The 72,089-nt window shown below is 40.6% G+C and overlaps 1 protein-coding gene across 1 annotated transcript; it reads left to right on the top strand.

Moving 5' to 3' along the window:
• Positions 1-32,225: 32,225 nt before the first annotated feature.
• Positions 32,226-63,375, top strand: TMEM47 (transmembrane protein 47). The gene is made up of 3 exons (XM_083612437.1): positions 32,226-32,835; positions 51,389-51,529; positions 57,998-63,375. The coding sequence occupies exons 1-3, from the start codon at positions 32,610-32,612 to the stop codon at positions 58,174-58,176; spliced, it is 546 nt and encodes a 181-aa protein (XP_083468563.1). The 5' UTR covers positions 32,226-32,609; the 3' UTR covers positions 58,177-63,375.
• The last annotated feature ends 8,714 nt before the right edge of the window (positions 63,376-72,089 follow it).

Here is a 72,089-nt window from a genome sequence, read left to right as displayed (position 1 = left end):
ATGTTTGAGCCTAAGTGCCATCTCTGAAATTGTGGAGCCCAATTGGCTCTCTAGTTCATTTGATGAAGCAGGCCAAGGACACGTCTCACAGCACAGATGACAGTACATAATGGTGCCTACTTTGTGACAGTGGTGGAGGTGAAAAAAACTTACTTTTCTGGGGTTCTCAAGGAGCCAAGCTCTTTAGGGTTGTGAACGGGCAAGTTAAATCTGGTCTGGAATTGAGAACAGCTGACAGTTCAGTAGCCCACTGTGACAAACCTGCATATCATTTTCAGGAAAAAGTAATAGTACCTTTCTAACAAATCTGATTCTTGGAAGGGTCCTGATATTCAATGTTAGTCATACTCAGAGCATACCCATTGAAATCACTGAAGTTAAGTAACATAACACATTGATTTCCATGTACCTGCTCTGAGTATGGCTAACCTTAGATATCACCCATTGAATTTCACCTCCCAATGGACTCATGGTGGGAAAATATTTGTACAGATGTAAATTGATTCCACGGTCGAAGAAAATAGGAATGGTTCTTTTTAAATACACACTGAAGATGATAAACTGAGGTATTGTATGTTGTTCAACAGCTCCTCATGAAGATGGCTTCAAAGACAGTTTGATTTTTGCTCATTGATGGGATTGGTTTTTATCCAGCTGTACTTGTATTTTTGTACAGGCTATGAAATAGTTGTTTAGATTGTGATGGCATGTTTTATTAAATCAGTCGTTTGTGGAACAGAATCCCTGCCTTGAATGTGCTTGCTGTGTTATACCAACTTCTTTCCTACTCTTCTTTCCATGTTTGTGGATTTGACTTTAGAGATAACAGAAAGCAATACATAATTAGTAACAATGGTAACTTGGTAAAGTCTGCTGGAGAATCACAAGTGAAGAAGTTCACGTAATGAGCTGACATCCATGTCAACAAGCGTGAGATCCAGAACAGAAAGCATCTTGGGAAACAGTTGTTTAGGGTGTACAACTGTGTCACTAGAAGCACAATGTAGCACATGTTACCCAATGAAAAAGCTATGAAGACTTCAGAGAAAGGGCTGCTATTTCTTTCTTCAGGAACTAAAAAGTCTACAATGAGCACCCTGCAAGCACAAAGGAACAACCCCAGGGAACAAAATGGATTCTCAAACCCAAAGACACTCTGCACCATGAGTGTTTATTTGCTGGAACAGCCAGTCTTAGGTTCCCCCTTAGCAACTCTTAGATTGCATATACACTGCACCTTTAAAGCAAATTCAAACCACATTCTCCCCTCAGAGAATTCTGGGCATTGTAGTTTATCACTCAAAGTCACAATTCCAAGCAACCCTTAACAAACTATAGTCCCCAGAGTTCTTTTGAGGGGGGAAATGTGCTTCAAATGTGCTTTAAAGGTATTGTGTGTATGTAGCCTGAGACTTAGGATCAGGCCCCAATCCTAAAGACACATAACATGGATTAAAGTGAAATGCACCTTAGTTCCAGTTAAGTTTCCTTCAGCTGCATCTGTAGAGATCTAAATTATCTGATAGTTCTTTAGTGTGGATAATGAGGTTGCAATGTGTGTTCTCTGGTAACCTTGATAAAGCTATTAATTACTTTCCATATTTAGTGTTGTTAATGCTATTAACATAAGTGTTGTTCTAAAGTATGTAACAGAATTTAAGCTGCTTTACTGTTTAAAGATTTCAGTAAAAGCCATACTGTTATCACAGTGAAAGTATTAATGACCTCAGGAGGATAAATTACTGGTCAACACCCATATTTTAATACCCCTTGTTGTGCACACACTGAGATTTGACGCAAAAAATAACTTTCTCTGCAACACTGTTTTACTCCCTGAAGAGAAAAAAGCCCTTAAATATTTGTGGTATTTTCTCTGCTTATGTATTTCTGAAGTAATGCAGCTTTCCGATTTGCTAAATGGGCTAGTTGCCTTTCCCATTCAGTTAAGATTAGGCTGCGGATAACATCAAAGAAAACAGGAAGACAGATTAAGATAGAAGGGAACAAACAGAAGGGGGAGAAAGAAAATGAAGGTCAAATCAAAGTGTCTTGTCTGTTTCAACACAGCCTTGTGTTGATAAAAGAAATGCTCATATATTGGGGTAGATATGCTTTCCATACACATATACACACATATAACTGGAGATTTCCCTTAACTTTATTTCTTTTATGCCAGCTGAGGTATGACATTACAGCAAAGCTAGGGTGAGATTTGCAATCTGATCTCTTGTATGTTTACTCAGAATTAAGTTGCACTGATTTCAGTGGAACTTACTCCTAGAAAAGCACCCTACTAGACATTTGTGTCACATAGTTTGAGTGCTGAATAGCTGATTTTTCGCTTTAAAAGTCTCTGATGTGGGAGAGCTGGGGATGAATCAGGACCATGGCACAGAAAGAAGCAATCGCTTTAGCCCACTGCCATGGTCCAAATCAGAATTGGACCACCCCTACACACATACTTGCTATTCACAATGAGAGGGAAGTTTCAGTTGGTACCAATAAGAGCTCTCCTCCTGTTTCAAACAACAGGCATGTGGGAAGGGAATAATTCTGATGGAGGCTACAAGAAAGGGGCAAAGAGTTAAAGCCCACTCATCTCATGTTCCCAATCCCCCCACCTATTTACCATGGCTCCATTCCTTCCTGGAGGGATGAACCCAGAAGGTGGTGCTGGGAGACTCCTGTTCAACACCTTGCCCATTGGTATGCAGGGTCATATTATGTTCCCTGTGCTATATAACATTTACATGAAACCACTGGGAGGGGTGGTCTGGAGTGTCAGGGTTTGATGTTGAAGAATTGATTCTTTTGAATTATGGTGCTGGAGGAGACTCTTAAGAGTCCCATGGACTGCAAGAAGATCAAATGTATCCATTCTGCATGAAATCAGCCCTGAGTGCTCACTGGAAGGATAGATCCTGAAGCTGAGGCTCCAATACTTTGGCCACCTCATGAGAAGAGAAGACTCCCTGGAAAAGACCCTGATGTTGGGAAAGATTGCGGGCACAAGGAGAAGGTTGGACAGTGTTCTCGAAGCTACTAACATGAGTTTGACCAAACTGAGGAGGGCAGTGGAAGACAGGAATGCCTGGTGTGCTCTGGTCCATGGAGTCACGAAGAGTCGGACATGACTAAATGACTAAACAACAAATGCTCTTTTTCTCCCTTCCACCTAAATCCAAGGAAACTGTCTCAGTTCTAAACCGATGTCTGTCATCAGTAATGGACTGGATGAAGATGAACAAATTGAAACTTAATCTAGATAAGACAGAGGTACTCTTCGTTTGTCTGAAGGCAGAATAAGGAATATTCTGTTCTGTTATGATGACAGGATGTTTTGTGGGAAGCTTTCTATTTTCACCAATAGGAAGGAACTTTTAAGTGTTCATTCTGGCTGGACAAGGGTGAAGGATTTTGGCTCCCAGGATGCTGAAGAACACTACTTTTCTTGTAAGGTCCACCCCCAGTGTACCAGCAATTCTGGAAGGAAAACTGGAAGTGCAGTTGCATGCTATACATCAAGTGAATAGTTAAGTTTTGTCTCCTGAAAGGTGAACTACATAAGAACAGACAGTACCCCAAAAAGCTCCACTCATCTGTACATCAGAATTTTAAAAAAGAGAGCCCAAAAGAATGATAACTCCATAAAAACAGACAATCTGAATTCATTTAAAATATCAGAATTTTCATGTCACTGAGTCTTACGACAGAACAATTTGGATGGCATTGAAAGAGAATTAGATAAATTAATGGAGGATAAGGGTATCAATTACGGTACTACTATCTACAATGACTATGTTTTTCTGAGGCAGGATGCTTTTGTTCATTGATTTCTGGGAGTCACAAGTGTACTCAGGTCCTGCTTTCAGGCTTCCTATAGGCATCTGGTTCGCCGCTTTGAGAACAACATACTAGACTAGATGGGTCTAGTATGGGTCATTGGCCTCATACAGGTCTTTTCTGATGTCCTTAGTAAACTGATATTAGTCTGTAGCTACTATTTTCTTGTGCTGCCCTTATGCCTTTAATATATGCAAAATATAGCAGGTGTTCTGGCACAGACATAATGTGACCATTTCTGTGTGTCAAAAGGTCTGTTTACTGAGTACCACCCTCAACAATACCTTAGTAACAGAATAAGCTTAAGCTACGTGATCTCCAATACAGCATATTGCTGTTCTTCCTTGCTGTGGTAATTTTACAAAGCACCCTGTGAACCTGCTGTGAACTATGGACTAGACATCATTGTTTCTGAACTTCATTTGTGCCCTATGACCAGATGAGGTGGTCCAATAAACCCATGGAGCTGGACAACCTTGGCAACAATTGCACTTTTGCTCTGTACTCAGTTGCCCTAAGCAAGTAATTGAGAAATAAATAATATTGACTCTCACTCTCCATAGGATTAAGCAATACTTTAGGCAACTTGTAGAAAATTACAGGAAATTATTGTAGTGCCCTTTACCCTGTTAAGCAACCATGTAAAAATGTTAAGTACCAAGATCTTAAGTCTGGAGTTTTGCCCATTTTCTGAAAAAGGAGCGAATCACAGTCTGTCCTCTGTCCCCTTTGTGGGAGCGACAAACATCATTTGTCATTTTTTAAATGGCTGTTCCCTCCTGTCCCACATAGGTTGTCTGGCTCTAATATAATACAGGAATGGGAATTTAGATTATGTCCTTCATATCTGCATAGGATAATATCAGCTACCCTGCTGAAAATGTTTTCCCTGCTGCTCTTTTATTCTCAGCTTTCAACAGACAGCCAAGGAAGAAAACCACCAGTTTTATATACCTCTGTTCTCCAAGACTTTAGCTATTATAGCGTCACCGCACAGATAATGTTTAAGACAAATACCTGGGCCTAATCTTTCATGAAGGGCCAAAACACAAGCTGGAAAATTGCTGTCTATATTAGTAAGCATTTTTTAGTATTTAATATTCAGTGTTAAAATAAGGTACAGCCAAAAAGTGGTGTGGGTGTGTCCTATACTGTGTATATTTGCAATTTATGACTGGCATTAAAATAGGGCACATAAAGTAAAGGTGTACACTTCCAAGCCTGTATGTTGAAGCTTTTACAACCAAGGTAAGAAATTGGGTTTTAATCATGTTCAGTCATGAAAATGCTGGCGTGGATTATGTTCCTAATCACTGCCCATAACTGTTAAGAAAAGGTGCTGTGTGCTTTCTTCTGCTATTACAGTGGGAATTATCAAATCAGCCGCAGGAACAGTCTCAATGATCCACAGCATTGTGAAAATGCACCTTGCTTAATCACTTTCAGATATGTAATAAACAGCCCTCAGAAAACATTTCAGCCAGTTAAAGAATGCATTAAATTCCTTCCTTGCTCCACATGCTTTCTGTTAACATACTACAAGGTTTTTAATCCAGAATGTTTAACCTGAAGTAATAAAGGCACAGAAAACCTTCACAATGCAGCACATCTCACCTCATTAGCTGTGTGCTGGTTGGCTGATCGTACAGAGATTCAGAGATGTTGCCTTTCTCCAGTTATGGAGAAAATAATGTTCTTTTTATGTGTGGATAATTAAACATGTACAGTACAATCCTATCTATACATGTCTACTCTGAAGGAACCCCCATTGAGCTCAAAAGAACTTATTCCCAGGTATGTGCACATAGGATTTCAGCATACATTGCTATCAGTGCCATCTGACGTGCACCAATAATTATTAGCAAGACCAGTGCAGCCTGGTTTTAATAAAACTTGGTTGCCAAAATTAGTAGAATTGCATCTTCCAAACTATCTTATATAAGAGAACAGGGATTTACTCTCTACCCTTTAGACACATGAGACACAGGAGGTGCTTCCATACTTGAGGTTGTATCCAGCTAAGAACTCAAGTCAGTGTGCAAAGGAAGACCCCTGCTGAAAGCAAACCCTGCTTTGGTAAGGATGGGATGTATTATGATGTCAGGTGGGCATGGCTTTGGGAAAACCTCAAGGGTCAATGGAGGACACCTGTTGGAGATAATTAGGTCTATGGGCTGGACACTCTTCCCCATGGTTGTATAGTGTACCAAATAGAGCAGACCTGGCCCTGCAACTTAAGTCAAGAAAAAAGTATTTAGGTACACATAAGTACATATATTGAGGGCACTATACAAATATATATATATATACACATAAGGTAAAAAGGTAAAGGACCCCTGGATAGTTAAGTACAGTCAAAGGCGACTATGGGATTGCAGCGCTCATTGTGCTTTCAGGGTGAGGGAGCCGGTGTTTGTCCACAGACAGCTTTCCGGGTCATGTGGCCAGCAGGACTAAACACTGTTTACCTTCCTGCCACAGCAAAACCTATTTATCTACTTGCACTGGCATGCTTTCAAACTGCTAGGTTGGCAGGAGCTGGGACAGAGCAACGGGAGCGCACTCCATTGAGGGGATTCGAACAGCTGACCATCCGATACACACACACACACACAATATTATAAACAGAGTATAATATAATGAAAGCAATCCCCCTTAAAAATCACTTTTATAAAAGAGTATAAAGTGGAACAACCAAAATTATACTGAGTACATTAATATATATATTTCAGTTTAGAAAGCATTATGCTGCACAAGTGAAAAACTCAAAGCCACCTACACTTATTCATGACAATAATGTAACCTAATAAAGAAAACAACCAGTTAAATGACCCTAAACGGACAATATTTCTTTTTTATAATGAGGTAGGAAGGCACAAAGTCCTTTTCCTTGACTTGGAAAAATCCCACAATCATCAGGGGGCAGAGAAAACCACACAGTGTGATCTTTTTATAACATTTTGTAAATTTACCTAAATCTAATGGGATCGGGGGAAACCCATGGGAAGCTCACACACAGTTCATGCCAGGAAAATGAGACTCTCAAACCCCATCTGAAGGAAGCAAGGGGAGGAATATTAGCCTGTACTATATTTAAGACATACATGTCCTTCCAGGTGCCTTTGATTTGGCACAGTGTTTGGAAAGAAGGGGAAGAGCGCAGACACTGCAGAATGAGCTGAGCAGCTTAGATGTCTCCAGTACAAATGCACTTTTGGGCCCTGATATTTCCACCCACCATGATTCTATGGAGCAGTTTGTTCCTTGCTTTTTCCTTGTCTCCTTAGAAATATAAAGCAATGCCCCCCCCCTCAGTCTGCCACTGCCATTCCTTTTAAAGACATCAGGTGGTATCCAACTAAATCGTGTCCTCCCTAAAAGAGGGCACGTGTTGCAGTGAGATTGAAGACCGACCTCCTGGTTGTGGGTGGGGATACTGGACAGCCACAATACCCTATTGGTAGGTCCCTCAATGTTGGGTTCAATCTGGCCAATGGGGTGTAGTCTAAATGGATCAAGGGACCTATATATACCCATGCACATGACCCAGAGCTTCCTCTTTCAGCTCGTGCATTCGTAACACCTGCCCACCTCTCCCTACTTTTAGGGCATTTTGCGATTGACCTTGCTACGCCGTCATGTGTCATCTGTCGTTGGGACAGGGGCACGGCAGGAATTTCCCCACTTGGCTGATTGGCTGTTGCTATTTGGGTTTTGCCTGCCACGTAGCAAATCGTCACAACTTTTAAGGTTGTGGATAGGTGATAGGGATGGAAGAACGGGCTCACAATCCCTATGTGGATAGGTGATAGGGATGGAAGAACGGGCTCACAATCCCTATATTTAACGGTATTCCGTTAAAGGAATCCAGGGACTCAGTGGTTTGGTCAACACCCAAGAGGGGGTTGTGCCCATGCCTGAGTCCAGGGGGGCATCTGGGTAGTGAACATAGTCTGTTCCCGGCTTTTCGCCTACCCAGGTGTTCACCCTTGGCTGACCTATGCTGGTGCCCTGGGTCAGCGCTGCCTGCAAGGGTGTAGGGAGCTAGCCCAACCAGAGCCTATGCAAGCACTCACTTGCTGTAATCAACAAAGCTGTGGCCTAAATTCTGTCAAAAACCAAAAGTAAAATTTGAGTCAAGTGTGAATTTATTTAGGGGCAAGCACTTTTGGCTGTGCAACGGAACTTCTTCTCCTCATGTGCCCCCTAAATATGTTTTGGACGGGGGGGGGGGGCAAGGAGAGGAAGAGGAATTGCCATTGGGCAGCCAAAGTGCTTGCACTAGTGGAACTGTTTAGTTGGATACTATGCTTTCTATCCAGGAAGGGCTGTAACACAGTAATTCTTCCAGTTCTTCCTGGTTTATTATATCTGAGAATCATAAATTTCCAGCCACCAATCACCACTGAATTTGCTCATAGAACTGCAACATTACACATTTATAGAAGGTACAAAGGAGTAAGTTACAAGACTCAAAATATTTCATGGAGTTCAGTGCACACCTCCACTGCATATACAACATGCAAGCAGACAGCCTCTATATAAACAATTGGCATCCTATTTCTAGAATGTCAACTAGGCTAAATTGTTCAACAGAAATCTAATTTGATGGGTAACAATCAGGAATAATTTTACCATAAATGACCCCATGCCCTCCCTAATCTCTGTGGGTAGTTTTGGCAGTTTCCTTACTTATCTCTTGCAGCTCCCCTGAGTTTAGGGAAGAGGGGCTGGGAATTACCGTATTTTTCGCTCTATAGGAGGCACTTTTTCCCTCCTAAAAAGCAAGGGAAAATGTGTGTGCGTCCTATGGAGCGAATGCAGGGGGGAGGCAGGCGGGAAAAGCCCCCAAGAGCCGCACACAAGCTATGTGCGGCTCTTGCGGGCTTTTCCCCAGGAGGGAGAAGGATCTGACTGGCCGCATCAGTCCCTTCCCCCACCTCCTAGAAAAGCCAGCAGAAGCCGCGCAGCCCCTTTAAAGAGCACGTGGCTTCTGCAGGCTTCTGCGGGAGGTGGGGGAATTCCCGTGTAAGCGGCTCCTCTCCCACTCCTGTTTCAAAGCAATCACGGAGGAGGGAAGGAAGGGGACCATGGATCCTCCACTGCTTGCAGCTGCAGCGGATTCCCGCCTCCTGGGCTCCCTTTGAAGCAGGAAAGTGGGAGGGGAGCAGCTTACACTCGTGTAAGCAGCTCCTCTCCCACTTTCCTGCTTCAAAGAGGAAGGAATCCACTGCAGTTGCGAGCAGAGGATCCATGGCTCCGCTTCCTTCCCTCTTCCGTGGCTTGCTTCGAAGCAGGGTGCGGGGGTGCAGGGGGGAAAGAGGGCAGGAAATAGATGCTGGGCAGGAAGACACAACCACACTTTGACCACTGGAAAGTCCACCTCAGCCTCCCCAGATTTCCACTGAGACAGCCAGGCTAATCTCGATGGCCATAAGTCAGGCTCAGCATTATTAACTAGACTTAGATAAGCCATGGTTCTCCTTCCTACCCTCCTCTGAGGCTCGCTTTAAAGCAGCAAAGCGGACAGGAGCCGCCCGCTTTGCTGCTTTAAATAGTTTAGTGCAACATTTGATTCAGAATATTTTTTTTCATGTTTTCCTCCTCTAAAAACTAGGTGTGCCCTATGGTCAGGTGACCCTATGGAGCGAAAAATACAGTAGATAAGTTTGCTTTTAAAAGCAAACCAACCCAATTCACGTTTTCTGTAACAGTACATGAACAAAAGCAGAACCAGCCTTCAAAACTCTTCTTTGAATTTTGAAATGCTTTCCTCCAGCCAAGTAAAGCGTACAAAAACATGACCACCATATACTAGGATAATGTTGTTGGCACCCATCTGTCTTGAGAGACAATGGATGGAGTGTGCTTCTAGGGGCAAAGTCAAACCTGCTCTGTTAGCAGCACTGAAGTGACCTCCCCAGGACACAAGTCTGGGCAGTGTGTGCGGAGGTCCTGGGCTCCCCAGACGACATGACCCCCTTACTGGCCTGACTAATGTGGTCCAAAATAAAGCAGAGCAATACATTTGGCACCAGCTTGGCTGCAGGAGTTGCCAAAAGGAGACGTACAAGGCACCATCCAACCATCTTAGGGACTCTGCTCAATATTTGCTTTCCTTCTGCTTGATGGGCCCCATCTGTTCCTCACTTTCCTCTACAACACATACAAAAATCACCTTCTTGCCTGCTAGGCCTGCTATTGGTCTCATCTGCTCAATCTCCCAGAAACTGTCTTCGCATTTCAGAGGAAGTCCCCATCTCACCAAGGGTTTGATACCCATTGGCTACCCTGGCCACATGGCACAGAAAATTGCCTGTGGATAAATGTCGGCTCCCCCAGCCTGAAAGTGAGATGAGTGCCACAACCCCATAGCCACCTTTGACTGGACTTAACCGTCCAGGGGTCCTTTACCTTTACCTCATGTGGTTTAGCCATCCAGTCAAAGCATGTTATATTCATGAAAATAACATACAAAAATGTATTATATTAGAGGAAATTAGTTTGCAGAAATGTGTATAGTGGGAGAAATTCACAATAAAACGCTGATGAATTTTTGTGAGGATTTCTCTTTTAAAAAATCATTAACTGATGGGGAGATATTGAGAACTGAACTTAAGATTGGAAAATGAGAAGCTTGAAGAAATGAAAATGACAAATTTGCCCATCCCTGCAGCGAAATTAACTCTCCATGCAGTGAATAAGGCTGATTCTTGTTGCTTTTTATTAAACTAGCAGCAAACATAGCCTGAAGCTTATGGCTTATAAGTTCCGGTGCCAGGCCTTATTGTTGCTTATTTGGCTCCTTATTCCTGATCTCTCTCTGTTCCACTGCAAAGCCATCTTGTCTCTTTGAATACAGTGGCCTGTCAAGAAGCATTCATTATGCAAAATGTGACACCGATCTCGCCTATGCTGCTGTCAACAAGCCCAGGGGATGCCGAGTGTGGAGTCCCCGTTTCTCCCTTTTGTTCATTATGCTTTTTGATGCACCATTGCTAATGGCTTGTGAACATTCTTGTGTTGAGCGCTGGGTGCCTTTAGCAGAATTCCTGCATTTGGCAGAGGAGGAGATGGGCAGCTGCTGGGTTCTGTTACACCATCTGGATGGCTCTTTTTTTCCTGAACCCGGCAGGGACAGGAGATTGTAAATCTTGACTTGCCACTTTCAAAGGGTTAACAAAAGAATTAAGGAGCTGCATTAGCATCAGAGAAGGAGGGCAGCTCTGCTACCATGGCTTACATATGTAGAGTGTTGAGAGGAATTTGTCGCTGTGCAGTTGAGGCAGCCAAGGAGAAGGACAATGAAGAGAGTTATGGAACCAGAGAAAATTATCTTTAGGGAATTTAGAGTTGGGAACACAAAGAAGCATTTTAAAGAGACGATAGTCACTCACGCCATATTCTTATTTTAGCAATGATGTTGTGATATTCCTTAGCCTCAGTAGATTATAATTTGGCAAAATTTATGTTTTGTTTGATTCTTAGGCCATGCCTGCTTCTCCACATATCCCAACATCAGTTGCCCATATGTCCCATGTGTCAAATCTGCAGATGATTTATGCAGTGGCGTAGCGTGGGGGGTGCAGGGGGGGCCGGCCGCACCAGACGCAACATCTGGGGGTTAGGGTTAGGGGGCGCAAATCCACGGGTTAGGGGGCACAAATTACTTGCCTTGCCCCGGGTGCTGACAACCTACACTACGCCACTGGATTTATACAATGTGCCTTGTGCCAGGGGCCAGTTTTACTGTCTTCCATTGTCACTGAGGAGGTGGATAAAAAAGAGGAAGAGATGAGGGGCTTTTCTGGGTCTCTGTTTGGCCTTTGATGACCATATTTTAATGCCTACCATGTTTTTGCAAAATTAATGACATCTGTCTGAGGATAGGATCCCAACTAACGGTGAGTCTCCCACCATATCATGAATCCACTCAGCTTTCTTTCTTGGGATGGCCAACTCTTCCCAGAGTAATGTTGGCTGTGGCAGTGGCCTTCTACCCCCTCCCCCCATCATTACCTAGCAGTCATAGCTTAGAGGACAGGTTGGCGTGGTTAACGTATCTTCCAAGGATTCCATAGACAGGAATGTGAGACATGATTTAGGTTTGTTGTCTGATAGTTTTAAGTATTGTATTAGATATTGTTAGCTCTCCTGAGCAAGGTATGGCAGAATGTTTGCACCATGTATCTTTGTCAATCATTTATAAACTTGCAAATACTACACTGAAGACTTTTCTGAGACTCTTTCAGCATAAGGAACAGGCTTTTGAGGGGTTAAAGGCAATGCCTGAACGTTGTCAAGTTTCTGACACAGAAGCAAAGTAAACTCTGCAGTGTTTACCAAAGACATCTTCCTTTCAGAGCGCTTATTATGTTTATTCTTCTTTCCCGTACTCAGTTATGTTAACAGGGGTCTATAATTATCAACTATCATTTACATGGGGAGATTGATTAGCACAATTAGTCACTGAAAGGTAATTTTCATCACCAAATACTATATGGTTTCTTTCCCCCTCTTGATTTGTGCACTTCCACTTGGTTATAGGGCAGATTCAGCTCTGCAGCAAAATGTTGTTCCTAGGACAAAATGCCTATCTAAATATAGTAATCGTTATGCATATATGTACAATAATCTGTGTGCGTATTTATATATGTAATTTAAAGGAACTTTATGAGTTCATCAGTCACCGCTACGCTAATCAGGAGAAAGCGTTAGATATGATTAATAAAAACTAATTTGCATCTGCAATTAAAAAGGTGACTTCAGTTCTCCATTTTTATATATGGATTTCATCCTACCCGCTCCAATGTTGGAATTATTTGAAATAATAATTACTCTTGAAAATGCTCTTGGATTTCTGAGAAGACCCCCATATCTATATTTACACACATGCATCAAATTCCAAAAGGAGGTTGTGTGATTCAATAGGGAGGTGACATGACCACACTTGTAAAACACACCATTGGTCCAGTACAGCCTCACAACCCCTCAGGTATTCTGCAGTTTAAAGGGGGAAAGCTTAAGAACTGCCTGTGTTGGATCAGACAATGATCCATTGCATCAGGCATTCTGCCTACAACAAAGGCCAACTAGACACTCCTGAAAAGTCCATAGCAGAGTAGAGATACCCAGTTAATGTTTTTTACCCCCAGAAGAGAAGAGAAGGGCTCATTAGTAGGACCAAATGTTACCATGTACTTTGAAAGTTGGATATATAGCTGAGATCCTTAGAGAGAATTCCCACCTCTGCCATGCCATCTTCAGCTATCTTTCCATCTCACAAAACTTAAGCTATCCTGACATACCATGTAATACTGCCGTGAGGATGAACCCAAAAAGCCATTGGAAATTAAAAGCATTGACATTCTGCCACATTCTCTGGCCATTTGTTCTAGATTATTGTAAGGTGCTCGAGGGGAGGCATTTGTCGATTTTTGCTTCACCAGCAACATCCCCTTGTGTGCATTGATTATGCCAGTCTTTGAAAAATTAATGACTGGACACCTAGAGTGCTTATCTCACCCTGTAAGCCATTGACAGAGAACAGCCCTCTGACAATTACCTCAGAATTTAGTCTTCATTATTCGTTCGTTCATTCAAAAACATTTATACGCCACTTTCCTTAATATGAAGTCAGTTCACATAAAAAGCACAAAACAACTCCAAGCCACAGTTAACATAAAGCATAGTGGTCAGCAACAGAGTTGAGCAACAAAAAGAATTAATCAAATCCATATCTAAAACCTACTCAGAAATACACACACACACACACACACACACACACACACACACACACTTCTAGAAAGGTTTCATGAATACCCTATAGAGGTCATCTCATAGGCTTGGAGAATTAACACACAAACCAGCAGTTGGATATTTTACTTCATGTAGCATAAATATACAGAACAGGGATCCGATAACATCACTAGTGGAAGGAGATAATCATACAGGGAGAGGTAGTGTCTAAAATAAATTGGTCCCAGTCCATAAATGATTTTAAAGTATAAACCTTGCATATATAAAATGCACAGATAAATTATTACTAAGGTATTATTATTATTATTATTATTATTATTATTATTATTATTATTACCACCACCACTGTATTGACTTCAAACAGGTTTTCTATGTTCTTGCTCCTCTTTCCTATACTGTCTGCAGCTTCTAAGTTGTCCAGAAGGGTAGCCCCACACAGGGTGTTTATAGAAATCATCTCTAACACCCCATGTAAATTTCCTGGCATTCTGAACTCCTACAGGCTCTATAAGTCTCTGGCTTTGGACCATTCCAACTGGTCCTCCACACTTGCCTTTGAAATCATGTTATGGAGGCACATATGGAAACATAAAGGCTCAAGGGACTACCAGTATTTGGGTGGCGTGTGTGCTCTGGTACAGAGATGTTTGATTTCTGCACTCTTGAGAATTACTAGACTTTCAGGGGCTAAACAGTCCAACCACCTTGTATAGGCTTTATAATAAAGCTGACATAACAAGCAGCATAAGCTTCACAGGTACAGAACGTGCAAAATATCACACTGATAGTGATGCGGATGTTTCAGAGAGATCTAAAGCAAGAGCTTACATGTCCAATGTGAGCTTTCAGTCTGCATTAATCCTTGTGTGCTGCTTGGCTGCATGAGCATCAGCACAAACTATCAGTATGTCCATGGTGAGTCCCTGCAGGAAGGAAAGGCTACGTAGCTAAAAATAAGTCTGAAAGTGATGTGTGTGAATTGGCTCTGAATTATTCGTGGGTTGCAACCCAGGTCCAATCCTCATCACAGGTACATGGGAGTAAATCCCAGCAAATCTAATGGGATACTTTTTGGCCCAAGTGCCATGCAATACATTACTTGCTGTTAATTATTTTCTGAGATAGTGGGGTAACATCAACAGCAGTGCATATGAGAAGTGCCGGGATTGCATACTAATAAAATGAGAAGTGATAGGAGTCCTCCCCCATCACCGCTACGGTTTTGTTAGCAATTACAGTACCTTGCAGTCAAAAATTAATTAGCACAGCTCATTTTGTTGACGTCTTTTGTGCTACTTAAAAAAAAAAAAACCCAACTGCTGAACTAGAAAATATCTTTAGATACAACAGTGCAGTCACCAAAATGGAGCACTGCCTCTGAGCTAGCTAAGAATTTATCTAACTTGGTTTCTAACAAAACAGCTGAAATAACGGTGAAAGGGTGTTTCTGTTTTTCCTTTCCTAACGGCTTTTACAGATTATTTTATTCCAGAAGTTTTTTTAACATTCTTACCTTGACTTTCAAATTATTTTTCATTATATGTCAGTGAAAATTATTCTACTTGATTAACTTAACCTCTTATTTATAACTAATTTTTTGCAGATATCTCAGGTGAGGGACAGACTTTGTATTTCTATGCATAGCGATGTTACTAGAACAAGTACAATTTGCACTAACATTCAACAGCTCTAAGAACATAAAGTTGACATTGTCATAATGGATAAAAAGAACTATCTAATTTGTCAACTACTGTATTTAACAGTAAAAGCTGGAGTGATCACCTCAAACAATGAGGCGAATATTATTTATTGAAATGCTCTTCTAACTGACCTATCTGGAGGCTTTACAGAGCTCAGCCTCATCCCCCAACAGAGGGCATAAGAAGCTAAATCACTTTGCCAAGTAAGGATACCATGGATTTTGTGCTCCTGTGCTTCCATCAAAACTAAAATCATTTTGCGTTAAAAAAAATGATGGGGAAATACATTGGTAAGTGTGGGATAACAATTGCTTGATGTGACATCATAAAACCTCCCTGCACACAGATGAGAATTAATGTTCAATAAACAACCAATGTCGTATAACTTCCCTGCAAACTTTCTGCAAACAAATCAGTATTAGTGTTCAATAAACAGGTTGTCTGTAAGTGATCAGAGTTTGAAATATTTGACTTGTACCCAAGACTGCCAATGAAACTTGAATGCATGAAAAAGAAATGTTCCATCAGAGTTTGCATTAACTTTCTAAATTCTGTGGAGAGCATGTGAATTGATTTTCTGCAGAACACACAAAATAAATATGTACAATTAAATGTCTTTGGGAATGTCTAAAAACGAATAGAGAACTGGTAACAAAAGGAGAAAGAGATTCATTGAATAAGCTTGTCTGTCAGGGCAGTGGCAAAATCAGATTTGCAGCAGCACAGCTGAAAAATGTGCCATGGTTCCTCTTTTTATATTGTGTCTGTCTTCAGCTTTAAGAAATGAGGTCTTGGTCTGCTTTAACTGAGACTCCTGCCCAGCTAATATAAAATCCGTAATACACAGTGAAGCAGAAAATAGAATCTAGATTGCCTCCTTTGGTCTGGAGATGTGCAAAATTTCATTGAAAAAAAGACATACTTGAAACGGGTCTCCAAACTGCAAACAACAAGGTTAGCTTCCAAAGTGGAACTGAGAATTGAAATGCTGTTTCTAGCACACCGGCAAAAGGAACATGTTTTCTTAAACAGTAAGATCAAAACCCTCTTCAGTAATGAGTATCAGAATACTATTGAAAAGCTGGCAGTGGGCCAGTATAGAATATAATCTCATTTGTATGGGTAGCCTAGGAAACTTTCAATATCTACAGTCGAACAGGGAGATTTATTTATTTTATAGTCATGTAAATTGGTATGAAAGGCTCATAATATTTGGCATACAGGGTTTAGTGGTGCAGTTGGGTAATTTTAGCCTCTGGACATAATGGGCGTTTCTTTAAGAAGGAATGTTTATCACTTCACTTACTGAAAAAGGTGGTTCACCAGCTCTACTGCTCATTTTTATTGAGTGGGGCCCTGGACTTCTGCCTCAATGTCCTGCCCTGAGGGTACCATTGACAGTGCTGGAAGAAGGAGACAACGTATCTGGTCATGCTTAGTCAGTGGTGTGGCATGGGGGGAGACAGGGGTGGTTGCCCCAGATGCAAAATTGTTAGGTGCACAAAATTTCAACACCCGGTGCTTCCTCAATACAGCTGTGCGCTTCTGTTGAAAACAGCTTTTCCATGCGAACTAGGAAGTGACCTCCCCAGACAACGGAATGACTCTTCCTATTTCTATGGCTGCAATCACCTTGGTGTTGTGGGTGCCATTAGGCAGTCAAATGTGCATGCATACTCTGTTTCCCTCCCACCCACCCCTTCCTTGCAGCCCCGGGTGCTGGCAACCCATGCTACGTCACTGATCCTAGTACATGACTAATGAAGAGCTCATCCAGCTATATGCGACCCAACTGACTGACATAAGAAGGGCCAAAGCTCTGTGGCAGCACATCTGCTTTGCATGCAGATGGTTCTTGGTTCAGGTTCTAGCATCTCCAGGTAGGGCTGGAGATGTTCCTTCTCTGAAACTCTGAAGAGCTGCTTCCAGTCTGTGTAGACACTCCTGAGGTAGATGGACCAACAATCTGAGTCAATACAAGGCAGTTTTCTACCACTGTGCTCTTGGGGTGGGAAGCAGCATTGGCCCTTGTGTGTGGTGCGGTTACTTCTGCTCCTGGCACATTTATCACATGGGTTTATGATGTCCTGATGCTGCAGTGGGAGGACTGGACATCTCCTTGCTGCTCTGCCACGGTCTCGCACATGGTTGTGTACTCAGCATAGTAGGACCTTCCATATCCTTGCCCTCCACACATGGAGAGCAAGATTATGCCCAAAGTCATTTTGTTGTCCACCCCACCAAACTAGCATTTAAACCCCAGGGTTTGTTTTAATATGCCTTGCTAAATTGCTGCCGAGATATGAGTGTAGGACTCATTTGCTGCCACAAGGATAGATTCTCTGGTGTGCTTCCCTAGAGTTGGAGATGTAATTGTGATGTAAAATATATTCCAATAAATACAATCTCTCATGTTTTCAAATTTCAGGCCAAATAAGCAATTTTTAGCTGTCTTGGTTTTGGGCATTAAAGATTAATACATCTAATATAATTTGCGTATAAGCAAGCCATTTTTCAACATGCACACCAAATTGGATCATCTGATTTATTCTGGATATAGCAAGGTTATTGCAGTCATGTTAAACCCCATTGCCTTGGAATGGAATTGAGCGGGTGGGACAGGCATGCACAGCTTAACAGAATAGAAATACCTTCTGCTGGTCTGTCTGGTGGTTGCAAGTTACAATTTTACCATATCAAAACAGTCCTCCAAAGGCAAAACTATTAATCTTTACTGGATGATGAAGGGACCATGTATTTGATTCTGAGACAGAAAAGTGACGGCTGAGAAAAGAAGAGCAATTTTTTGCTTTAATATTATCATTTCTGTTTCTCTGCAGGTGGCCCTACCTCGCATTTGTTCTCATCTACACAGCATTGCATAATAAGGCTTAGCATTTATTCCTTGTTTATGCATATGCTATGCTATGACTGTTAGTAACAACTTTAAAACTTTTGAATAAAAGTTCTGATTTAAAAAAAATACATCCAGTACTATTTTTCTAGAAAAAGAGGTGCTGGAACTCACCATGAATTCCTCCTTTGTTCTCTTAAAATGGCAATGGCGCCCACCTGAGAGGGGCTGGAATTGAGTTCCAATGAGTTTGGACTTAACAAACTCAGCCCTGATTACATCTATATTTTTCAGTATTCAAATCACTTCATAAACAATATTTTTTAGAAAAACAATCCTGTAAGGTAAGCTGCTGTCATTATCTCAACATTATAGATATGAATCTGAGGTTGGGCAAATGATGACTTGCCTTAGGCTTATGAACAAGCACCTTTAGGCGCCAGGCAAAAATATTCCTTCTTAACCAGGCCTTTGGTTGACCTGATCAACATCCCATACCCTTTTAAGATGTGGCTCTTTTGTGCGGGGGGGTATTATTGGGTTATTGCTTTTATTTTATACATTATGATATTTTTATGGGAACCGCCCTGAGACCTCCGGGTATAGGGCGGTACATAAATTCAATAATTAATAATCATTATTATATTATATTATATTATATTATATTATATTATATTATATTATAATTACCCACTCTTCACCCTAAGGTCACAGGGTGGGTTACTGCATGAAAACACAATATGCACAGTATGCAGCATTATGGGGAATATTTGGGTGTATCAGAACCGGAGGCCCCATTTATTTACTTGTGTTCTGGGTCAATAGATCATATTAGTAGCTCCACTCCCACTGTGTGACTTCCACATTTCTAATTATTATAGTGCTTGTCAGTCCCACTTGCTGCCAGACCCTGTTGGCTCCTTCTGCCTACAGATCTGAAAATGCCAGAAGGAATCTTGTAGACAGCATGTCACATTGGTTGGCACATACCTTTCTGGTTCTCAAGTCCTTGTTTCTTCTGCAAGCTTGTGAGGCATGCCCCTGCCCTATGTGTGTGTGTGTGTTTGTGTGTGTGTGTGTGTGTGTGTGTGTGTGTGTGTGTGTGTGTGTGCCCTGGAGGGTCTGGACCCTTTTCAGATACATCTTAAGTCCAACTATGGCAAATCTGTCATCTACAATTTTCTCCTTCTGGTAGTAGGCTTGCAGCAACCCAGGCCGGACTGTCCTGGACCCTTCCTCACATCAGTGCTTGGAACCTGACACTCACAGGTAGGTAGGAACGCCAGCTATAAATCTGGAAATCATCCCTACTCTTTTAAAAGCATGGACACAATTGGGCAAGGTGGGTGGAGGGTGAAATCACTGTGCTATTCCTATTCCTATTCCTCCCTGGCTCCTTTGGCCAGCTTCCAGTTGTGGTTCAAAATGAAGTTCCACTTCATAGCCTAGGCGGGAGAAGAGGGAGTAAAGGAACGGTGATCCATCCATTAGGGTCACAAGCTGCACATGTTCTCACTACTTCAAACAGTTTGATCCTCCTGCACCCAACAAGCCCTATGTTGCAGGGTGGGGGAAATAAATGTTTACCACATGTTGGAATCAAGTAGACATAATTTTTTCAAAAATTCTGATTTGACAGCTTTCAACTGCAGATCCTGTAAACAAACTTTCTTCTCACTAGTTTCTTGCCATCATATTGCACCTCCTTAACTCCAGGTGACCTTCATGCTGTTTCAAAACGCCATCTACTCTGCCCTTGCTGTTTATTTGCCTTCATGCCTTGCCAGATTTAAAGATTTTCTGTTCTTCTCTTCTCTCTCAGCTCATGATCCCAATGTTAAAAAAAGAAATTCTAATGTGAGGATAGTTTCACCGCTTTGTTCTTAGATGCTTCCTCAACCCCCAATTTTTATCTGTGCAATTTGATACAATGCCTCCTTTTCTGGTGCCAAAAAATCATATTGCTTTGTCTTTATGGTTTTTACACTCTGGAGTTACAACTTTCATTAGTGCATGATCGGGGCTTATGGAAGATGAATTGACAAGCCAGTTCCCTTGTGTTTTCAACTGTCCCATTATCTCTTATTAATTCTTCTATAAGGTCTCATACATGCAACGTTCAGCAAGACTGCTATAAAATGTTCAGCTGCTTCCCCTCATTACCAGCACACCCTATTAAAGGTTGCCCTTAAATGTGACCTGTATAATATTATGTCTCCCTATAAAGTTGCCATCAAAAGCATTTTTTCTCCATTTGGGGCATAATCTCACTGTTTCATTTTAGTGAGAAGTGACGTGTCAGGTATGATCAGCATTATCACTGGGGGCTGACGTTAGCACGTTTATGTAATGTTCCTGTGATTTATTGCATAGGGTGGGGAAATCTTTCAAGTCTTTGTATAGTTTTAGTTCTATTGTGTGCTTAAAAATACCCCGTGTTAGCACTGAGTTGCAAATCCACATATCCCGGGACAATTCTATTGATTGCTATAGAACTAATCTGAAATAAGTGGTGGTTGCCTCTGGTGGTGAAGCAGAACCATTTCTGCACTTTGTTCTCGGACCTCTTGGTGGACCTCATTGTAGCCCCCATGACAGTCACGCCCCATGGACTATGATCTCACATGCCTAAAAACCACCTGCCGCAGCTGCATTTTGCACAGGGAATATCAGTAGTGATTGGGTTTGCTGTCTTTCTGGGTAACTTGTCCGCCATATTGATCTGCTCATTGACGAATTCCTGGCAAGCTTCTGTGGAATCCTAGGGCTCACCAGGATACAGTTTGAAAACCATTGGCTTACTATACCATTCATGTTCCATAAGGAACCAAATATGTTTTCATTGATGCATTTATTATTATATTGCTTTTTAATTATTTATAAAGTGTGTAGGCTGACTTTTAGGGTCAAACCCAAGGCAGCTTTCAACACATAAATTCACAATTTGAAATCAATACAAGTTTGAAAACCATCAAACATAAAAAACCTATTAAAAATACAACCAAAATACAAGGATTCAGTCTAGCAAGTAAATCAGATATTAGCACTGTTCATATACACAACGGACTATAATAAGATCTGCATTCAATAAAAGCTGTTTACAAGTTGGTCTTTAGAACCTACTAGAATGCCTGCAATGATGGGATGCATTTCAACTAGAACAGAGTTTCCAAAGGTCTGAGGTCATAGTTTAAAAGGGCTATGTCCTGCGGGCACACAAGCTGAGGCTCATCTCAAAGTACAGGCAAACTGGTATAGATGAAGGTGGAAAGTAGTTTTGCTTGATGCTTTTTAAACATGATGTTCAGCTGCCAAGTATCACCAAGCCCACTGACCATTACCTCTACCTTCTGATCTGTGTGGGTACAAGTGATACTGCCAGACACAGCCTCCAATATATTGCAAGGGACTCTGAGACTCTGGGTAGAAAGCTGAAGAACCTTGGTTATTGCCCAGGAAGAGAAAGGAAAACACTGGAAGTAAACAGATGGTATCATCAAGAAAGATTTGGCTTCCTGGACCACTGTCTCCACTTCCAAAAGGAAAGACTTCTGGCAAGAGATGGGTTGGCAAGAATGTGTTTGCTAAGAAGACTGAGGGGTGATATGATAGCCACTTTCAAATAGTTGAAGGACTGTCACACGTAACATGGAGCAAAGAACACCAAAGGTTGGAATAATTTTCACTAAAAATAAAAATAAAAATTATTTATAATTTTTATTTCAGTTTTATCTGAGACATTATATTTAAAAAATATTATGATATTTTGATTGGATAGAAATGACATTTCCCCGGGTGTAAATGATAAATTATTAAAACTTCACATGTCCTGTTACTGAATTTATATTTCAAAGTGTAGTGGGAAGACTACTGCCAACCCCACATCCCAAGTGTTCAGGGGGGAGGGATTGGGGCAGGACTGGAAACTGGTGGGAAACTCAGGAATAATTGCATATGTCTATGCACATGTGCAATTTGGTTACCTTCAAAACCTCAGGCACTTTAAAATGCTGTCTGACACTGCTTTTTAAAAAGTGTTGCCTTCCTTAAAAACAGAAAAAGAGAAGAATGAAAAAAGAAAACCCTTACTGAATCAGATCAGTGGTCCATATACATAATATCCTCCTCATTTTATCTGCCAGCTCTAGATACTTTAAGGAAATGTAAAAAAGTTCAATGTACTAATTTATTTTGTTGTGTAACCTTTTTTTGAAAAAAAATTTGTAGAACAACATCCATAGAAACAAAATAAGGGTGCATTAATAAAAATGCACAAGAACATCCCTTCAGCATATTTTCTTTTCTCCTTAAGTTGCAAAGTAAAGTCTTCAAAATAAAAAATATATAAGACAGGTTAATGAGGTGGAACTGGAGAGAGGGAGGGGAAAAAACTACTGGAGGAAGAAATATATGTTATCTGGGGAAATGCCAGAGAGCAGAGTGCCAGATTCAATTAAAGTATTCTAATTTTCCTCATTTCTAAAATACAGTCCATACTTTGGTTGCCAATAAAGACAAATGTGAGGATGTGTAATAATTTGCAATGCAGGGAAGATGCAAAAGGATTTATCTGTTTCTGTTCTCCCAATCCCAGTGGGTAGCTGGTGCCATTGGGTTTTGTAGGGCAGAAGGCAGAGTAACCAAGAATAGGTGGACCCAAAGCCACAAACAGGCAAGCCAGCTATTTCTAGTTTTGTCCCCATCCTCCTCCTTGCTGATTTCTACAAGGGCAACACAGGCAGTGCCACCCCCTGGAATGGATTTAAGCAGGAAGACAGACAGGCAGAGAGTTCTGAGGTTTCCCCAGATGGCACATGGGTGAGAATAGTAGGGCAGGGCAGGGAAGCCTTTTGCACTAGCACTAATCCTTGTGCTAGAGCAACTGTTTAGTTGAAAACTGTCCCAGGAAACTATGATTGGTGGAAGGGATGAGTATTGTCCTGTCTCCCTATCCTATCTATAGATGTGCACATGAACAAAAAGAAAGGAAGAAAAGAAACATGTAATATTTGCCTATTTTCAAGAATGTTTCTCTGACTATATGTATTTCAGGATTACACAAATAGGGGGAAACAAGTCAGAAGATTGTTGTAGAAACAAATTCCTAGCAGTTGTCTGCTATGCAGCATCAGTGTGGAAGGGAGTGGTCTTAAAAAGGATTGAGAGAAAAAGAAGCAGGTGGAGAAGAAGAAGAAGAAGAAGAAGAAGAAGAAGAAGAAGAAGAAGAAGAAGGAGGAGGAGGAGGAGGGGAGGAGGAGGGGGAGTTTGGATTTGATATCCCGCCTTTCACTCCCCTTCAGGAGTCTCAAAGCGGCTAACATTCTCCCTTCCCTTCCCTTCCTCCTCCACAACAAACACTCTGTGAGGTGAGTGGGGCTGAGAGACTTCAAAGAAGTGTGACTGGCCCAAGGTCACCCAGCAGCTGCATGTGGAGGAGCGGAGACGCGAACCCGGTTCCCCAGATTACGAGACTACCGCTCTTAACCACTACACCACACTGGCTCTCTTAAAAGAGACTTTCTAATGGTTTAATAAAAGCTAAGTCTACCTGAACTTAGCTGGCCATCAATACTTTTTAATAGTCTGTCCCATTCCATGTGATGAAATGAATGTCACATGATATAAATTCATTTTCAGAAAACTATAGCCTTCTTTCTGGGCTTGTAGCTTGTAATTTTAAGTAAGCCCACCATGCCCTGTCCTGTGGACCCATAAAAAGTTCCTAAGTATCTGATCAATCCTAATGAAGTATTTATGTGGAATTATCACTAGCAAGCTCAAATACCATAGATTATATATGGAAGAATGGCCACTTTAATAATGTTTATCCATCCCCAGAGTGAAATTTGCAAGGCCTGCAACTTCTGTTCATGTCAGACTGACTCTTAATTTCATTTGTCCCCTCTGGTTCTCATCTAAAGCAAATCAATAACAAACACACCATATTCTCTTTTTTACAAGCTAGTAATAGGTTTATCTGCTCCTGTTTACTCCCCATCAGTGTGGCATCTCTCTCTCTCTCTCTCTCTCTCTCTCTCTCTCTCTCTCTCTCTCTGGAATCCTGATCCTTTTAGATTTGTACAGATGGAATTCCATATTAATGAATGTTTGCTATTTACTGAGGGCTGATTCATGTCTGTCTCTTGAAAACATTCAGATGACATTGCTGATCCCAGTAGCACACACACTCGATTTGTGTGACTTGGTATGTCCACGTGAAGGTTGCATGTGGAACTACAATGATTTGGACAACTGAGATAACTCAGAAGAATTGAAGAGTCTGAAACCCAATTGGATCACAGTGCAGAGATAGCTAACAACCCTGGCCACTGGCCATGCTGGCTACGGCTTTAGAGTCACACAAATTCTGAAGGACACCACATTGTCTATTCTTGCTACAGTGGAACAGAAGACATTAATACTCTGTCTTTCTTCTTCTTTGTTCCACAGTTCTTTCTAGAACTTGGTGTAGATGGCTTTTAGAAATTCTCCACCCTATTTGTGGACAGGGAAAAAGTTGGGAGAGTAGACCAATTCATCTATATTTTTCTATGGGGAGGATAAATTCTTTAAGAATTTGCTGGGGACCGAGCTCACCATTAGCAGAGGCACAACTCTTTGTTTTCTTTTTACTTAGGAAAAGAAAATGGTTGACACCATCAGCCAGCATTTTGCACCTTTCACAGTGTTCCAAACCTAGCATTGATCCAGGGTATTGTGGGTGTAGAATGGCAGCCGTCACAAACAAACAAATTATACAGAGAATATTTGAAGAAAATTCTGCAAAATTCTGTATTTTTCCAAGTTTCTCTTTTTAAAATATCAAAAATTGTCACTGGAAACTCTTTTCAGAAATGGTGGCTCAGATCTAGCTAATACTTGTTACTGCATTCAGTAAGCCTTTGAAATAAGACATACTAACAAATGTATAGGACTTTTTGATGACCAAACACTGCCAGAAACAGACACATATTTCTGGTGTACCTTTCCTTGTGCAGCTGAACTAAGGATCAGATATTGTCAGTTGGGTGTGATTTTTCTGCAGCCTGTAGAAATACAAAATTTCATGGATTGTCTCTCATTCTGTCCTTTACCAGTAATGATGGAAATGATGTCATTGTCAGTCATTCACTGCAGACTGAGAACTAAAGGAAATCTTATATGCCCTATGGTTTTTTAACTCATTAGGAAAGAGTATCATTGGGGGAAGCCTTGAAGTTTCACTATATCCCTCCGTTTCCTTCATATGCAGGTCCACTTGGTCAAAAAAAGCAATGAAAAGAATGAAGGATTTTTTTCTTTAATCCATCACATAGCCTATAACATTTTCTTTCATTTAGTGATTGCTGTAACCTCTGAAAACCACACTTCTGAAAACTGCTTAGTCACACCGTTGGCCTACTGCTCTCTTCATTGGATAACAGGATTTTTCTTGTATATACTAGATGTTACTGACACTATAGTTAACGAACGTAAGGTTCCTTGACAGCTATGTGCAGCTGCACTGTAATAATAAGATACCTGCTCATCTGAAAGAATGATAAATGGGGTGCTTGGCAGAGGGGCCCTGAACTAAAAAAAAAAAGAACATTATACATTTGTTACCGAGCTTCTCATAGCTATAATTGTAAGACTGTGGAGTTGATCTTCAACTGTGGCATAAAGCTTTTGTGGACCAGAGCTATTAACACAGTAGTCCAAGTCCAAGGTAGTCCAAGTATGGACAAGTTACCATTCTGTGTTTCTTTGGAGAAAGGTACAGGGTTTAAGTCTAATATTAATAATAACCTGTAGCCCTCCAGATGTTGTTGGCCTACAACTGCCATCATCTTTGACTATTGGCCATGCTGGCTAGGGTGGAGGGAGTTAGAGCCCATAAACAGCTGGAGGGCTACAGCTTGCCTACCTGTGTAGAGCCTAAGGTAAAACTTTTGCATCTGATAACAAGAGCCTGGTAGTGTCTTCTTGCACACAGACCATAGTCAAGCAATTACTCCAATTGGCTCAAACATAGAATCACAGAATTGTAGAGTTGGAAGAGATAACAAGGGTAATGCAACCCCCCTGCAAGGCACGAATCACAGCTAAAGGATCCCTGACAGATGGCCATTCAACCTCTGCTTAAAAAATTCTAGTGAAGGAGAGTCTACCATCATTGAGAAGCGGTGGAGTGCAGTGCACTCAAATGAATTGTTACGTACTACCTCCCCTGTGAACGTTGGATGGGGAAAGACTATGTGTGGAAGTGTATCTTTTATCATTTCTTTTATACAAGAAGAGACTGGAATACGAGGGCAGAACCATTGAATGAGTCTGTGGATGCAGGAATGTGGCTGCAGGTCTTGGGTTTCTATTTTTGTCTTGTAAAACCACTCCTTCCAGTAATAACATTTTAACAAAGTGCTGATTTTGTACTTCGAATGGCATTGATTGGAACCACCATCAAACTAGAAGGATTAGGAGGCTCTATCTTTATGGGCCTAAAAGGAACTTCAAGTAAGCTGGTTGCTTTTCAGAGACTGTGTCATCTGTAGCAATTGGCACAACAAATGAATTCAAGGTCCCATAAACAAGCAAAAAATTGAAAATAATAAAACAGCAGCAACAGCATCAATTCTGTCAGTAACAAATGGATTCCTGTTCTAGCTTGCTTCCAGGCACACGTGAAGTCTCAAACTATGAGTGAAGAAACACACTCTGTCAGCCATACAAACAGAAACAATTTCAGGAAAAGATTCCAAGATTCAATGTGAACAGAATTCTAACAGGCAACAAAGAGCAAAATTAAGCCAGTTCCTCAAGTGCGTTGGCTTGGAGGGTTCGTGGTGACTCACTTGGCTGCGCGGGGTAATATAATGTCAGTAGATAATAAAGAGTCCTCATAATCACAAGCTCCTTTTCTTTGCTGCAGGATAAATGCATCAGCATCATCTCTGTTTCTCAGATAACCGTCATTTTCACAATGTGTAGCATCTTAATCAACTGCTGCCTTCCACTGCGCTGTGCATTATACACTTGTCTTGTTTTAGCAGGGACTAGATAAAAACACTTCTAGTTTAGGATCGATCCAGAGCAGCATCCGCCTATGTCCCCACTGGTCTATAATGGTGGCTGAGGATTGCAAATATCAGGCATCAGCTATGCAGATCAGGAAAGGTTAAAGCTAAATTCACAGCAACAAGGAATTAACTGAGCAAAGGAATTAACTGGACCAGTTTTCAGCTGCAGGCTAGGGTGTTGCTTCATTTGCACTGGTTTCTCCTCTGAAGGATGATCTCCTAGCCTGTGGAGACATCTCCTTCAGGAAATACAACTCCTGTTCTATATGGCTATTTGCAAAAAACACAGAATGGAATTTTCAGAGGGGAAAATGATGGAGAAACGCAATCTTTACTAACACTGGGGAAGTTTGGAGAAGAGGAGCTACTGCTGCACCCAGAGCCCCACCAGCTCCTGTTGGCCCGAGCTGAAGGTGGTGGTGGTGGGCAGATTTTTGCTGTGCCAAATGTGGGCCTTAAAGCCTCTAGCACTCTATCCCCATAAAGATTATTTCAGGGCTTTGTACTGGCTACCACACGTGGGAGACCTGTCACTGGTAGCTTTCTGCCTACTCAGGGGGAGCACAGACCTCCACCATAGTGAACCCCCACCTCTGGTGGTCCTTTCCACCACCAGCAGAGGTCACTGTGCAGAATCCTGTCCCCCAACCATGCCATCTATCGGTATTGGGAGTTGGGGTTGCAGCCTGGAAATTTTATTTTCTCTTATGCTACCTCAGTTGTTAAAGGGATGCGCAGATGAGATTGGGTCCATATTATTATCTACTCAACTAAGAAAGGTTTATTGCTACTGCTATTAGCTATTACCCTTTCCAGAATAACCAGGGGAAGCATTAAACCTTTACTGTGGACATCTTTGTAGCCTGGGATTATTGTTTATATTATAGCTGGGCCCAAGAATATTTTTTATCATTTTATAATTCCTTCCTCATTTTCTAATTATATTTTCATGTTGTAATTAATAATTATCATCAGGTAGAATGAATGCTGAGATTAGCCCAGCAGTCTGGTAGGCTTATGGATCAATGTCTTGTAACATACTAATTGAAATTTTACCAGACAGTAAATAAACCAATGCCCTTATTTTCTTTCTTTCAACCTTCAATTTTTAAGTAACATTTTTTAATACCAGCACAGGGTAATTCCTGAGTATAAATGGCTGTTTTACCCCAAGACATTTCTAAAGTATTAGAAGACTAGAAGTCTAAACCAGATTTTAAATCCAGTGCATGATCCTCAAGCCCGATGGTTCAGAGTATTCAGAAATTTGTGAATTTCTCTTGGACCAAGGTGGCCTATACTGAGAAACAATGTGGTTAAGTGTTTGCAGTGTAGAGATGAGCAGATCTTTTCTTTTCCATTGCATTCGCTTTCTGTAGGTTAACACCGATCCATATTCATGTTCAACTTGCAGAACAGACAACACCATTTTTGAAGTGGTGCACACATGATTTGACAGAAACTCTTAATCATGTATCCCCAGCCCATTTACAGACAACCAACACACAAAGGAATGCAGAGGAAGAATAAAAGGAATATTTATACAATTGCAATTGCATGATTCAGATAAGTTTTACTAGAATCTTCATGAACTGGAACATATATGCATTCAAAATGTATTTAAAAAAGATAGAGAGAAACAGGTGGGGACAAAGTCAACTTTAAAGGTGGCTAACATGAAAACCTCTGGAGCTACCCATCTCAAATTTGGCAGGGTTGATCCCCTCTGTAGGGGCTACTATGGCCCTAAATTTCATGTACCTACTTGAATATTGTTTGTGAGTCATTAAAGTGTCTGCTTTGGGTGCAACATAACATTTGCTACCGTCTTTGGAATTTACTTCACAGAACAGTTGTGGTGATAAAATAAAAAGACTCTACATACACTCTCATGAGCTCACCAGGGAAAGGGAAAAACACAGATGTGAGGAATACAATTTCTTCTGCACACTTTAGGAATGCGTGACAGTGCTTCATTGATGTGTCCCAAGGTAGTGGTGATGATCCTGTTGTCCTGGCCTTGAATAATCCAGGTCTGCCTGAATATATGGTACATGTCTAGGCAATGTGGTGCAGAATACATTCTCGTGATATATTACCACGGTGAAGAAAATACATTACCATGGTGAAGAAAACAGCTACAGCATGTTTGTGCCTTAGAATGAATTAGTTGCATACTTCATTGCAAACCCTGACCCAGAAACATAATTTCGTGTCTCTTCTTTAGTTCTTTTGGAAAATAATTACATTTGAATCAAGACTAACAGCTGGAAACTGTTGGCTTCAAACACATTCCTTCGCCTCTTGTTTTCTTTGCTATTCTTTATGTTTGCTCTCCTCCCCCCTGCCCAAAAGGATTCATTATTGACCTAGAAATAATGGTTCATCCGAACTGAAGCAGATTGTGACAAGCCTTTAAAACAATAAAAAAAGAAGAAACCACACAGCATTGATCAAGTATGTTTGGGGAAGATTCTTTCACCTAACACTAAATACAGAGTTTATGACAAGCCAAGCCTGAGCAGTTTGATTAGCAGACATTTCTTCTTTGCATGTGATCTGGGGTGTTGTGAAGGTCAAATCACCCATTTAAAAGATGAGTTAGAATCCCTTATAAAAGGCTGCCTGGGCCATACATTCAAAGGAAGCAACCATTTGCACAGTGAAGTGTTTATTGCTTACATGACATGAAACCTAGCATGCCTCTCAGCCAAGTTGGAATCACTCCCAAACAAGCACTGCAGATTTAATCGTACTCCTGAAAGTGTTTGGTTTTGGGTTTTGTCTGAACAAATTGCTAGAGAAATGAATGCAGCCAAATTAAAAAGAGAAGTGGGTGGGGGGAGAGAACAAGTGTGGGGGTGAACTGGAAAATGGATTGATTTCAAAACTGTGAAAATTGATTTAAGTCTACTAGGGATTCAGAGGCCTCTGGGGCATATTAAAAAAAAGAAGGAGGAATGATGAAAAGGCACGACAAGCATAGCAAATGAGGATAGATTGATGGTGTCTAGAGTACAATGTATGTGGAACGAAGCTGTCTGGACTCTAGTGTGGAATAAGCAACTTTCAAAAAAAAAAAAATCTAGAGTGAATGAAATTGCCTGTGGTGGAATGATTCTCTTTAGATTTTGAAAAGGAATGGCAATACCCACAATAGAATGACAAGTACAAGTGGGACCTGCAAAAAAAAAGTTGCAGTGCAGAGTGCTCCTGTTTACTGTCCCAGTTAGTCATTCACAGACAAACCTCAGTTCCCTGTTCCCTTGCTAATTAGTCACTCAGTATTCCACAACCACTGAACATGCTCATAGGGCTCCCACCCCACTAAACATGTTTTGTACTTCTGCAAACCTTGGCCTTCCGCAAGATGATGATGCTTCCCATATCAGTTACCTATGGCTAAACAGGCAACATCACTCAGGCCTAAACATTAGAAACAGGGGAAAGGAGCGGTACCAAGAACAAAACATTGCAATGTGGAATGCTCCTGTTCATTGTTGCAACGTATCAGCCATGCACTCTGCTCTCCCAAGATATTCTAGCCTATTCCATACCATTTCTTCCCTCCAAGTCAAGTCAGCATTCCAAGGTGGCTGAGCATGCTCAGTGCTCATCGGGGTGCCTTTGGGGTTTCCTCTCCTTATGTCCCCCCACATAAATACTTTTTGGACTTCTTCTACAAACCTTGGGCTTTCCCCAGGTGGGCTCATACCGTCCTTTTTTTCCAAAGGTGATGTCATTTGAGATACATAAGCAACAACACTCACTCCTATGCAGTGCAAATGGAAGGAAGGATCTAGCTAGGAATAATGGTGGGATAACAGTCTACAGTGGAATATTCTTTGATATATTTCACGCAAACTGTTAATTATGGAATTATTAGGGTTATGTTGTGGTGATATTATTGTTTTTATTCTGTGCTCTTCTTGTACCATTGCATTTAAAGACTGCTTATTGTCTGTGAATTGCTTTGGGAACCAATGTATTTGTGGGAAATGCTGCATATAAATAAAATGAATGACTTTATTTGTTGAAAGACTTATCAAAACAGCATAAGATTATAGCATGAAGACTAGAAAGAAAGGATCTCAATTAGAATTAATGTCATTATAATTCACCACTGTCACTTCAAATGAAATGCTTCCTGCCAATCTCTATGTAAATATCTGAGTGGACGTTTTATTTATTTTTTTACACCATTTGCTACTCCAGGGTGAAGTTAAAGGTACTTTCCTTGCTTCGAATTCACTGCTGCCAGTTATTCCTGCCATTCCAACGTTCCATTATTGATTGTATCATTTTGTATTAAGTTACTATCATTATTGTAGGGGGTGTTGGTTGGTCTCAAGACATTATAGAGACAACGCTGTCACACCAGCCTAGTTATTATATTTTCATGCATAAATAAAAGCCCTCCAATCCAGGCATGGCAATTCAATTCATGGGCTTTGCTCCCCATTCACCCCACTGTAGCGAATGAGATGCCACTATCCCTCCACACAGTGCTCTACAGCACTCGTATTTGATATTTATTCAGCACTAAATAAAGGAAGCAGGGAGCAGGTTTCGAAGAGAGGCTTGAGGAGCAAAGGGACCACGTCTCCATCGACCCATCACTCCAGAAATCCCTCCGCCGCCCGGCTGCTTGCGGCTGCCAGTCCTCCGCTTTCTATTCGATTTGTCCTGGACCTTTGCAGCCCCCGCGGGGAGTTTGCGTCAAAAGCAAAGCAAGGGGCGGCGAACGGGGGACTAACAAGAGGCAGCTGAAGATGGCAGGTGGCCAAGAAGAACGGGCACACATCCCTAGAAAACCTAAGTTTTAAAAAACTTTTTTCCCTCGTCTGAAAACCGTTTGTTGTCATGGGCTAGAGCCCGAGGAGAAAACTCCAGAGGGAAGCTTGGAAGCGCTCGTCTTTCGGAAAAGCCTCTCGGACGCCACAAAGGCCGCAGAGAGCGAGCGACCCGCCCCACCCGCCGCCGCCTCCTCCTCCTCCTCTCGCCCCAGGGCGAGGAATGCGCGGCGGAAGGGCTGGGGCGGGAAAAGGGGCGCGCGCTGGCCGCTGCCCGGGGCAGCCGAAAGCCTTTCCCGCCTTCTTTCCCTGGAGGGAGCCCTGCGAGTGACGTGCGCGGCGCGGCTCGACGCCGGCCCCCGTGCAGCTCCTCCCGCCCCTTGCCCAGACAGGGGGAGGGAAGAGGGGAGGAGTGATGTGCTGCTGGGGAGAGCCGGGCTGCGCGAGCCGAGAAGTGGCGACTGGAGGGAGCTGCCGCCTCCCCGCCTGCCTCGTCCGTACCTGAGCGGCAGGAGCCACAGCAGCAGCAGCAGCAGCGAGGTCCGCTCGCTCCCCTGGCTCGGCGCTGCTAGCCGAGGGGCGCCGGCTTCCCCGCTCGCCCATGGCTTCCTCCGGCAGCGGCATGGAGGAGGTGCGCGTCTCGGTGCTGACCCCGCTCAAGCTGGTGGGGCTGGTGTGCATCTTCCTGGCGCTGTGTCTGGATCTGGGAGCCGTACTGAGCCCGGCCTGGGTGACGGCCGACCACCAGTCTTACCTCTCCCTGTGGGAGTCCTGCGAGAAACTCAACAACCCGGAGACCTGGCGCTGCATAACTACCTTGAACAGCGGTGAGAGAAAGGGGGGGGCACCTGCCCGGCACCTTTTCCCTGCCTTCTTCTTGACTTGAAATCCCCCCCGTTCCCTCCCCGTCCCGCGCTTCTCCCTCTGACCCCACCCATTGCAGCAGCGCCCCCCCAAATCTCTTCGGAGTGGGTCCTCCCTGCTTCCCCCCCTCCATCCCGCCCCTAGAATAGCATCTCCTTCCCTCATCCCCGCCCCGCATCTTACCCGCCCCCCCCCCCGCTCAGGTTAGCCTTTTCCTCCGCAGCACCGGACTTCTCCTCTGCCCCCACTTTGCCCCCTCTTTCCTCTCCAGGATCCATCAGCGCCACCTCTTAACAGAACGCCTTTTCTTATCCTGAACACTTCTGCTTCCATAGCGGTAGCATCTCCTCCTCAAAACGCCTCTTTTGTCCCATCATCCGGAGTCGGCAGTCCGTTGTTACCCACGTAGGGCATTGCTCATTGCCCTCACATTGCCTCCTGCTGCCCACCTGGACCCAGCGGAACCCGCCTCTCCATCCCTGACCACTTTTCTATCCCACCTGACTTCACACCACAGCACACCCATCCCTGCATCCTAATTTGAACCTATTCCTTTTTTCCTCCCACCTCATCTCAGATCCTCCCCGGGAGCCTTTCTCATTGCCCAAATCCAAATGCCACATTCTGCTTTAGTTATGATCAATCCATCATACGTGCCCCCAATGCCCTTCCTTCCCAGCACCCCATGAGCTGCAGTCTCAAGTCTCCCATTCCAAGTTCCAATCCTCTACCTTTCCCTCTTGCTTATGCTGAATTTATTCTTTATGTCTGCCTGCTTATTTCCCCAGCTGTCCCTCCTCCTCATAGCCCCATGTAGACAGAGAAGCAATATGTTTAAATGATGTGTCTGTGAAGCAGGCAGTTAAGTATTTACATCTACAGACATACAGCATTATGCACTCCTTTTCTCTTGTCTTGGAAGTCAGGATACAGCAAGGGCTAGAAAACAGGGATAGCATTTTCAAAGTATTTGCATCATGTGCCCTGTTGTTTCTAATGAATTGGCGTATTTCGTTCATGAAAAGAGCTTCAATCCTGCATGTTGTGGTGTGAAGGTGGTTTGTGGATTATCTTGCTGTTGTTTTTAACTTCAAATCAGTATTTTACCCTATACCCAGTTCCCAGTCCTCAGGCTGAAGCTGACAAAAAAAAGTTGTGGCTTTCAGTTCATTGAATCTGTAACCAACATAAGAAGCAACACTCTCCTGTCGCTGTATTCTGACACTTTCCCTTTTTTGTTCTTCCTGTGCTCTTCTCCTTCTCTGTCCCTGATGAGAACTTTCACTAGGCAACATATGCAGCTTTGTCTCTCAGCCTCTTCCCCCCTCCCCCATGTACCGTATCTTGTTGGCCTTATTGGCATTTATCCTGTTTCATTTTTTCTTTCAGTAAGCAAAATAATATCTCCCCCAATGGAAAAATTGCCCCTTGAAATGAGCAAGATTGTTTCAAAATCATCCCTCCATCCCCATATCAAGTGGCTTGCTCAGTCTGCAAAAATCCTTTTTGTGAGAGTTGCTTCTATTTTCCACTGTATCACAGCTGCTTCTATAATCTCTGTTGGAAACATCTACAAGTTAAACTGTAGCCTTCACTTACTAAGCCCTAAATCTGGTTTTGAATCATGTATTATTACCCTTGTGTTTTAAGAAATTGTCCAATAAGAGATTGGTTTCCTATTGGTTTGACTGCCCGCTGTGTATTTTGCTACATACCTTTGTTTCTTTGAAAATTCTTAAAAATGTTCTTGGAGATCTTTGCTTCAAAACTGCAGCAGAGGTCCTTTCTTTTATTTTGTACTTTTTATCCTTCCATCAAGTAAGATTTGGTGTTGGGTGAGGTTTGCTGTCAATTGTGTCATGTAAAGTAAATCATTTTTATTTTATTTTTTAAATAATTGCTTCTTTGCGCTGTTACCAGGGAGTCTAAACAAACTTTGTAACAGAGCTGTATTTTTAAAAAATCTCTTCTCCCCTCCCACCCCACCCCCTGAAATTTATGTAGGAATGTCAGCTTTGACTTGATGTGTCTCCTTAGCAACAGGAATCCTTTTGCCCCTTTCTCTGTCTTCTAAAATGATATCCCTTGATTGCATAAAGACTTTTCAGGTGAATTGGGTGGAGGTGGAAAGTGGGGGACCAAGTTTCAGTTCAGCTGGTTTTACTTTATTTCCTTACCTTCCAAAGTATGAGGGATTAGGAAGGTTAAATAGTGCACAGATCAGCATTAGAGGACTGCTAAGCAATCTCCATTTGCATCTGGCAGACATCTCCCTTTTTAGATTTTTCCTATAGAAGTGTGAGTGAGGGGAATGGGTTGGATGTGAGCTGAAGGCTTGTCATTGCATTTTTGAACAATAAATGAATGGGAAGAGCAGGTATTTGTTGTTGTGTCTTCCTGAATGCCTTCCTGCTCCTTCAGGAAATTTCAAGGCTCTCCCATTCTATGAAGTCATAGACTAAGCTTTACTGTTTTTTTTCGGTTTGTTTAAAATAGTTTTCCATGTTTTACAAGCTGCTGGGAATGACTACTGAGGCTATTTTAAGCAAGACCTTTCCTTTAATTGTATCTGGGTATAGAGGCAAGCTTTGAAAGCTTTCCTGAAATATGAGAATGTGCACTGTTTACACAGACATACATATGCACAAATGTTTGTCCTTTGATACAAACAAATCCTTTGCACAAGCTGGCAAAAGGCCCTCATTGCATTGGGTGAGTAATGGATTGGGTCCTAAGTCTATAGTGTGATTTGTTCTACATTCACAATAGCCCTTTGTTGTTAAGAACTTAGCCATTTTTCTTCTACGTAAAACAAAGTATCCCTATTCTGTCTCATTGCAGGCAAGGCTTTTAAGGTTAAAATAATTGGGATATACTGGAAATAAGCAGAAAGAGCTTCCTTTAGGAAGACTTTTTAATTATGACACCAGGGCAAAGAGCATTGTCACTGGAGAAACAGAAGGAGCCAGAGGCACAAGGCATCTCCCCCTGCCGTCTTAAAACATTTGCTTCATTGTCCCTTGAAGGAGGAGCACCTCAAGTGGCACAATCAAGGGCAGCCACACACCGGAGCCTGCTAAAGCATATCCAGGGTTTAATTAAAAACCTTTGTCTTAATTAGACTTTAGGTCCTGACTGCTCTCAGAGAGGGCACGCTTGGTTGTATCTGCAGCAAGGAACATCCTCTGAGCAATTACCAGAAAACAGTCTCTTTGTCCAGTTTTGCTAACGGCCAGCATATCCCTTGTTAACTATATAATGTGCTATATAGCTGTAACACTAACTGAGCATCAGCATGTTTCTGCTAACACTGCTAATACCAAAGTGGGAGAGAGGGCTGTGTATATATTTTAAATATTTCAGGAGGCATCCATCCATATTAAATTTGCCTGATAATAAACTAGACATGCAGTTGTCCCCCATTTGTGCAGATGATTTAATTTTAAAAATGCATGTTTTGATCATGGCATTTTAAAATGAGTTGGTAGATTTCAGCTAAGATCCCAGACTCCCGGGCAGCCCTGTTGATTTCTCTGGAGCTACATGGAAGTAAAATTGTGAAGAGTCATAGCTTGGAAGTCTGACATTGTTGTTTTGATGTAGATTAGGTCATTTAAAATAGCAACATGGCTTATTCTTACATCAGAGCTATGTGTAAGTGCATGCATATTGTATTTTCTTATGGCATTTAGTGTGTGAAGAATGTAGCCCACATGTATTGCACACTGCATTAGGTTTTCAAAGCCTTTGCTGTAGAATCGTATGATGCTGAATTATGCTTGACATACTATGTTGTTTATTACAGATCAGGCATACTACCTTTGTAGTATTGGCAAAATTAAGTGGCACTTTGAGATATGGTCTTTCTAGACAATGTGTATTTTCACTTAAGCACATACACATGCATTTATACAAAAAAAGCCTTTTGGGAGTCTGAATCATCAAAATAATATTACACTGAGAAAAACATAAACAAACATTATAAAGCTTTCTTCTTTACAGGATATTATTGTTCTCTCTGGTGAAACATAATGTTTATACAGCAGAATTCAAATGTGTTCCTTATAACTTTTGGGAATCCATAGGACTAAATACTTACTAGTTTCATCTAGGATTTTTCAATGTATTGTTAAAAATGTAATGCAAATTAATTACTCCTTTATTTTCACATTGCATTTAGAATATTGGGGATCCAAAATTCAGCCCAATCAAACTGTTATTTTAAAAGATAAAGTTGAATTGATAGCTTCTGGGGATTTGTTCTTTGTTTTGGATGAGGAAATGAAGTGAGATCTAACTTTACCGAAATATTGCAATATCCCATTTTAAATCTATTATCTACTAACTAACCTATGTTTTAACAGTCATAGTTTGTGTGTCTGCTTATTTTGCATGAGAGCAGCTGTTCCAAGCGGAATTGACAGCTCAAAAGCAGCTTCCTCCTGGGAATATGTAGATCATGGCTTTAACTGAGTTGATAGTGATGGATATTTGCAAATAGCTCAGCAAGACTGATAGTCACAACACACTGTTCTTCCCTGCCTTCCTGGAAATGTTTTCTTAAAACTGAAAAATAATAGCTAAGCAGAATGGAAAAAGCAATTGTTAACATAAAAAGTTTTACAGACTCCATGGCCAACAAGCTGTATAAAAGGCAAATTCATGTCTTACTCTGAAATGTAACTAGAAGATGGATTTTAAAGAAGGCTTTATTTTAAAGCTTTCCAGAATGTACCCTCTTTTCCACAAAGGAGTAATTGTGATATATTGTATAAGAATGCAAATCTTTACAGCATCCTTGCATCTGTGGTGGAACCCCTCCCCATTTTGAACAAGTTCAAGATGCTTCCTCTGCAATCCAGGAAGGCTAATCTACATAGAGTGTGGTGCTGATAACACCAAGGTTGCAGGTTCAATCCCCTTAAGAGCCACCTGCGTATTCCTGTATTGCAGGGGTGGATTAGATGACCCTCACGCAGTGGCGTAGCGTGGGTTGTCAGCACCCGGGGCAAGGCAAGTAATTTGCGCCCCCTAACCCGTGGATTTGCGCCCCCTAACCCATGGATTTGCCCTAACCCCAGATGTTGCGCCCGGTGCGGCCGGCCCCCCCTGCACCCCCCACGCTACGCCACTGCCCTCACGGTCCCTTCCAACTCTACAATTCTACGATTCCATGATTCTTCTAAATCTTTTATTCTCTGCTGGCAAGGCATGCAGCAACTGGGGGTGTCTAAATGGTCCTCACCGGCAGCCATACCACTAAATAGATAGTAGTTACTTTGAGGAATTGGATAGAAATGTGCAAAAATCACATTTTAAAAAGCAAGCACATCAATATTTCTGACACTTCCAATTCAGAAATCCTTATCCAGTTCAATGGATTCTATAGTATAGTGGTACCTCTGGTTATGAACTTAATTTGTTCTGGAGGTCCATTCTTAAGCTGAAACTGTTCTTATCCTGAGGCACGCTTTCACTAATGGGGTCTCCCACTGCAAGCGCGCCTCTGGCGCGCAATTTCCGTTCACATCCTGGGGCAAAGTTTGCAACCAGGAGCAGCTACTTCCGGGTTAGCGGAGCTCGTAACCTGAAGCGTTCATAACCAGAAGTGTTCGTAACCAGAGGTACCAATGTATTGTTTATTAATTTCTACAGATTTGTAGATTGCCCTTCATCACTTCAGTGCGATCTCAGAGTGGTTTCACATGCACATGCACACAAAATAAGCAAAAAAAAATAAAAACAAATGTTGAAACAATACATTTAACAAAATAGTAATAGGGTAACAGCATAAAGCATGAATAGTAATAGGGTCACTAGTGGTTGCTGGTTAGCTCCAAAAGCCCATGTTATCTTTACCTGCCAGCAGAAGCCCATAAGAGTCTCCATTATTTGGATTTCCAGAGGAGGCGACTTCTAAAGTCAGGGACCACATCAGAGAAAGCCCTGTCATGCACCACCATGTGGGGGACCAAGCCCATTGAAGGAACCACAAGAAGCGCCCACCTGTCAGCCACATAGCCCTAGACAGATGGCAAAGTCATGGACAAACATGGGCGACTTTAAAAGAGGATTAGACAAATTCATGGAGGACAAGGCTATCAGCAGTTACTAGCCATTATGCTGTTCTTTGTCCACTGTCATAGGCATTAGGACTCTGAATACCAGTTGCTGGAAACTGCAGGTGGCCAAGTGTGCTTGCAGTCATGTTCTGATTGCAGGCTGCACACAGGCATCTGGTCAGCCACCGTGACAACAGGATGCCCTGCCAAATAGGTATTGGCCTGATCTACCAGGCTCATCTTATGTTCTTAAAGGAAAAGGTGCATCAACACTAGGGTCGCCCACATTAAATAAGTGGTTAAGGGTAACTGCATGCAGCAATGTGCACGTTGATCACTACTTCACATGCATCTGTGCTTTGTTAATATTTCACCTGAAAATCTTTGAATCAAAGTTAGGTGTTTTGAGGGCTCCATCCGGCTCCTTGGTAACCTGCCCAGATAATGTGTGACCTGATTTTATTGATGTTCCAGACTATGAATAAAATAAAGGAACAGTGCCACCACAGGTAAAGCATTGTTTTGTTCCTTGCAAGTGTGGCAAAACCACTGTGGCTTTGTATAAGCACTGCTGCCATTAAAGTTGTTCTGGGTTGTGCTCATTCGTTCCCAACCGGATTATTCTGAAATGCATTAAATATGAATTGCAGGTGGCAAGATGGGGTCTAGTTTGTCCAAGCCTTGTATTTCTGCACCTGTTCCACAACCGCCCTAGTGGCCAGTTCATAAGAAGAATGTTTCTGTATGGCAAAAGTATGCCATCATTTGTATTCCATTCATTCATTTATTACATGTATCTCCAAGGAGGTAAGGGTGGCGTACATGGTTCCCAATTTATCTTGACAACAACTCTGTGGGGTAGGTTAGGCTGACAGTGAGTGGCCCAAAGTCACCCAGTGAGCTTCATGGCTGAGTGGGGACTTGAAACCTGGGTCCAGTCCAGCACTTTAACCCACTGGATCCCTGTCTAGGAATGAAAAGGTCAGTGCATGTTCCTATGCTCCATAGGGTCACATCACCAGCACTATAGCAATGTTTCACCAGTACCATTCATTTCCTTATGTAGTCAGCAGCATCAATGCCTGTACTCACCTCTAGTCAAAGAAGAGCTAGAGTCAGGTCCACTTGAAATCTTTGTGCATCTTGCAGGGTAGTCCTATAGGTGTCTACATAGAAGTAAGCCAAATGTGGATTGCTTCCAGGAAGTCTGTATATAGGATTGCACTTCTAGGAAAGGTTGCTCATTTGCCTTTAGCATTGTGTGCCAACACAATATCAGGAAAGAAACACAGCACCCATGTTTCTTTGATTATGATCTAGTTGTGAGTGTGCACATTATCACTTGGTCCTGTGAAGAGACACTAACACACACAGGAATGGGATGTCAGGGAGCAGCTTCCACAGCTTACTAACTGCCTCTTCGAGTTCTTGCACCTTAAGAATCAAGTGAGCAAAGGTTCCTTACCATGCCTGAGATGTCACCCAAATCAGGGAGAAAATACTGATGGAATATATGGTGAGTGGCCTAGAAAAGGGAGGAAACGGCAAACAGAGCAACAGACACATGTGCTTTAAGATCTCCCAGAAAAAGAACATAAGTGAGCCCCAACCCCAAACCAATAAAATCCCCATTGGTCAGTTTTTAGAGGATAGACATAGCTGTGCTGGTTACCTCAATTAACTTATGGTGAAAAGGCTACACACACATCTTGTGTTTTAGACACATCAGGAATAAATGCAGACTGCCAGACAGTGGCTCTTCCACTTTTCAAATGAGCATTTTTCCAGCCCTATGTGAAGATGCCAGGGATAGGCTTGGGCCTTCCATTGAGTTATAGCCCCTTTCTCTGTGTCTCTCATAACTCTTCTAGATCTTTCTGGGAAGTTTGTGCTTGGACCATATCATGTATAAGCCAACTGTTGTATTCAGTTTTGTTTTATTCTAAGCATGGAAGAAATCTTCAGTGAAGTGTATCCTAAACTAATTTATCTTGCTGTTACTGCTTTTGTATATTGCAGCATTTAAAATTTTAATGCCTGCTTCTCCTTTAAATATTTTTAATTGGGCTTCCGGAATTTAAAGGATGCTTTTACTGCTAGTGATAATATAAGTAGTCTAAATATTTTATGAGGTTTATATTTAGAATCAAGTGGACTGTAACCTTGACTCATACTCAGTTGCAAAAGATGATGCGGTAGGATTCATATTCATAATCAGTGGGAGGAGGTAGGTGCTAGCTTAGGGAATATTGACTTCTTCAGTTAATATAAGGCAGTGTTTTTTTCCTAGAAAAATTGATGCTGGTACTCACCATGAAATTGTTACAATAAGTGCCACACTTTTTAACAACAACAACAAGGTGCTGGTACTCCGTACCCTTGAATTCCCCTGAAAAAAAGCACTGATATAAGGAATAGTAATTATTGGATCACTGTCAAAATGAGAAACAGTAACAGGTGGCATTCCACAGGAGCCCCTTCAGTTTAGTGCTGTCAACATATCACTACTGACTCCGATGGAAAAATGGAGAGTATAGAAAGTTAGGAGACAAACCAACCAAAGTTAGCACTTTATACACTTCAGTGGAAAAGTGAGCCCACATGGCCAGCTCTCTTCCATTGGAATTAATGAGAATGACCACTTGCTGAACCGTTCTCCAATTTCTTCTGTGCTAGAGAACTAGAAAGAACTGCATATGCTACAGAGCACAAGATAACAATATTTTATGGTAGAGAATTCTATAGTTTAACTTTCACTCACTACCCAGCTTCATTGGATGACCCCAAGTTCTAGCACTATGTGACAGGGAGAAAAACATACCTTTGTCCACATTCTTCAACACCATGAATAATTTCTACACCTTTATCATATGTCCCCTTAATTAAATAAGAAGTTCCAAACGTTGCAACCATGTGTCAAAAGGGAACTGCTCCAGCCTCCTGATAGTAACGACTGCTGTTCCCCTTCACTTTTTCTAGTTCTACAATATTATTTTTAGGATGAGGTGAGCAGAACAGTACATGGTATTTGAGGTGGGCTCATACCATAGATTTGTATAAAGGCATTACAATACAGGCAGTTTTATTTTTAATCCTTTCTTTAATGATCCCTAATATGGAATTAACCATTTTCACAGAAGCTGTATGCTTGGTGATCATTTTCACTGAGCTCTCCACCACACCTCTAAGATCCCTTTCCTAGTCAGTCACTGCCAGTTCAGACCCCATCAGTGTATTTTTTGTCCCAGTGTGCGTCAGTTTATACTTCTATTGATGTGTGTTTGCTATGTTATTGTCCATTTATCCGGTTTGGATAAAACCTTTTGGTGCTCTTTCCAATCCCTTTTTGTTTTTACCCATGAATAATTCAGTGCTGTCAGTAAACTCATCCACCTCACTGCTCACCCCTAACTAAAAGTCATTAATGAGCAAGTTAAAACCCAATATAGACCCTTGGGGAATCCAACTTATTACACCTTATCTTGTGAGAACTATCCATTTATTCCTTCTGTCTGCTTCCTGTTCTTTAATCCATTTCCAGTCTATAAGAGGACCTGTTCTCTTATCCCCATGGCTAAGTTTACTCATAAGTCTTTGGTGAGGGGCTTTGCCAAAAGTGTATGGCCAACTTATCCTGCAACTTTCTCAAGATTCAGCTCTCTAGCTTGTGAGGCCAGTGTGTGCAAAGAGGATATATCCATGCATTGTATCTATTGTACACAGTTCAAGTGCCACTTTAGTTATGATGCTTGGTTTGCCCGATGCCTAGTTATGACACTTGGAAATAAATAAAATGTTATTTAAGACAAGTAAAAATAAAATTTTGACAGAAACTATTTATGTTGAATATTTTGAAATGTGGCTACTGTTGATTTTCAAGTGCAGTAACTATGAAAATAGAGGCACAGTAACAAGAAAAAGAAGCAGCAAATCGGAGGAGAGGGGAAGAGCTGGAGGGCAGACAAACACAACACATGAAATCAATGAGATAAAACTAAATAGCTGAAAGAGATCATGGAAGTTACTAAGGCATGAATAAAGTTGACCCAAAATGCCTTCATTCAGTGCAATGATAGGAAAACTTGTCTATGGAATTGATACTCCCCACAGTTATAAGGGCCAAACTAGATGTGATATTAAATGTGGCTTTGCATTTAATATGCAGGCTTTTGTTTTTTGTTTTTAAAGCAAATCACATCTGCTGGGGACAAAAGTCATCATTAATGAGTTTGCATCAGGCATGATATTTGCATTGTTGCTAATGCAGTGTTTTCTCCCCATACAAATACCCAGTTCAGAGGAGATGTTTTCCTCAGGCCCACATCACTGGTGGAAAGGCAGGAGCAACAAAGTGTGACAGCCAAAGACAGCTGACAAAGAATAGAATTGAGGGGTTTAGGTAGGGCTACAGTGATCCACACCTTCAGTATTCTTATTGGCTGAGCCTGGGGAAAGATACTGGGCTTTGGCTATCAAAGAAAACAGCTGTTGCTTAAAGTTGGCTCCCAAATAAAAAGTGCCTTTCCCTCCACACATTATTATACTACCTCAACAGACTCCCATATGAACACACAAGGCAGCAGTGAAAATAATGCATGCTGTGTCGCTTGAAGTTTCCAAACTTTTATATAATGGTTTGGGTTTTCTTGATTTGTTCCTTCTATACTGTATTATAGGAGAAACACAGTGTCCCACTCCACTTTCTGAGAATAAAGAGTGGCTCAGATTTTAGAGTATTTACATAGTACAGTTGTGTGTTTTTATTTTGGGTATATTAATATGGTTTAATTGTCAGCCTTCTCTTAAATGACAGTTATCTAGTTACTTTCAGGTTTTTGTCTAAGGAGGCGATTGGTAGAGGGCAGTAACAAAGAGGTGCAGAAGGAGGCATTATTATTATTGTTTCATTTTATATCCCCCTTCCTCCTAAAGAAGCTGTGGAAAGTGGATGTTTCTATTGCCTGTGTAGAAGTGCACAAAGAAGTAAGAAACAACAGCATGAATGTTTAGATTCTAATAACACTCTGATACAGAAGTAGCGTGTGAGGTGAAAGGTAGGATATTGTGATATTTTGCTTAGATTAAACTGATTTGTTGTGGAAGTTCAATATAGCATGGAGGTTTATTGAACACACTCCAGCAGCTTACCTATGGTTTGTTTACTGCCAGCATAATGGGAAGTCATGTACTGTTTGCTTACAAACCTTGGCTATTCTTACTATGGCTCAGCATTGCATGTGAACCCAGCATCGACCTCAAATTCTCACCAAAGTACAAAGGCACAAGGCAAGAGCAGCTGGGAAACAAATCAAAGTTTGGAGAAACAATCCATGAATGTCTGAGGGAGCAACTAATGGTTAACTTGCCTTAGTGTTTTGTGTGAACCAAGCCTTTTTGTTTTGCACTTGGAGAATCTAATCTTACAAAACATGACACCACAATGGGGAATCACTGAGGTTGTTATAGCCACCAACATCACTATGAATACTCTTTTATCCTGTTAAGGAGAGAATGGGCAACTGTTTTACTGACATGAGGTGGATATAGTGGCATGAGAAAGGGAAAGAAGGTCTGAAATTTTGGTACAAGGGGATGAAATATTTCCTTTCTTCCTATCCCCCAAATACTGACCTTGCTCAGGAAATTTGATTACCCTTCTGCAAGCATGATAATAAATTTGTTGTACATCATGTGAAACATTCTTTTAATTTTACTGTTCTACTTTAAGTTGTTGTAATTCAGTGTCTGAAGATGGTGATACTATTTTATACCTGTATGATGCCATTCAGGAGGATTGCAGGCAGTGTTAAGGTGTTGCAATAAAACCCTTTTGCAGGGGAATTTCTTCAGTGGTGGTGGTGGTGGTGAATTATTTTCAAGGATACCACAGTATTTTCTGAGCCTGCCTGGCTACACTTCTGAATCCTAACTAGAAAAATAATGATTGTTCATTGACACGATACTGTCACAAAAAAGATACTTTCGCCTCTCCCAATTTATCCCATGTAAGTGAACTGCACAATGAGAAGACAGATATTGCATAAAACAAGAGTGAGAAAACTGTGGCCTTCCATAAGAATATAAGAAGAGCCTGCTGGATCTGACTATTGGCCCATCTAGTCCAGCATCCCGTTCCCATAATGGCTGACCAGATGCCTATGGGAAACCCACAAGCAGGACCTAAGCATAACAGCACTCTTCCCTCCTGTGGTTTCCAGCCATTGTTATTCAGAAGCATACAGCCTCTGACAGTGAAGGTAGGGCTTGTAGCCAGTGACAACCGTATCCTCCATGATTTGTCTAATCCTATTTTAAAGCCATTCAAGCTGATGGCCATCACAGTCCAGATGTTGTTGGCCTCTAACTTCCATCACCCCAACCTTTGGCCATGCTAGTTCTCCATTTATCGGCTTAAAGCATTTGTGCCTATCCAAAAGAATCAATTTTTTGAAATAGCTGCCATAGATCATCATGTCTTATTTGCAGTTCCATACGGGGGGGGGGGACATTTTCTCATTCTAGGTAAGAATTGAAGCATCATAAGTACACTTCCATTGAACTTATGCTTCTTAGTGTTATTATACTTTACATTCAACCACTTAGTGGGAAAATGTATTTACCCAAGAAATCATCTTCTGCTGAAACATAGAAGATCAATAGAAATAGTTCTAAAAATTATATTTTGGTCTGGTACTAAAGCAGCATTATATTTTAAATTGCAAAGGTTTGTATACTCTAGTGTGCTGGAAAGTCTGACAAGTGATGTAATAACTACTATGTTCAACTGTGAAAATCACACTGGGTAGTGATGTACAGAATCAGGCTGTGACTGCATTTTAAAACAGATCAGACCTATGTCACCCCCTTTTTTTAATCAGCAAAATATTTTCTTCACATAACCGGCAGATATATTTTTTTAAGTCACTGGCAATGGAATCCTGTGCATGTCTAATTTCCCATTGGGTTCAGTGGGGCTTACTGACAGGTCAGGAATCCAGCCCAAATACTAATTTCCTGGATGATCTTACCATATGTTGATGTTTGGGTAAACTATTTCCCTGCACAAAAACTAAGGGGAAAAGTCATCTCAGAAAAGTCCCTTCATATGTTAAACACAATGTCTCTTCCCAGTTAAAGGGGCAGTAGGCCCATGCAGCAGTACCTGCGCTTTAGGGTCGGATTGCTCCCGGTCTGTAAAGATCCAAACATGTAAACGTGAAGTGGGGAACTGAATGTGGTCTGTGGGCCAGAACCTTATCTTTCCTATCCCCTGTGGCTTGACAGGTGGCTGTGTTTGCCCAGCTATCCATCATAATGATGTCCCACGATAACCTGTTTATGTCTGCATCAGTGATCATCTGGTTGTTGTGGAACACTGTGCAAGTCCCTTTGGCCCAGAAGCATCTTCACTCACTCCACACATTACATTACATGTGATACCATGTATAGGGCAGGTGGGCACAGTATGGCCAAAGCAGATTCATGGGCCAACTGGGGTCGGCTAATTAGACCCATTGGTCAAAATTTTCCATTTAATGTGTGGATATCAGGGACAAAGCCAAGGAGCTGTGCAACCCTAGGGGTGTGAACAACACAGACCTGCTGCCCTGTTAATTCACATGGGCCTTTTCACAAAAGGGTCATAGTGTCTTACGCTAAGGAATGGCCATCTGAGTGAGTCCTTTATGTACACAGCTTCTAAACATTAGTGGCTTCAATCTGCTTCATAGCACAAAGACAGATTTATATATTTCTTGCATTGGGATTGCCTACATGTTTAGAGAGTTATCAGTGACAGCAATGAGAATCTGTGTTTCTGAAGTTTGAAACAAGTTCTTGTAAATATTTGTAAAGCAGACAGTTTGCTTTGTAGGGCTCTGATGCTTCAGTGTGGTCAAAATGTAGCTATTTAAACCACTTGCTCTGAAATTTTGAAACTGAATCAGGGATTGTAAACTCACAGTGTATGGATGTAACAAACTCCTGTTTAATCTGCTTTAACATAATGAAGTGTGTGTTATTGAGTTACTCCTGAACCCTTGGGAAGGCTGTTGGCTTCACCACAAACTCCCATTATATTGCAATGCCACCATTCAGCCCAGTTTAGGAAGCTTATCAGATGTACAGTTAGTTGTGATCTTATTGGATAATGAAACAAATGGAACAAGAGTCTATTGCTGTACATTCAATGCTTAAATTTCATCCGATAACCTACATAACTTTGTGCTAAAAATATATTGGTCCAAATACAGAGAATTCTGTGCTTATGAAATCAATAGGACAAGTTCGTTGTGACTAATTTAGGTCCCATTAATAACTGGATCATAATTTCTTTGGATTTGTATAAAAATGAATTAGTTCTGCCTTTTTAATTCATCTATCTTACATGGCTGTTGTGAGTATAAATGGTAACAGCAGTTGCAGAGCAGTTCCTGTTGGCGATTAGCGTACTGTACATGCATTTGAAGACTTCCCAGAAGGTTCAGTTGGTGCAAAACAGTTGTTAGAGTGCAGACTTGAAACTGGGTATTTGGAACAGATCTTGCCAGTCTTAAATAACAGTATTGGCTCCCAATCTACTTCAAGGCACCATTCAGAGTGCTGGTTCTTACATTTAAAGGCTACAAGGACTGTCTTGTGCCAGGACACTGAAATCTTTTCATGAGACTCTCCTTTGAGTGCATCTGCCATGAGAGATGAAGCAGATAGTGACCTAGAACCAGTACCTTTATTAAGTTTTAGAGCTCTCTCCCCAGATAGACTTTCCTCATGTCAAATTTGATGTCATTTCAGAGTCAGGTGTAACATTTTTCTTTGCTCAGGCATTTTCCATATTGTAGTTTTCTATTGCATTTCAACCAAGCTGTCACTAATTTATTTCAAAAGGTGTTTTATAGTCTGCAGTTTTAATGTTGTTTTATTGTATTTTTAAATCTTTCGTTATCTGCTCTAAGGTTCCCTAGCTGAAGAACAAGGAAAAAATAAATTAAAAGAATAAAAGAAAGTTAATTGTGACATAAACTAGATCTGTTCTATCTGAGCCAGCAATCCATAGTTAGGAGTGGTATGCGTGATACACTCTTGTGTATTACCGGTAACTCATTGTACTGCCACAAAACTACAAAAAAGAGCCTGTAGGTCCACAAAGGGACACAGTGTGAAGATAGTTTAAATCAGCTGCCACAGGAAAAGTGGCCTGCATGCAGTGACCTTACTCAGTATACATTTCATATGCATTGCATTCCTGTGCTGCTGTAGACCTATTTTGCCAGTCAGTTATGAGGCAGGAGAGCAGGGTCATTTTCACTAAATGCAGCCCTACCATTATGACTCAGGCAGGCCCCTCCCCAATGCTAGCTAGAGACTGGGGATCAATGTGTTGTTTCCAACACTGTCCATGAAGGTTAGGAGTACAGTGATTTGACTGAGGACTTTTCTTCCAAGCAGGTGTGAAAAAGTCCATTTCATTCAATGGGATACTAGAGAACTGACTCTTAAACAAAGGTATAGTGATTAATCATTTATCCGTGAACTGGCTATCACAAATTCACCATATGTTCCTCCTACCATGATTTCATTCAATATGCTTTTCTTTCTTTTCTTTTCTTTTTTGAGTGGGGGAGTTGGGGGATCTATATCTGTTTATGTAAGACTATCACGTGTCAAAGGTAGTGGCTTGTTTCTTTAAAACTTGTATCCATGTATTAACAGTGTGGTATTGATATAATGTGATAGGTAATTTTCTCCACTCCAGTTGTAATAAAAATTGAACACAATGAATGTATCACTATGCAATTATCCACACTTCCATTACAGCTTCACATATAGAATTAAGTTAAATCTTATGCATGGCTCATTTTCATACCTTTTAGAAACTCTTGACCAGCCCCCCCCCCCCAATCCTAAAGTGATTACAGACTAAGCACCCAGAGTTTGAGGTCACAGGAGACACCCTACTTGCTTTTGGTTATGCTGCCCTGCTGCAGACTTCCTCCCAAACATTTGTATAGTGTTGGGAAGTGGCTGGTGCAGGGTCCCTCATGTGATGTTAACTTGAGCATCCAAACAGGACTTGTTGGAACCAAAGAAAGTTTTGTTGAATTCTTTCATAAGCCTTCAATTACTTACATCTCTCTGTTTAACAGTACAGTACTGTTCTGTTCTGGTGTGTTGAGTGTTTTGGTTGGGGGGGGGTTGCATAAAACATTCAACTACCTACAGTTCTCTTTCTAAAGTAAAATAAATATTATACACATGTGTGACAGAATTTGCTCTTGAATTTGAGAGCAGCTCTACCCTTGCCTCAGCTCTTGCTACATTTCATTAGCTTGAAGAGCCTTTAGAACTCTTGCATTAAGAAATTCTAAATTAGCTGGGGGATTTTAATTCACCACACTCATTAAATTGGCTTTGAAAATCTCAGCCCAAGATTATTTGGTGTATTGTGTTTAACCTGATTTTGTGCCATCAATTATATAACATAATGCCCTATTTCTTTTGCGGAGAAGTCCTGTTTTAAAATTAATACAACTGTGGGATTGGAGAGCATGCAAACTAAGTTCCCAAAGTTATACAGTATAAAAAAAACTTTTGTCTACACAAAGCACAAAATCCTGTAGTCTAATTTGTTGCAAATTGTTGTTCTTACCTAGGCTCACCAAATACATTTTTCTGTGTGAGGCAAAGAAGCCAGTGGTGTCCCGTCCTAAGTCAACCTAGGAAGAAAAATCCGTACACTTAAAAAATAAAATAAAATTATAAGTACGTCCAAGGTCCTTCCTGACATTTTTCCTTTCTTTTAAAGACCATTTAGCAAGTGGTCTTCCTGCACTGATTGAACACATTTCACTAAAAAGCTACTGGAAGATGTAGTATGGTATGACAGAGTACCCCTTCCTGGGTAGTTAACAAGAGAAAAAGATGACTGCCCCCAATGTACACATGGGGGCAGCTATATTTTTATCTGTGTGTGAGTGATCATAAAATCATAGAGTTGGAAGGGACCCTGAGGCCATCTAGTTCAGCCCCTAGTGCAGGAATCTCAACTAAGATCATTGGCCTATCTAGTGTAGTATTGTTGCTGCTGACTGGCTGTAGATCTCCAAGACTTCAAACAAGAGACTTTTCCATCTCGACCTGGAGAATGTGGGACTTTTTGCATGGAAAGCATGTGCTTCCAGTGAGCTACAGCCCTTCCCACCACCAGGATCCAACTGCAGGGCCTGAAAGAATGGATTCAGTTCCCCTGTGCTCCTATTTTCTTGCAAAATAGCTGACTAATGATATTTTATATTATAAATGGTCTCCACATACTGTTGAACTGTGGCCCTGAATGTTTTAAGATTAGCCGCTGGGGCTCTTCTTTGCATTCCACTGTTAGAGGAGATTCATTTGGTGGTAAAACAAGATGGATTTTTCTCTGTGGGATGCCCTCCCCTTGCACGTCGTCCGACATGGTTGTCATTTTGGTGCCAAGTGAAGTAGTTCCTATTTTTAGGTTTTGAATGAGTGTCCGTTTTAGCCTTCTCTGTTTAGCTGACTTGAACTTTGCTTGCTTGTGTTTTTTTATGTTGTATCCTACCCTGATATTTGTGCCAATGAATAACAGGCTATAAATCTTTAAAATAAATATAAATTGTAGCCTGGACAAGTATATCTGAAACAACAGAATTGTTTTCAATCAGAAGTATCATTTGTTTTGGTGTATTTATGTTCCACCCATCATTCAAATGCACCTTAGGGTTATTGGGCCATTAATAGCTCTAGCTAACTAACTGTTGAAATTCAAGTGCGTTCATAGGTGCCAGCTACCCGGGGTCCTGGGTGCCCAAGCACCCACAAAATTCCCCAGGGGCCAGGCATGGAAAAGGTTTGGTGTCAGGGCCATGCATGCCACATGGCACCCACAGCCCTGGGCACCCATGGTCACAAAGCCAAGCTGGCACTCCTGAGTGTGATAATTTGCAAATAGCCCTCTGATGGTTTTACTATGAGTTTTTCCATTCTACTTTAGTCATACCAAGTTCTATTGAGCTCCTCACTATTGCAAACCTTTTATAACTAAAGCTACAGTTCTGCCACACTTCCCTGGGAGAAAACATGCATAGGATTGTGCTGTAAATTAAGGAAGGGGAATCCCATTAACTACTATAGGAAAGTGGTGAAGAGATAAATGGTCAATTTTATAAGCACCCAATATCTGCATTACACAGAATCTTGCAGTTTTTCCTTTGGTACCTAAAATAGAATACATACAGATAGCATCTTAAATCTGACTAAGAGAACTGTCCTGAAAAGCTATTTTTAAAAGTCTGAATGCAATTGTGTTTTCTGTTATGAATACCACCTTTCTGTGTTTACTGGAGTCTTGGTTTGTTTTTGCATTTTACATAGACATCCTTTTTATATGAGTTACTATCTAGTTTCAATTATTTGTGTTTCCTTCTCTCTGCAGACTGGCAGATCGCTACACTTTCTATGCTGTTGGGTGGTGCCGCCATAATTCTTATAGCTTTCTTGGTTGGATTAATTTCTATCTGTGTGGGATCCCGGAGGCGGTTCTACAGACCAGTTGCTGTCATGCTGTTTGCAGCAGGTAAATCAAACAGATTGGTTCTCTGAAGTATGCTAGAATTTCCTAGCTGTAGTTTTACGTTTGTGCAGGAAAGAGTGACTCATTGTACATTGTAAGCCAATAATCAGATCATTGCCCAAGGTTATTTCAGAAGTTCTTGATTATACAGCATGATCAACCTTTGCTTACATGACAAGGAATCTCTAGCACCCATGGCCAAATCATTCACAGCTAAGCATTCATGTGCAGTAATTGATGCCTTAACTCAACCTGTCTTGCATTCTGAAGCATTATCATGCTATTTTTAAAAAAACAATCCCTTATTTCTCATTTGAAAACTCAAGAATATCAAGTGATCCAGAGGTTCTTTACATAAACTGGGCTTTTTCAAATTTTTTCATTCCCTGGTATGTGAAAATAGTCATGAGATTGATGTGATTTAAAGGGTTATTATCAGAGTGTCAGTTCATTCTTATCGAATTCTTCCATTCAGTTGGGTACATACCTGTGTGGTGAAAATCTGTCGCAAACCAAGTTGAACATGTGGAGATTTGTAATCATAGCTTCACTTTTTTACTGTACTTATGAATATGGAGATGACTGCTCATTCCCCATGTTTGCACTGCAATTCATCATAGGCTGTCTCTACTGAATAACAACAACAATAGTAATAGTAATAGCAATAGTAATAGTAATAGTAATAGTACCCTGCCCATCTGGCTGGGTTTCCTGGTCCTTTCCCCCCTTATTATTATTACCTGTATTTTAAAATATATCTTTTTTAATGTTTTAATTCTATTAGTGTTTAACTGCTTTTTAAATTACTATCTTTTCTGTTTTTACTTTTTCTATTTTATCTGTAAGCCACCTTGAGTCCCGGTCGGGGGAAAAGGTGGGATATTAATAACAATAATCTACCGTATGAAGAATCCATGAACAGGACTGCATGGAGCTGTCAGCTATTCAACAACCCACAGTCCAGCTACTTGAGCAAATGAACTCTATATCCTGTTATATGACAGAGGTGCATTACTTTTGCAAGAAGTCTATTGGTATTTAACCTAGTAGTGTTGCATTTTGAAATTTAATATAGGGTAATCATCACTGTCCACATTCCAGGCCTTTGTAAGTACAGAGCCATTAACAGTGCAAATTATTTATGTTTAAGTGATAATAAATCCCACTATGTTTAATGAAAAAGTTGCAGCCTATATGCAGCAACTTTTGATGGTGTTGATGGTTTCTTTCTTTCTTTCTTTCTTTCTTTCTTTCTTTCTTTCAGCTTAATGCTATTCTTTTCAAATATTTGATTGTAAAAGTCCCTTAAGTACTAGCTCTCAAAACCATCTGTATGAAAATAAATAGGATTAAACTGAAAGGTGTTTATATCTTCCCCATGCTTCACAGGAAGAATCAATTTCATTGTGTCAGATTTACTTTTTGTAACAGCCATCACATTGTAAAGCCTTTATTTTATTTTGCAAAGCTTCAAAGGAAAGAATTTGTGCTCAGAAATACTTTTAAGAAAGACCCACATAAACAGATCAGCCCAAAGGATAATGCAGTGCATACTATCTGCATTGAAATCACCACTTGGTATGCACTTCAGTGTCCTTTGGGTTAGCCAGTAACAGTTTTTTCTCCCTGAAGTTTTCCAGGCACAGCATCCCTCCATTCTGTCAATCATATCTGTGCTGGAACTGAAACAGTAAGCCTGTATGATATCCCATAATGGAGAGAATGACAAGGCCATCTTCTCTGCTAGATGGATTTTAAAAATCCATTTACAAGGAGGTGGAAAGATAGGTCCTTAGTATTTCAAGAATTGAAATAGTGATAAGGGGAAGTATCCTACTGCCCCCTGCTGTTTCCATTATTTTAGTTAAACCACTGTAGTTTAGCAGAGGGCACATGAGTTTAGGCTACCAGAATTCTATATCTCAATGAGTCGTCAAAGAAATTAGCAAAATAGATTAATGAAATATATTGTTTTTATCTAGCATAATTGACACAGTGCTGGCAACAGAATGGTTTACTAAAAATGAGTTTTAAATTGCTTTTTTATTTAAAAAAAATGTCTTCTAGGCTTCCTTTTTCTATTATTATTTTTTCTAGTCACTTCTAGTAGTTGCCTTCTGTGTAATTCCACAATAATATGGAAGCCACTAGATCTCAGCCTAGATGAACAAATTATATTCAATATAAAACGCATGGGCCAGATTCAACTGATTAGCTGTGCTTGCAATAGCCAGCACAAGGAGTCCCACTAATGCACCAGGGCTTCCCCCTCTCATCCCTAAACTCCCTGCTCCCCCTCAGCTCTGGGGGGTTGGGAGAACCCCTAGGGCAGCACAAGGCAGGGGGAAATAATGCTCTATTTGGCAAGAAGAAATGTTTGTGCTCCTGTTGTTGCAATGCCAACTTCTCTCTGCCCCCAGCATGCAATACAGCACTTTTGAGAACACAAGATTCCCATACAATCAAAATAGCACTTTAAGCACGCTATAAAACTTAAACCACACTCAAATAAAACAGCAAGAGAACATACACATAAATTAACAATTTGGTGGATTGAAGATGTTCCAAAAAAAGATACAATGAAAGACAACTGACAAAGGACATTTCTCCACTACAGAATCCTGCTTTAGCTGCCCAAGTATGGATCATATAGCAGGGACGGCTCATTAGAAGATCTTGATGTTTGTTTGGGAATTATGGGGCAAGGCACTCAAAATTTGTTTGGAATGACATGAGATAAGGCACTTGCTGGCTCAGTGCTCAGTGCCAGTGCTCCGACCATTTAAACCAGTAGCTTGAGTTGAGTCTAGAAACTAACAGGTGATTCATGAAGATGTGTTAAATGAGGTGTAAAACAATCACACCAGCCTGCACCTAACAATAGTCAGGCATTCTATACCAATTGAACCAAGTTTTGATTATTGATATTAAGTAATATAGCAATTGTGATATATATATATATATATATATATATATATATATATATATATATGCAGCATACAAAAAGGCAGCATGTGACAACTTAAAGAAAATGTTAAAAAATAAAGATGTTACATTATTAAAAATTACTAATATATATACGCAATATCAATTCATTTTGCTTCTCACACCCCCCCTCTCAGCCTCCAGGTTCTCACCCAGGGTCCAACAAGCTCTCAGCTCACAGTTATCTTGACTGTTTCGATCAGCAGAATTGGCACTACTACAGGTGCCACTTAATACCCATTCCGCATTTGCAAGAACTCTGCAGTTGTTCAGCAACCACCCACTCAAGTATCAAGTATTGTACGCCTACCTATAATTGGCAAGATCTGCAGGATCCAAAGACAGGGACTATACCACTGTTCCTTTCAAGTCAACAGGGGTCCAAATCCAGACCAAGGCTGCTAACCTTTCATGGGTATCTGTTACAAGCCAAGAAGAAAAAGGATAAAGCGGACATGGATTCTGTGGAACGGATGTTGAGAGCAGTGGGAGAGGCGATTTGCTCCAATGTTTAAAGGGGAAGGAGGGTGGCTCCTTCTTTGCAAAAATAAAAAGACCTGAGATGTTCATACAGGAGCACAGGGGCTGTCTTAAAGCCTGCACAAGTCTTCCCATTCTCACTTTGAACTCTCTAATGTCAGGGGTTAAAGGGGAGCTAGGGAGATTTGCAAAGCCATACAAGGGATTTTGACAGGTGGGCAGCCCTGCCCATCTATTGAATTTGGCCTGCGAGGCCAATCCTGATAAGGATATGGCCTGTGGAGCCAAAAAGATCCTTCACCCCTCAGCGGCAGAGGAAGCCGCTCGGGCACCTGGGGCAGTGCGCCCAGGGGTGGGGCGAGCCACCCATAGAGGTGGGGTGCACCGCGGGGCCTCCGGAGTCTGCCTGCCTCCTCCCACTCTGCTGCCCTACAGCTGGGGGGGGGAGGAGGCAGCAGGTGGACCGTTTGGGCAGTGTGGAGCCTGCGCATGCCCAAGCTACCATGCCTCTCCCAGGAGAGTGCCACCCAGGATTTTGTCACCCCCCTCAGTGGTGACACCCAGGGCGGACCGCATCCCCTTCCTCTGCCCCTGCCACCTCTGCATTACAGGGTTAGAGAGGGCTTCCTGGTATAATCTAATGCACACTTGGTACCTTTGCCATAGGATCTAATTCATAATTGTAACCATAGTCATGTCAGCTGACATTTGTCATCCACATCCAGAGCCAATGCTCTACTTATGGCATCTTATTACTACTCGTGCAGGTACATAGACTTTGTTTAACTTTTGCCTTTCAGACAGTTACATAGACCTGATAAAATTTTGACTGCACAGCGTTGCTTTGGTAATAATCAGTGACATCAAGGCTATTTCTTATTGAGTACTTACTGTTCAAAACAAATATTTGAATGTTACAAATTATTAGGAAGCTTTATTGCACTGTGTGGAAGGTAAGAATATGGCTGTGTCAGGAATGTAAGATATTAATTGGAGGTTATATGTATTTTTAATGTGCAATTCCAAATGAATTCTGTTGTAATTAGTTGATAAATGATATTCTTTATTACATCGAGTCATATAATTATAAATGAGCTTTCCTAAATTATCTATCTTCATCATCCCCTACTTTATTTTTCCCACTCTTTTATGATCTATTTATAGAAGCCATTAGCTTAGTCACCTGTGTTCTTCTGTTATTGCAAAGAAAGTCTGATCTGCAGTAAAGGGAAAAGGATAATTGATATGGCTTATTCTTCAGAACCCTGAAATATCAGGCCATTGCCCTGTTCCAGAAATATGTGTCTATATACATAGGATTATATTTAGATTGCCATATTCTCTGTGGGCTAAATATAGTACGTTACAGTAGTCTAACCTGAAGGTTACCAGAGCGTGGACTCAATAAATTTTAGATTAAATATATTTTACATGGACTGCACATTCCACCAGGAATGCTGTGCAAGGTTTATTGAAACAAATGCGGTTTTATGTGAATTGAAATGACTGCCACTGTGCTTTTGTGCTAGTTCTGTCATTTCAACAGGACTTGTTTCAGAGAATTTCCAATAGCATTATGCCCATAAATTGGAAGCTAAATTCAGGTTTAGAAACATCAGCAGCTACAGTGCTTACTGGATCATATCAGTTCACCTGGAAGATGAAGGAAACCATCGCTGAATGTTTTCTCTCATACACATAACACTTAAAGGAAGATTTGTGAGCCATAAGTGGTTCTTTTCTTTTTCTAGTACTTTTTAATTGCTGTCAGGATACTATTTCTATGGCTATTTGTTTCATCTTCTTCCTCCTGTTGTTTTATAGTGTTGATTGCTGTTTAACAACAGTTTGTAAAACTAAGTTACAGTTGCAGCTTACGCCGTTAGCCCCCTTGAGCTTGTTGAGGAAAGACAGGGTATAAACATTCTTAATAAAGCAAACAAATGACCAAAGAATCCCACCTTGTCCAGGCTGGGAGCCAGTGAAGTGCACAGATTGGCACAGAGTGCCTTCCATCTGCTGGTGGCCCAGCTACACCCCTGTCTGGACAGGGATAGCCTAACTTCTGTTGTCTATTCTCCAGGAACTTCTAGGTTAGATTACTGCAATGCATTATATGTGGTGCTGCCTCTGAAAATGGTTCAGAAACTTCAGCTGGTGCAGAATTCAATGACCAGGTTGCTCACCAGGGAAAGGCAGTTTGAGCACATAACACCAACCCTGGTCTGACTGCACCGACTGCCAATTTATTCCCAAGCCAAATTAAAGTACCAGAACCATACAGCTGCCCTAAATAAATCAGGAGTATGCTACTGACAGGGTTCTAACCTTTTCTATTTCTCAGAAGTGTTTTTTTTTAAAGAAAGTTTCATGCCAAGATTGTTCTTATATCAAGATTGCACTTTGAAAGTGGTACAGTTCAGGCAGGAAATCAAGATTGCATTTCTAAATGCAGGCGAATCTCCACTTAATGTGGGGGTTCCGTTCTGGAAGCCTGAGTCCCCTTTAAACACCCTCTCTCTCCAATCCAGACCAACCAGTATTGAAGCTCTGGGCCTGGCTGAAGGCTGGAGGATGAGTGGAAAAGCAGCAGCTACTACTGCTGCTGCTGTTTTACCGCACACACCAGCTGTTAGGCAGGGAGACTGAGCAGCCTTAAAAAACCCCTGCTGTGCCTCCGGTCTATTCAGGGCTTCATCCACCCTTACTGACATCCTCTTCAGGCTCCAGGGAGGGTCTCCTCATGAGCCATGAGGACTCTCTAACTCTCTCCAGCTATTCCAGGTTTGAATTGAATTACTGGTATTTATTTATTTCCTGGCACACACATATACATGGTTGCACATGAGCCAAATGTGTGTTAAGTTGGGAGTTGCCTGTATGTAGTATGCTCTTAGCGTACACCAAAAACTCCACCAAAGGATTAGTGATTTAGCATTTTATTTATTCTAAGAAAATGGATGAAGCCTCGTATTTGACCTTTCCCTCCTTTTCTCTTTTCCCCAGTGGTTCTTCAGGTGTGCAGTCTCGTCCTGTATCCAATCAAGTTCATCGAAACGGTCAATTTGAGAATATACCATGAGTTCAACTGGGGCTATGGACTAGCTTGGGGTGCAACTATATTTTCATTTGGGGGTGCCATACTGTATTGCCTAAACCCTAAGAACTATGAAGACTACTATTAAAGGGAGCTACTTTAAAAAGCAGAAGACGAAGAAGAAATAATACAAGGATTGTCCTGTTTTTTCTAACTCTGTGTTTTTAGAACTTTTGTAGATTGTCCAGCAGTCTGCCCTGTTGATTTATCAGCCTTTACTTTGGGCTACAACTCTTGCAATTAACTTTTTAAACACCCCTTTAAAAGAATGGCAAAAATCACACCTGTTCATCAGTACACTGGCAAATGCTATAAGCTACTGATACATTACCTTTGGTAAGCAAAGATCAGTACCACTCGAGGACGAAGGTGGCAGCAGTCGTCATGAGAAAGAAGCTGGAATGAAAATATGGCACCTGCATTTGCTGTAGCCTGCAAGGGAGTAACTGGCCTAAGTAGAAGCTCCTTTGTATTATACATGATTCAAATTCTCTATTGGTCACTGAGTTACACCACTATGTTGTATTGGTGCATTGGGACTTTTGCTGAAACAAACTTCTAAATGATTGGATGCTGAGAAAAGCGAACATAGTTGAAAGTACATATTAATCTGCTATTTCCTGACAACACAAGTTTGTACATTTGGCAATCCACATTTTCCAGCCAGCTGTGGTATATCAGGAAGTCAAAACTTGGAGCGCATTCTTCTAATTATGTGGTTGGACTTTGTGTCTCGGCTGTAACCAAGTATAAGCAGAGAAGGACATTGAATCTGTTGACTCCCGTGAGAGAATAAAAAGAAGAGAATACATGCATGAGATGTGCTAGTCCTGACCATCTTTTGATTTCCAAACACTGCAGTAAGGTTTCCATAAGGAACAACTATTTTTATAGAAGGCGTTTATTGGTATTACTATCAAGAGAGAACATAGGTCAGCTCAACCTATTCTTAACAGCGGGCTGAAACAGTAAAGGTTCGAAATGAATCTAGATTTTCAAGAACTGTTTCTGAATATTGAGTAGTCTTCAAAATATTTTAATAAATCCTTTCCCATATGAATTTCTTCTCAAAATGCTTGATTTAAAGCTTGATGTGCCAGATTAGGATGGGGTGAACCAAGTGCTTGCAAAGTTAGAAAACATGGCGTTGGCTTCATTTAGATGATGAAGCTGGATTCAGCTACCTGTTCTGTTAGCAGAAATGAGCGCAAGGACTCTTGCTAATGCAACAGGACTTTCCCCGTTCTCCAGTCCCTCCTCCAAATCCATTATGGAGAGTTGGGAGAACCCCCAGAATAGCATGTGATGGGAGATTGTCCTATCAGAAAAGCAGAAATATTTGCACTGATGAAACAATCTCTTTAGCACTACATGGTTTATTATAACAGGAATGAGCATAGGCAACCCTCAGACTTGTGGGGGACCCCCATGCCCTCTCCTCTTCTGGTTCAGCACCATTAAGTGGTTTAAAATCTTTTGATATGGCTTTTTATTAACTGAGGTTAAAAACGTAGTTAATCCTAATAATGTTTTGTTCAAAACAAGCCACCTGCAAACTGTGGGTTATGAAGCTGGTTCATTTCAGTAAATCAAAGTGATAATTAACCACATTTTAGGTTGGACATAACACTAAAATGCAGTTAATCAAAATATCAGTTAATCTGATATCACAGCTACACCAGAGAAGAGGGCTTCACTTTGGCTTTTTCACATCATGATAAACCATGGTTAATCATGATGTCCAAATGCAGCCATGATGTCTATTTGGCAGAGGCACTATGGTAATGATACAGTTATGTATATAAAAAGGCCAATGTAATGATATCTTCTTTAATATTGTTTTAAAATGAAAACTTCTATATAAATTAGTATGATATTAAGATGGAGTAGAAGAAAAATATCTAATTTCCAAATGGTTGCGATTGGCTCAAAAAACATATACTGAAAGGTGGGTCCCAATGGAGGGAAGTTATTACAGAGTTTCATTGGTAAATGAAATCATTAAAATAAATAATGCTTTCTACGACACAACTAAAAGTTCCTGAAGAAGAAGAAAAATATACTAATATGGCAAATTGCTGTTTCACTTATATTTTATTTTTAAAAGTAATCCAGTGAACACATGTTTTCTGTAGGAGACTAGCTGTTACGAAAATTATAATTTAACAGTATAGTATTAGTATCACTATTTTCTCCTCAAAATGTAATGGATTGGTTGACAATTATTTGCATTTATCTCAGCTTGTTTAAGTTATTTCTTACTTAAATTTTGCAGAAAATATATAAAGTATTTAAGACCCAAGATTAATATCTGGGGTAGAAAATTTAAATTGATTTACACAACGTAACATTTATTTTTGTTTACAATCAGCTTATTGGGTATTTTCAATTCTGAAAATATTTTTATACAGTGTATACAATTCTAAGATACATATTTAGAAACAATTATTTTTGTTAAATGGAAATTAAGATATATCCTAGCATGGATTTTCTTTAAGAGCACAGTCCTCAAAACTATAGAACTATAGTTCTTTAATGTTAAGACCTCAGAAGTAATTTTAATTACAGCAAATCAGAGAGAGATTAAAGGTGTGTTTTCTAAATCATAAAACCATGATAAATATGTTTACCCATGCCATTATTAAAAATGCAATATTGTTTTATAAAAAATAAACTGTACTCTGATCTGTGTGCAAACATAGGTTTGTGCATGAGGCAGAGGGAGTGGTAAGAACCTGCACATTCAGGAGCAAGAGTGCATCTGTGGTGATCCTGTTCTTCAGGGCTGGAAAAACCACAGCCTTCCAGATGTTGATGGACTACAGCTCTCCACATTCCTGACCATTGACCACTCTGGCTGGAGTTGGGAGTCCAGCAACATCTGAATGGCCACAGGTTTCCCCACCCCTGCTACACTACACATACACTGGCAGAACAGACTTATTAATGTGGTCAGCTCCCTCTTACCTTTCATCCTGCAACAGATGCTAACTATGGTGGTAGGTAGCTGATGGAGTACGATAAGACAAAACAAAAAAAAATTATGTAGCTATAAATCCATCCAAGAAAGATAGAGGGTGTTTAGAATGAAAAGGAGAATCACTGACTGTGCAGCACCAGTAGCAAAGGATAAAGGGATTTTGGCAACTGAGACTGGAATGTAGATTCACAGGTGACTGAAGCTTAAATAAGCCAAAGGATTTTGAATAGGGTTTAGCAAGTATGGTGGCATATTATTATTATATTCTGGACTGGGATGTTAGGCTATTGTTTGGCTCTGCAGAGTTGTAAATATATATGCGATGATATAAAATTTGGAGCTTATGGCATTGGTAAGCCCAGTAGTGGCCACCACTTTCAATGATTGTGCCATTTTTTTCATTCTATAAGATACTTCCCATATTCTATAAGATACACTCCCATATTCACTAGAGCCCCAGTGACAATACTTTGTATGATGAAAGGCATAACTTCATTCATGTACAGCAGGGATGGGAAAGCTGTGGCCTTCTGGACGTTGTGGGACTTCAGATGTGATCAGCTTCAGCCAGGGGTCATTGGGGTTGTGGTCCAACAACATTAGAAGTGCTGAGAAAGATTTATGGCTAAGTGTTTGGATAGATGCCGCCAGAAAAGATAGTAAAAAAGGCAGCTTCATGTTTTTATAAGCAGTTGCCAGTGTGGGGCTTTCATTTTATTTCAAGCTGTAAACAGTGGTAACTTGTAGTTGAAGTGAAGGCCTGACTCTGTTCCATAGGTTTAACTTCCTTTGACGACTTGTGCCACAGAGTCCTACTGTTTGTGTGATTTGATTTACCGCACATGATATACAGGTTTGTTACTGTGCCCATGGTTTAGATCGGTGGGGAAATAGTTTGGTCTTCTTGACTAGATACTCCAGCTTCCCTTGAAAGAAAATAGAAATGACAGTGACAAACTGGCAAGGTTGATTGGTTAACCTTATGAATCACTACGAGATGCGAACCCAGGATTCTTATTAGTATTCTTTTAGTACTATAGCGTTGTATTCAAAGTTAGAAAAGACCCCTTAAAATTAATGGACAAAACTATTTTAGCTGTGTTAAATTCTGTGGGTCTAATCTGAGTATGGCTTAATTGGATACAGCACGGTAATTTTACTGTCTTTTTGTAACATAGCGATCAGAACAGTTAACTATAGCATGAGTACAATGTTTTTGAGTCTTTACCATAAGAAATCCAGGGGAAAAAAATAAGGAATGAAAAAGATTACATCTTGCCCCACCCTGTTGTCCCTGTTACCTCAGTGCAGATTTTAATGCTTCATTTACACCTTCTTTGAAACATTTCTACCTTGCATAGGATTTCTGTACTGAATTATAATGCACATCAGAAATACCCTTTTCTATCTACGGGATTAGACACTTTAGTGTTTGATTGTATGTGTAAAAGATCACATTTTAATGTATGATTATCATTATTGTATTGAATTGTTAGCACTCAGTTGTATTTGGCTTTATGTCACTAACAGGATGAATTCTCACACTACACATATATTGTTTTAACTTGCAGATGCGCGTGCACACACATAAAACTATATATAGCAAAGCTGCAACCAGGGCTAGATATTTGTATTTTTAAAGCTTAAAGTATTCTGTCCGGTGCTGACAACTATCTAGGACCTCTCTTGGATTTCCTGCACAACTACGTTCAGCTTTTGTAAGCTCAACATGTAAATTTTAAAGACATAAATATAGAGAGAACTATGTGTTTGAAATATAAGTGAGAGATATATAGATATAGATATATATGGATTAGCATGTAAACTGTATATTATTAAACATGCAATGAACTGACTGATAAAGTGAAGTTTAATCTTATGGCTAGCAATGTAATTTATTCAGACTGTATTTTTGTACAGAACAGTGCACACTAACCTATTGCCTCTGTGTCCTCTATAATGCCTAAAACTGTGCCTAGAGATTTCATTTCTGTCTCTTGACAATGAACAATGAAGGGTTCTTCATGCTGTTGATGGTATTAGTTTCTTTAATGTTTTTATAATTTATTTTTTTTCTAAATGTATGCTATGTTTTATTAAACGATCCATCAAAATGTGGTTTATCTTAGTCATGGGAAAAGCTGTAAATGTACTTTTTTAAAAAGAAAAAGAAGAAATCAAAACTTGGTGGGGTGGTCCCCCCCCCCGCTTTCAGTTCGTAGTATTACCATTTCACAACTTTTGTAGCTAACATTAGGTTGTATGTTGAAAAAGTAATCCAAATAAAAAAAAATCCTGATACATAAATGTAACACACTGTTTGTCTTATGTACATATTTCAAGTATTACCAGCTTCCTTAGATGCACCTGTGGAGTAATGAAATGTGTGAGATGAATGCATGGCATCAAGCTAAGCACCATATGGTTGGAACTCTCCTCTGCAGTGTTCTGCTTGGTAATTGCCCTCAGAGATTAAAAATGCATGAACTAAATTTAGTTTGGTGACCTGGCCTAAGGAACAGAAACTAGGCACTGATTGGTTTCCATTCTTGTGCAACTTGCCAAGTCGCTCATCTTATTTATCTGATTAACTGATTAACTTGGGCTTGCTCCAAGGTAGGTGGTAGAGAATGGCAGTCCCAGTCTCTTAAACCAAGCTTTCTGAGTTACTGTAGTTTGTTGTGGGAAACAACAACAGGAAAACAATACCATTCTTTCAGTCTATGCCACAAAACTACATTAAAATGAAACATTAGAAGCCTGGAAATGTTGTTGGAATCTTGTTTGTTTCGAGAGACAATGGAGGGTGCCTCTGGGGCTGAAGTCAAACCACTGTGTTAGCAATGCCAAAATGACCACCCTGGGGTTCAAACCTGGACAGTGTGTATGGAGGTCCTGGGCTGCCCAGACAACAGGACCTCCCCCCCTTGGCCTTGCTAATGTGCTTCAATGGAAAGCAGAGCAATACATTTGGCATCAGCTTGGCTGCAGGAGTTGCTGGAAGGAGACATACAAGGCGCAATCCAACTGTCTTAGACCCTCCACTCTGGATTTGTGTAGGGTTTACTCCTCAGTCTTTTCTTCTGAACATATCTTCTGAACATATCATAATACAGTGGAGGTTTAGGATCAGAGTTTTCCTTCTCCTAGATGGGCTACTTTCTTACCTCCTAGATGTGCTCAAATGTTTTCCTTGAGATATATTTCCTTAAGCAGCAGTTTAAGCTTTCACATTTCAGAAGTCTTTTTGTCATTCAATATGGTTTAGGCTAGTAGTCTACCTGCTGGTGTGACCCACCTTAGATCAGACTGCAACTTGGTACTCATTCCTGACTTGACCCACTAGTTGAAGACCACCAGGGTATTACCACCATGTTACTCAGCTGCTGAAAAAACATGCACTGGTGGCCCATTAGCGACCAAGCTAAGTTCAAGGTGTACAGCTTGGGATCAGGATACCTGAAAGATAATCTCACTCCTTGTATACCCAATTGATCACTGTGCTTTGCAGGGCTCCTACAGAAACTTAACTTATCGGGATATCTGTTTTGCACAATACAGACATTGGGCCATTAGAAAAAAGCATCAGCATCACAGCTAGTTAAACAGTTTTCTAAATTGTGACCATTACACATATACTTTGGCTAGCCTGTTAAAATGTTCCAGAAAACCAAGTGAAAGCAGCTGATAAGCAATCAAGACAGAACATATGTTCTTCCATAGGTAGAGCAATTTATACAAGTTTATTTTGCAACAGTGAGTAACAACAATGATCATTATAATAAATATCTGCCGCATGATGGCATCAATAAATTCTGTCTTCCCAGCCTCCTTTATAACTTTATGATGACTTTTCCAATCACTTTTCCAATTTAACCTCTAATGACATATATGTTCTCCAAGTCACTGAAATGGTAGCAAGCTGATGGACTTATATGTTGCATTCTTGAATTTTAGCCATCTGAGCACCGCAGAAGTTTGCTGAAATCTTAATTCCAAGTGTTTCCAAGTCAGAATGTTGTGGAGCAATAGCTGAAAGTGTGCCTGAGTATTAAGAACTGTTATCTTAATAAAGGAGGCTGTATGTTGCAAGTAAACAAGGAAGTGAGGTTTGATCACACATTGCAGGTTGCCGCAGTTTTAAATTAAATGTTTGAAGTATAGTGTGGGCAATATAGTCAACGATTAAAAACAAAAATCCACAGTTTTTATTTGATTTCAGTGCAAAGACAATAGATACTAGGAAATAATTAACAAGCCTTACAATTGTCTTTTGAGCAAGTTTTTTTTATATAAAAATAGTTTTCATAACTTATTGAGAAGCCTGAAAGCAGTTTAGTTAATTAATTTTTCTACAGTCAACCTGTTCTGCACTAAGCTAACTGGATGTATTGGGATTCAGACAGCTGACATGTGAAAAAAGCACAGTTGCTTCTCATAGCCACAATACACTTGGTAGATGAAGAAAAAATACAAAGGACTAAGATTAACTAAAGCTGTGTCCACAGCCAGTCCTATCTGTGGTTCTTAAAGCATAGCTTCTCCAGTTGTTAATTACCTGACAATCATACGGCGTTCTTAAGGTTCACACATTTTTTGCTCTCAGCCTAGCATATTAATTGTACCAAACAAAGGCTAAACTGTTCAGCGGGGAAGGAAATGTGTGGTCTTTTCAAGCCAAGACTAACAAAAAAGCTGGAAAATGGTGTTCTTTGTCCAACTCTGTCTGTGCTGCTGACCTTAGCTCTGGCAGACATACTGAATAAGCTCTCTACTGTTTGCCAGTTAAAGACAGCACACATTTATAAAATATATATTATAAAGGTACCTCTACCAATTAAGGCTGGAACTTTCCTTTAATAGTAATAAAAAAAACTATTTTAGCATGTGCCGGAACTGTTGAAATAATAATAAGTTAGGTAACCAAGAATGCTAAAGAAAAATAAAACAAGGCTCGCAAAAAATCCCTGGGATTTTTTTAGTTTTTAGTTTTTATTACTGTACATACCTATAGTCTGTTACTGACAATCCAAAATCTACAGTTCCCACCAGAATTTAAGCAAAGAGGAACCCAAAGGATATTGGAATGTCAGAAGAATAATGGACTGAAACTAAGCCAATCCTTTCACCCCTATTCCATAACATGCCAAAATGAAGGTGTGATAAGGGTTCTGATAAAGAGATGTGGTCATGGAAGAAGAAGAAGAAGAAGAAGAAGAAGAAGAAGAAGAAGAAGAAGAAGAAGAAGAAGAAGAAGAAGAAGACGAAGAAGAAGAAGAAGAAGAAGAAGAAGAAGAAGAAGAAGAAGAAGAAGAGTAGTAGTAGTAGTAGTAGTAGTAGTAGTAGCAGTAGTTTGGATTTGATATCCCACTTTATCACTACCCTAAGGAGTCTCAAAGCGGCTAACAATCTCCTTTCCCTTCCTCCCCCGCAACAAACATTCTGTGAGGTGAGTGGGGCTGAGAGACTTCAGAGAAGTGTGACTGGCCCAAGGTCACCAAGTAGTTGCATGTGGAGGAGCAGAGACGCGAACCCGGTTCACCAGATTACAAGTCTACCACTCTTAACCACTACACTACACTGGTAAGAGGAATGTGATACTCTGATCTGCATGTATTAACTATGGGGAGACTAGATGCTCACCCTGTTAGTCTCACGTCACTGGCCTCTCTGGCCCTTGTATTTAGTATTATTATTATTATTATTATTATTATTATTATTATTATTATTTCAAATGGAACACTCTTCATCTCTGAAACAGAGCAGTCAGGCAGACAAAAGACTTACACAAAACTCTATACATAAAGGCACATATCAAAGCTTCACAATGGGCTGGATTGTGCCCAGCACAGGCACAATATCCGATTGTTGAGTCATAGTGGTGAAGGAAACATAGGGAGGGTGGAACAATCACAGTGGCAAGAAGGGCATTATTGCTCCATTTCTCTGATCTACTTGGGATTTGTTTGGCCCCCTCCCTTCCTATTTCAGCAACCTGTTGGAAGGGTGGGAGATAAAGCTTCAGAATAATCAAAATGACATAAGCTTCTGCTTCTGCCACAGCAGGTAAAGTAACTACCTCATATTATATCTTACTGGGTAAAAAGCTTTCCTATATTCTTCATTCAGCTGCAGTCACATTCCATCATTTGAGAGCACATCCGTCCTTTCAAAGACTTCAGCGCACAGCAATTATTTTCTCATGCAGATTATAATGCAATATTTTATTGCTGCCACTGTTCTGTGCCAATCATTTTACAAATCCATTGTATTACTTTACCTACACTGGGTGAACAGAATTCTTTACAATGTCCTAGTGGGAACTTTTAAAGCCATGGTCTTGCAGGGTTTTACTAGCAGGAAATAAAGATATCATATTCCTTGGGGGAACTACAATAATCCATTCTGCTAAAAAAAAAAAAAGGATTCAGATTGTAGGATATCGCAGTAACTTGGGTCAGTGTTGGCACAACAGGCCACTTTCCTTCATAGATATAAAATGAATAGTTACAAGCTCTCAGAGTGTCCAACTTGGCAGTATGAAGACTCCATGCATATGGCTTACAAATGCTGCAGGTAATATAGATTGCGCAGGTGGTATCATTTTGTTTAGACACACTTCATCTCTTTTTGGATGGGTTCATTTCAAAAAAATTGTATGTCCTGGGGGGCAGGGAGGAAGATATGACTCTGCTATTCATCTTCGGTAATATTAACCATGACTATCCTTCATTCACCTAGCCTTTCCCAGTACTAGCTGTGACTTCTTTTTTAATAACTGCATTGCTGCAGAGTGTAGAAACTTTCCAATATACCTTGCTGTGCCTCAGCAATTTTATCCATGGTTGAGGAACTTTTTTTTATTAACAAGGCAGCTTGAGACTTAAGCCTGCTGAAGTACCCTTTTAGATTATTCCCAGGCCTCTCCCCCAATCACTCTAGCACATTATCTAATCCTACTAAGTTCACAAAATGTGATAATATGAAATACCTGCATACCTGTTCACCAATACTCTGTCATACGCCACTGATTCTGACATTAAAGCATATGAAGAATGCTGCTGGATCAGTCAAGAGCCCATCTAGTCCAGCTTCTTCCCATAGGAAGCCCACAGTCCGGACCTGAGCATGGTAGCCTGCTCCCACTTGCAGTCCCCAGCCACAGGTATTCAGAGGCACTCTGCCTCTCAGCAGTGGAGATAGAAAATAGCCATTGTGAACACAAGCTCCCTAAAAACACAGGTGTTTGGGCAACATTTATGCTATGAATTTGCAGGCTCAGATTCCTTTTAAAATAAAATTTTATAGTATAACCCCCAAAAATCATATGTACAATGCCACCTATAAATCATAAACACTCAGTTCCCAATCATTCATAAATGAGTGTAGATAAGATCATTATTTGTATCCATTCCAGTCTGGTTTCTAGTCCGGGTTGGAGACTGAAGCTGCCATGATACAAAACGTTCTCAGGGAGGTGGAAATAGCAGCTGGTGCTGCTTAACAGGTAGTCACCAAGAGAAACTCATTGAAGTCTTTCTTAGTATTAAGAAAAAGAAAGAAGAATCAGGTGCTGCATTACAGTCAGTAGTAAGCTTGCCCTCTACAAAACCTTTACAAATTTGCTCCCTCCCCCATTTTTTTTATTAAAAAATGTTCACCTAATGAGGAAGTGAAGTGAGGAAGAATTTTTGTTTGGCTGTTGTGTGACATGCCTTGAGTCCTTTGAAAAGTTCTGTACAGTGGTACCTTGGGTTACGAACTTAATTCGTTCCAGAGGTCCGTTCTTAACCCGAAACCATTCTTAACCTGAGATGCACTTTTGCTAATGGCGCCTCCCGCTGCCTCTGCGCTGCCACCGCACGATTTCTGTTCTCATCCTGGGGCAAAGTTCTGAACCCGAGGTACTACTGGTAACCCAAAATGTTTGTAACCCGAAGCGTTTGTAACCCGAGGTATCACTTTATAATACTAATTCTTGTCAAGACTGGACTGGATACTCTCCAGGTTATTTTCATCCCTTTGATTCTATAATTCTGGCTTTTCAACACCCACTTTCCTGGGAGCTACTGTTGTTGTTCAGAAATCAATCTTTTAAATTGTATTTTTCTTCCAAGTTTGTTAACATTGTTTCTTCTGTGATTCAGCATGGCTAGCTTTCAGTGCAAAGTCAAATGCCATGAAGATGACAAGTTTTCGGTTTAGCACATGCCAAACATACACAAATTGTTCCAGAATGTAGTTGTCACTAAAATAAGACTGCTTTCCTGGTGTGGAGATAGCAAGTGAATTGTAACAAAACAGCAGAGGGGGAAACCATCCGCATTAAAGCAGGGAGGGAGGGGGTCTGCAAAGAGGTAGAGAATATTGTTACATGCCCTAACAATATACCGAGGGTCATAAATAATGAAAAAATATCAAATTAAATTAAATCTAAGGTGAATAGTAACGGAATGGATATGGATATGGATATGGATATGGATATGGATATGGATATGGATATGGATATGGATATGGATATGGATATGTATGCTTATTCTGGTCTTGAATCCTGGGCTGCAGGCAGCATGGATGAAATGAGTTGTTGTTGTAGTTTTCTTATAGTTATATCCCACCTTTATTATGTTATGAAACCCAAAGCAATGTGGATGTCATTCCCAGATGTTCACCCACCTAGGCACTGAGCTTCAGGTCTGCACTGCTTCAGCATGGTGATGGTCTCATGTACCTACAGACTATTCCTTGGCCAATGAAATAAAAATTCATTTTTGTCTATAGGGCAAAATACAGTACTTTTCTGTACACTGCTGGTTGCTAAGTGGATGTTAATGAAGTTTATTAGGAATATGACATCCAAATATGATAAATTCATTCCCTATAAGCACATAATCAAACATTATTTAAATCAATGATTACCAAACTTTTCCCCCTCCCAGCTACTTGAAAATTGCTGAGGGTCTTGGAAAACCACTTAACAATTTATCTGCCTGTTGCAGCAATTATAATGTGCTGTGCTAGACACTGCATGGCTTTTAATGGCAATACAAGAAAAAACAATATAAGAAGTAAAAGAAGAAATAAAAATACAATTGAAAATCAAAATGAAAATGTAATGCAATGGGTGTGCCCTCTCCCATCTTCAACCACAACTCTGCAGTCAGGCCATGGACCTCCTGAAAGATACATAGTTCTATGGACCACTGTTTGGGAATCCTTGACTTAGATCAACACATTTAATATAGCAATACTGTACAGTATATTAGTATTAAGAACCCAATCAGATATTTCCTTGAGTATGGCATAATGACATTGTCAAGTACCTGCTGAGGCCTATGCTCCAGTAGTGCCCTGTGGTCAATCCCTGGTGCATCCTGTTTGCCCTGCTCTTTTTTCTGAGAGTGTCTTGTCCAAGTACTCCCCAAAATCTGGAACCAACACAATATGATGAGGCAATAGGATAGTCTTCAAAGATAACGAAATAGCTCAGTATGAAGAACATTAAAATTCTAGATTAAAAATCAGGCAAAGTAAAAGCCCCTTCCTGTATTTGGAGTTAGCCAGTAGTTCTTTATCTATAGTTCATATTCCTAAAAGTCTGTATCTTTCACCCTCGCCTGTAAATTGTGACTCTGTAATTTTTGTTATGACCTCACATATCCTTTTTTACTTTTCACATCATTAATGTCCCCCAAAACCACCCATGGTCATAATCTTCTACTAACCTCTTCATTGATTTTGTAAATCTCAGCTTTCACTTCCAGTTTTAAGGTCCGTTATAAGGTCTATTTGTCAAAGGGCTGTTTCATATAATATTGGGAAATGCCACGGAGCGTTACTGCCAATACTTCATGCATTCTTTCAAAGGCTCGTGTCGTTGAAGATACTGAAAGAGGATACTGGCAACAACTGAGAACACAATGACAGGTTAGGGGGATGCAATACAGCAGAGGCTTAGATTTTAATTTACATATTTGGGAACATTTGCACTACTGTTAGTATTCTACATCAGTGCCTCAAATAATTTATCGTTGACAATTGAAACCAAGCGGATTACTTAACAGAAACATCTGACAATTTGCATGTTCTTTAATCATCGTTTCCATTTGCACTTGGCCACTATTTGCATTATACCATTACAAGACATTAACATTGAGCTTTCCCTTCTCTTACTTATAAACGACACATTTTTATAATAAATCTATTGTTTGCTTTCCTACCCCCTCCTCCGCTTTTGACACAGAACAATATTACTGAATTGGTATCATCACAGAAGACATGCTGATGTTCCCCAGATGCAGCAAATTACTGAGATCTAGTTAATTGTTTCCAAAGTTCAGTTTCATTGTAAGCTATGGACCTGAGGACCTGAGCCACAAGTACTAGCCTCTGTACCCCAAAATGGAGAAACAGTGGGTATGTTTCTGGTAGTATTAATTCACTTAATGAAAACAATCCCAGGCCCCCCCAAAATTGAAGAATTTTATCATTCACTTTTGTAGGAACTGGGTGTATCTAGAAGCATGCATGCATAATTAATACCTTGAACTGAAGAGAAAAACTGGGTTAATAGACAATACTGTGTCATTCTTCTGTTTTACCTGGTATTTTGATGTCTGAAATGAAGCATAAATTTGTAACAATACCTTATCAATTGCCATCCTTTTTATCCTACTCCTGTTTTCCTTCTGAATGATTTGTGCTATGGATTATGCTTACATTTAATCTATTTTAAGGCTACACAAACAGCTAGAATTCTGTGAGATTTATTTCTGTGTACACAACTGTTACTTAGCTGCTAGTGCTGCTGTTTCACTACAAAGGAACTTGCAGTTACAGCAGGAAACCAGTTTCTGTTTTGAAAAATACTTAACTCTTCCTTATCACTTTTTTTATATATAAAAACCCCTCTTTTCATTTTGAACTTTATCTTAATAAAACCACATGCTTTGAAACTGCTGAATTCCCCTTAGATAAAGAAAACTCTTTTGACAGTTTTGTTGTTGTTTTTAGAATATGTTCTA

This window comes from Podarcis filfolensis, assembly GCF_964270895.1.
Source record: "Podarcis filfolensis genome assembly, chromosome: 4".
Taxonomy (NCBI): domain Eukaryota; kingdom Metazoa; phylum Chordata; class Lepidosauria; order Squamata; family Lacertidae; genus Podarcis; species Podarcis filfolensis.
Note: the sequence above shows the minus strand (reverse complement) of the source record. Positions and strands in the feature narration are given on the sequence as shown.

Bases quoted from the DNA above. Each gene is read 5' to 3' on its own strand.
- TMEM47 (XM_083612437.1), top strand. From the start codon at position 32,610: ATGGCTTCCTCCGGCAGCGGCATGGAGGAGGTGCGCGTCTCGGTGCTG. The intron at 32,836-51,388 runs GTGAGAGAAAGG...TTCTCTCTGCAG, and splicing joins CATAACTACCTTGAACAGCG to ACTGGCAGATCGCTACACTT. The intron at 51,530-57,997 runs GTAAATCAAACA...TCTTTTCCCCAG, and splicing joins TGTCATGCTGTTTGCAGCAG to TGGTTCTTCAGGTGTGCAGT.